Below are 72,089 nucleotides of genomic sequence, written 5' to 3'. Positions count from 1 at the left end.
TGGGATAAAAAAAAAAAAAAAAAAAAAAAAAAACTAGTGCTCACAAGGAAGTACAACAGATAGAAATGGTCTCATATATTAGTGGTTTACACCATGACAATAGGAAATAAGTCCAAATGGGGTTAACACATTGGTCTTCTTGCTTTCCTCCAAATATACGGTACCAATAACATGCAGATGATTCTCAGAACATGTTACTGAGTTAATAAGGGATAATTCATTACTTGGCCTCTGTTAATGTTAGTGGCCTGTATAACTTTGCATTTGTTAATGACTCATATTTAATATGGTACAGTAAGAACAAATAGTTAGGACTGTAGCCTATACCTAACAGAATAATACGGTGGCTCAGAGGTGCAACAGCCCAAAAAAATTATCCACTGTAAGAAAAAAAAAAAAAAGAGATTGTGATTTATTTAAAATGAAGTATCTGAAAAAATAAATGTACCCTTTAAATAAAAATACACTTGCATTAAAAAAAAAAAAAAAAAAGTTTTAATAAAAAATTAATCTGTACAAAAAATCAAACAAGCTTGTACAATTTTTTTTTCAATAAAATAATCTCCTCTAATAAAATAGACTTCTACAAAAAAAGTGTCTCAAAATAAAATTGAGCAACATCAAAAGTTAGACATTTATTTAAAAAAACATAGAGTGTTTGAAAATATAAAACTTTATACGCCTAAAAAAGAAAACCCCTTCACGTTTTAAATAAGCTTCATTTAAAAAAAAAACAAAACAAAACATCATCCACCTTTTCAATTAAGGGGGGTGCTGTTTACCTGAAAGGTCTCTTGCTTTTGGTGAATAATATATATATATATATATATTTTTTTTTGGGCTATTGCCACTCTTGGCCACCGTAGCATAACCATCCAACCTCCATGTCCCAGTTTCACTAGTGAATAATGGTCACTTTTGCAGAATGTGATGATATCAGGAAAATTAACCTTTAACGATTTGGATATAAAATGTTGTTGTCTCATCACATTTGTGTGAAAGGATGCCATGAGTTGCACATTAATTCCTGAGTGTCACTAAGAGAACTTAATGCAAATCCCTCATACTTTACAAATGTTTTTTCTTTATAGTATGATAGTAAATTATCCCCCTTGGAAACACTATTTAAAAAAAGGCTCACTCTATATTTCTTAAGTGTAATCGTAAAATGCTACATGCATCACAAGTTCTCCTTTATTAGTTGATTTAAGTAGTCTCCTGGTCTTTCCTATACCTCTCTCCTAAATGAATGGTGAGTTGATGGTGCCAGATACTAAAAGATGACACTATAAATCATGAATGGACTGACCTTAAATAGCTGTATTGTAGATCTTAACCCATAAAGACCCAGCACTACTTATGTGACAGTTCCCAAATTAATTTTTCTCAGTACTGAACCTTTCTTAAGTGATTTATCACATTTAGTCTATTATAACATTATCTGGATTTAACTGTTTTTTGTTTTTTTTTTCAGTGTAAATCAAGTATTTTCCTACATTTAATTTACTGATCATATCAATGTTCATTAAAGCTTAGAATAAAGTTGAGCGGTCATGGCTGTGTTCATCACTTCATTCTCTTTGCCTTATTCTCTTTACTTTACACAGATGCAGTCACTTTGTCATGGAAGATTAATGTGAATACCTGATGTGTAGATTTGTTGCCAGTGTTATTCATGCTTTTGTTGTTTATGATATTTTGTTCATGTTTTTTTTTAAATTAATTTAATTTTTCATTTAATATGTTTTATTTATTCTTTTTTTTTTGCTCAGTTTTACTCAGTTCTTGTTCTAGTTGTTATCATTACAATTGGTTGTTATTGTTAGTATTGTTGATATTTTCTTATGAGGGTCTTTGGTCTTTGCCACCAACACCCCCACACACACACTCTCTCCTTCTCTCTTCCCCTTTTCTTCTCCTCCCCCCTGTTCCTTCCTGTCAGGTCCAGCATCAAAATGTGGTTCAACAAAACCCAAAATAAAGACAATGGAATATGAAGGGGAGTGTCATATACTTTATGACGTTCCCCTTGGCAAAGCAAATTTGTTCAGCGCAACAAGGCAGTCAGACCACCATTCTGCTGTTATGATGTGGGACAAGACAAGTTAAAAAAAAAAAAAAAGAACTTAAACCCAGTGTCTACATCCACTGTCGTTGATCCAACTCCATGGGCTTTTCTGGTTAATCAATGTTGTAGAAGATGACAGTGTTTTCACGTTCACTACGGAGCCTCTGAACGTCCAAATGGATCATATGTGATGTTCATGAAAAGATGACAAACTGCATTTGACACCAATTATTTACATTTATTGATAGCAGAGGTGATTGCTTTGAGACGGCAAGGGAAGCTGAACTTCCCCTCACATTGCAGGGAATTAATGGGCAGAATTGCACTGTTGAATTTACAATAAAGATACATATTACATTTACATTAAAATTGTGCAAGCATGTGTTATTTTTTTAATAAAACATAAAAAATAGACGTGGGTTTCTCAGCTTTAGCCTTTTATTTTTTAACTAGGCTGCTGCATTGTTCATGTCTTAACATTAACAACCGGCTTCTGCTTCTGCTACATAGTAAGTAGATCTAGCTCAAGACAGCCCCCTTGTGGTGTGGCTGTATTAACACCAAATACTCTTAATCAGCACAGCATGCACTTAATTTTATGGCTATGTCGTTCTGGTCAGCTGGTTATCGTTTGCTTTCTGATGCAAATTCCCTGATGCTTTCTTGTATCAGTAGCCTACACTGTTGAATTCCCCACTGACGCTGAGCGTCAGCGAGTTGTCTACAGTGTTGTCTGCACACTACAGTAGTGAAACTACTTTTTCAGGTAAAAAGTAGCGTAATGTATTACTACTGAAAAGTTGGTAATGAAATGTAGTTTCTTTTTAAATCGGCACAACGTTATTTTTCTTAGGGACAGATTTGCTGTCATGTACAATTTTTAGCTCTGTAGTCATCAGGTAGTGAAACAGCTGTGACTGCGCCATAGTTGCGAGCTCTCATTCCACATGGTACGCCACAGAGGCTGGTGGTACCATGGTGACATTAGGGAGTGAGAAGCCTCCAACGGTAACTTTGGAGGGATGGAGGGATTCGTATTACTTTCAACTCGTCAAAACTACAGGGAGGAATGCGACTGTAAAGTGTACACGGTTTTCTAGCAAAAAACTTGTCCACTGCCGTGAACTCAACTGCTAACCTCGCCAAGCATTTGAAAGGAAAACATGCTAATGTGAAGCTTGTGGCCCAAGATCCCCAGGGAAATTATGTTATGTCAAATGATCCAAGTCCAAATAAGCAAATAAGCAGCTAAAACTTCAGTTTCACCAGGTAACTAAACAAGATTTGAACAAATTTGTCACTTCGTTCATTGTCGAAGAAATGTTGCCCATCAATACTGTCGAATCTCCCACTTTCAGAAAGATAATTAGCAAGATACCGTTAGCAGGAGACAATAAGCTTTTATGTATTTTGTGTTCACCTATATTCAGTATATTGTTTGATAGGGCTTGGTAGTCGTGTTGAAGCCTAAGCCTCCTGTTAAGTCCAATGTTTTCCTGTTAAGTGCCTGTCACATCAGCCTCCAGATGTTAGTCTGGTTTTATGAGTCTTTCTTGTCTGTCATTTCCTGTCTTATTTTGTTAAGTCCTCCTCATGTGTCATGTCTGGTGTCTTTGCTTCCTGTTCCCCATTACTCCCACCTGTGTGATTACCTTTCCCCGCCCTGATTTGCTACACCTGTGTCTCATTTTCTCCCCTCCCTCTTGTGTATTTAAGCCCTGTGTTTCCCCTTGTCCTGTGCCAGTTCATACTCTACCTCTGTGTGATACTTACCAGTGTTTTTGGATCCTGTCTGTCTGTTTGCCTGTTTTTGACCTGGATTGCCTTTTGACTCCTGCTTTTGCCCAACCCTTGTCTGTGCCTCTGCCTCCAACTGATTCCACGTGTGTTCGACCTTCTGCCTGATTTACTGGTACATGAGCCTGCCTGTTCCTAATGTCCTATTGCCCATCCATTTGCTTTCCCGTGTATGACCTGGTTTGGACTCTGACAATTCTCTGTTTTCCCCTAGTCAGGTTACCGGTGCATGTTACTGGTCTGGGCGGTGAAGCCCAATCTCCGTTCCTGTCTCTGGATCCTGTGAAGAGTCCGGGGCACATAGTCTTCAAGGATCTGCTTATTAATTCTGTGAGTGAATTGTCATTTATTATTGTGTTTAATAAGCACAGTAAACTTTTACGTCTGTCTCCGGGTCTTGCAATTGGTTTCAGTTTCAGTACTCAGATCATTACAGTGCCCTGTTTTCTGTCATTTTTATAATAAAGAGCACAAATGAAATACCTTTTATGTTCTCAATAGTAGAACTTTATGTAGGCTTACACTTTTAGGAACAGATACGTGGTTTTACCCAAAGTTGAGCAACATAAAGGTAACTAGTAATGTAAAAAGTTACTTTCAATATAGGGTAATTAAAATAATGGGTAACTTTTTAAAGGAGTAATGAGCAAAAGTTACTTTTTAAAAGTAAATTCCCCAACACTGGTTGTCTATGAGGCAGAACCAAGCAGTTTTTTTTTTTTTTTTCCACTGCAGGAAGGCATGGTGGTCATTGGCTACATGCATAAAATCATCCCACCCAAAACCCTCCCATGGACATTCAGTGTCTCTGGAGGTGAACGGGTCAGTGAATAGGTTAATAATAACATGCTGGTTTTCTTTGTCCTTTAACATGGCCTTTAATCTTCAGACTGTGTCATTTTGTCCTATTTTGCACAATGTTGTATGAATGTATTCTTGAAACATTTTGTTTGTAGGCATTTAACTGTTTTTTTGTGCAACAGTTCAGGTCAACTCTATTTAAATATTGTCGCTGTCGGGCAGAAACCTCTTGTGTCCAAAATGGTTATTTTTGAGGGAACTGAAAAAATGATGCATATTCTAAAAAAAATGAAGGTAAGAGATGTAGTCAAAAGCCATTTTCAACACTTTTCATTGGTTATATTTTTCTAAAACTGTTAGGCCAACTTGAAGACTGATGAATAGAATTGTTTTATGATGAAAAAAAGGAACAAAACTGGACTTAAGAGGTTTCTGCCCCACAGTGACAATATGTTTTATAAGTAAATTGGATTGGACCTTATGAAAAGAAAAAAAAATCTACTTAATCTCTACAGTACAGGTACTTGATCAATTTGAAGAGATGATATACATGCTTTTTGGGGGGAAGCATAAAAATGTTGATAGAAGGAAAGACAACATTCCAGCTGGTGCTTTAGAAGTTGAAATTTTAAATGGAATGGAAACTCGTCTTGTTTACACTGAATAAATTGTTAAACACAGTCACACACCTTGTCTTGTAATCTTCAGTGTCTTCTACAATCATTCACCTTTCCCAAACTTAAAGTGGGAGTCAAGAACCTTGTCTTCCAACATTAAGGTTCCATTTTTGACTTAATGACAAAGAGACAATATCCTAGAAGTGGGATACAATGAACAGACTGAAAGCCTGCTTGCTAAGATATTTACTTTCAAAGTGGGACAGCGTTAACTGCATGTCTGCGGCTCTTTGTGTACCTGTCTGTGGAAGTTCTCAACTTGTTTTGGAGTTGTGAATCAGACTGAAGTTCAATTACTTCCATTTGAAGCTCCTCGCTGACTGAGTGTACCTTTACAGAAAAGAGCTGAGAAAATAGCTCAAAGACTGTTGCATTGGCTCTAAAATCTTCAAAGCGCCTGTCAAACTCTAGCATAAGATTGCTGAGAATGTCCATGTACTTGGCTACATTCTTTTCCATCAAACCTGTCTCTTTAAAATTGAGGAAATGGGCCAATTTGGAGACAAGAAAAATGAGAACAGAGTTTGAATCTGGGCAACGAAAACCAAGACGGTTAAAAAGAGAAAGAGAATACTGTAGTTCTTTGTAGACAAGACATCCATTTAACAAGGAACTTAACGGCTGTGTATTAATAGTACGTCTTCTTGCGCTGCACAAAATGTACATTTTGTGGTGATTGCAGTAAAGATTTTACAGCATTTTCAAAACAAGAGAATAAGCATGTGAGGCTAATGGTGGGCAAAAATAAACTGCATAGCCCTGAACAGGACAGTAGTTGAGGTAGGAGTTGATAAAAAAAACTCGGTGTATGTGTCTGACTGTTTTGACTAATGAGGCCCCCACTGAGCAAGAATTAATATTGGAGGAGAACCTGGCAGTTCTTCTTCATCGTGGGAATATTTGCCCTACTCATAACACACAATTACAATCTTAAAAACACATATCAAACATGCCAAAGTGTCCATCAAACATAATTCCATTTTCATACTCATTAGAACCAAGATAACTCTTGCTTTCTAATAATGTGAGGTTTAGAGGATGCAGGTTTTTTCTCACATCATGTTTTATATGTTGAGATAAAGTTTCAACACAACATGAATTTCTATCACTGTAATGAAGTCTCACCAGTCTGAAATTAATCAGAGAACTATATAGTATTCCACCTCTAAGGTAGACCTGTGCTTTGTAGTCTGAAGATGTGATCGTTTCAGATTTCTCTTTGTGCCTTGTGGAGATAGAGGTATAGGGAAGGTAGCATTTTGGTGCTTTGTTTTTCTTTGTTTACTCAAACTCCTTGTGAACTCAGACGATGAAGTAAGTTTAGTCAGAACATCCATAAGAGAGAGTTACGCCTTCACTGCAAGAAATCAATTACTTATGCTGCAGGCAAATGTGTCACTGGGAGGTGTTGTAACTCCTTCGGTTTTAAACTTTGAGGTGATTAATTAGAGCAGTTCAGCAGCTGGAGGCTGATTGGTGAGGGCTTTAACTGTCAATAAACTTGCACATACACATGTATTTGTTCATGATTGTCTCTGTGAAATAGACAGAAAAAAAAATAGATTGTTTATTTTTTTATGTGAGAATCATAACAACAGAATATAAAGGAGATTGGGGATCTGCCATTCAAACAAGCACTAAAAACAGGAAGGAGATCAACAGCAGAAGACAGCTTCTTTCCTAGACCGGTGATTTTCCTAACCTGTATTGTTTGGTGAAAAACAACAGAAAATGACTCTCTCTATTGTGCTTGTGTTCCTGTTGAGGTTTTCCGTCACTCAAGCTGAAACGTGTAATATGGGAATTGAATTGTATGATCTGACCTAATTTAACTGAATTACAATTACATTTATATTTTTTTCAATTTATGATAAGGTAGCAGCATGTTTGCATTTGCACTGTGTCACACCAAACAACAGATCACATGCAGTTTGGTGTATTAGAAATTTAGGGACATCATTTTCAAAGAGTGCATCTTCTTCACTTGTTTGAAAAAATATGTGATTAGACTTTAAAATTGGTATATGAAAAAATATTTAAAACTGACATGTTACTGTGAAAGCACATGACCACTAGAGGGAGTAGTGAGTCAGTTTGGAAAACGAACCTGAGTTGCCGATGATGTTAACATGTTCTTTTGTCGGAGGCTCCAACAAAAAGTCTGGATTCTTTTAGGTCTCATTTTTATAAATTTAATTTGGCTTATCTGACCACAAACAAAGTCATATGACTTAGCGCCAAGGATCCACACCGAGCAGGAAATGGATCCTGACATTCCAAATGCACATCACTTCTATAATCATTGTAAACTGATCTTCAAACTATGGGCTGAACCCCTTGTGCTAGATGGGCTGGGTCACAGAAAATGGACTGGTGTCATCTGACTCTAAAGTCAGGCAGATGTGATACCTCTATGTAAAACCCCCTATTTACTGTTTACCTCTTAATCTCTAGTTGTTTACAATCATCTGTGGGCATGTGTATTTAAAAGTGTGCCTAAGGTAAAGTCCTGTGATCATTAATCTGTCAGTTTAGTATGTGACCAAGATGTGACCTATCCAAAGAACTTTAACACTAACCAGCGACACAAAAGACTCCTAACTAATACTGACTAATATGTGATTAAACTTAAGAATTCAACTATCTAAATTAAAATAATATTTCAATGAGAACTGATAAGAAACAACTTTTAGAGTATAGCCCGATGGGATGGGATTTTTGGGGCCGATGCCAATACCAATACTGGGGGTTAAAAAAAGCCGATATCCGATATTGGCTGATAACTGATATATTGGCCGATATATGAAATAAGAACACTGATCTACACAGGATATAATAATCTTATATTAGATAATTGTGGACAGGTGGATTAACAGTTGCATAAATCTTTGTTTATCTCACAAATATAATTTACACAATTTTCAAATGCAAACTATGCAATCACAAAAATAATTAGAGCAAAAAATATGACTGACCACACAATTATGTTTTCACTCACAAATTTTGATGTGTCTGCCTCACGGCACTACAACTTCTTATGTGGACTAAGTACTAAACTGAGCATGTGCAGAGTGAATTAGGTGAGTCCTAAGTTGTTCCTGATTGGAGCGCCTGACCCATGTTACAACTGTCCCCAGTCTCCCCTACAATATTAACACCCAGACCTGCTGGCAGAATGAAACTGTGAGGGAGACAAGAAGCACACGGACATGGGTGTGTGTGGGGGGGTGAATACTTTATAAGACAAGGGGGGGTTTAGCGGTCCATCCTCGTCAGAGTGTGCGGTAGCAGTCCGTGATTTTCGCCGGGGTGGGGGGTCAGCAGTCCATCCTTGTCAGAGTGCACGAGCGGGGTGGGGGTGTAGCTCCATGATTATGTGATTGTTTGTGTGTGGGGGGTGATAGCGTCATTGTCCGAGCAGGAGTGAAAGTGAAACTAACTCGCTTTAAAGTTCGTCTTATTCTCCGGGCAGCACACACACACACACACACAGGAGCAGCGAGCGACAGAATCTCCGTGCAGCAAAAAAAGTTAATATATCGGCCACATCGGCTACATATTGGCCGATGTTGATTAATTGGTGATACGCTATAATCGGCCCGATTAATCGGCCGGGCTCTATTTTAGAGTCACAGAAAGTGATAAAAGACAGAAACACTTGTGTTCCCCACTGGACACAGCTTTAAATGAAAAAAAAAACAAAACTGATTTTGTCGATGAAATTACAGCATGTCTTCTGCTTCTTCTGTGATCATGAATCTTACGACGGTATAGAATTATAATGTGACGTTTGTTTGACAGCTTAGCAAAGTAAATCTGTTTGGATGATTCCACACAGATCTTTAGCTTTCTTTCAGTTACTGACAACACAAACCGTGCAGAAACTGAGGTGATTTCTGTTTTTTCTGTGGCTGTTTTGTGCGTAAAAACAGAGCTATAATGTAAACTATTGGCTGATGCAGCAGGTGAAGATTACAAATGTTAGTTTGTCTGACTGAGGTTTTGTTTTGAGGAGAATGTTTGCTACATAATACAGATGTGTGTAACCTGTAGTTGCTTTTCCACAGACCCTCAAATTGCCCGAACATAACTTGTGCATAAAAATGTGCCTAATGGAAAATGACAATTTTGCCAAAACTCTTGTTTTTCGAATGAAAGTTTTTGTGCTGGTAAGAGGTGGTTTTTCAACTGTAGTGCAAATGGTATATCACACAAAACTGCAATGGAAAGACCTTTTTCCACAACTAGAGTCACATGAGTTAAAAAAACAGATGTTGACAGATGTTACAACAAGCGAAGAAGAAGAGTTTTAAAAGAAACAGGGCACGGTATGTGTGGACACAGCAGAAACCCAATCATTTTCTAATTTAGGACGAGATAGAGAGGTAATACATAATAATAATGAATATATCTGTAAATCAACATGATATTTAAGTTTGTCGCCATGTTTATGGAATGACTTCTCGTGTCATCTCGTGATAATTAATCGCATTTGTGATTTAATGGAAAAATGGTCATTACTCACTTCTGTTTTTTCAGCATTTAGTAAATATCGGTAAAGTTTTGCGCTTAAGTCCAGTGGAAAAGCGACTAGCGAGTTTCAGACTTCATTCAGTCAGTGATGCTGAATCCATTGTTTGTTGATATGATGTTCAAGTCACATCTGTGCAGCTACTGACAAGACAAACCATGAGGGAAAGCAGAGAATTTGTGTCTTTACAGTTGCTGTTTGTGTGGTAATATAGGGACTACACATTTTATTACCATACTATGATAATCTTTAGAAATAAATTTACACTATGACAAAATCAGGGTAATCTTTATTATAGCTTAAAGGATTATGCTGTAAATCCAGTGGGAAAAATGTTCAACATCACCATCAACACAACTTACACATCATGGAAATGGATACTCGGACTTAAAAGGCCAATAGCAGCTGTGAAAAATGGCTTTGAAATCTATTGGTCCTGCATCTTGAAAGATTTTATCAGCAACTAGATGAAAGCAACCTGAACCCAATGAATAAAGGCTGACCAGAGGTTTTTTGTTGCTCTGACTTCGTATTGTTTGGAAAGGAGATTAATGCCTGCAATTTGACCTCTCGAAATAACAATTCCCTCTAACCTGTTCTTGCTTTTCAAGGTAACTGACCCAAACCAACAAATAAAAGAGAAGGTTAAAACAAAATGAAACAAGAATAAAGTGTTCTCATAAAACTGTCAGCATTAGAACATCTGAGCTCCTGATGGAAGTATTATGTGCCCATGGGCTTTTTAACACACTTTGGTGTGTGGTCCAAAGGTCTAAAGGTTTCTTACTCAGTTATCTACAGATTCTTTCTGTTGAGCACATTCAACAGCATAAGTAACTATAAATAAATAAAAGTCAGTATAGTTCCTCTTGTTTTAGATCAGTGGTTCCCAACCTTTTTTGCCCCATGACCCCAGTTTAACATCACAAATTTCTGGTGACCACAGACATTCAAAACAGTGACTTTTTTCTGCTAAATTGAATTTGTTTGTGATCATGTAATAGTTTGCTATACTATGTTGCAAATAAACATTAATTTTAAATGACATTTAGTCTATATAGTGTATATGGACGGAGACAGAAAAGCCAGGTGTAGATTACTGCACAAAGTGAGAATTTTATTTTCCTTGGTCAGGATATGTACAGTCAGTCCAGCTTGGATTTACAAGGCTGACAATTAATACTGAACAAACAAGAATTCAAACTATGAATTATGAAAGAGCTGCAGCATCTGAAACTGACCACAATGAACATTTGAAAGATAAACAGTACCACAGTGCTTCAGTTTCAGCTTCACAGTTTGTCATGTCTGTTATGGATTGGGATTGTTGCTCTCAATTCACCAAATATTTTTTATTAGTACGTTTTATTTATGTATTTTTTTATATCAATTACTAGAAATTTAAGGCGACCCCATTTGAATTCCAGATGACCCCACCTGGGGTCCCAACCCCAAGATTGAAAAACACTGTGTTAGACACAATTATCTTTCAGAAGAACACAAAATTTGTTGAGTTAAACCAGTTTATGTAATACAGTCTACTTTCGTTAAACCGCCCACCGTTATACCGCCATTTTCGCTCACCGCCGACCAAAGCCATTGCACAAAAATCCCCAATGCATTATTCCATTAGCTACCGCCATTTCCGCCTATCGCCATCCGCCAGCCCAGTTCCATGCACAAACAACACTTATACCATTGATTTCCCGACCGTTATACCGCCAGCGTGATTGCCATCGAGTACACATAAATTTTAACAATGCACTGAAACAAACGCGCCAGACGCTGATCGCAACAAGCTACGAGTAGGTCTACGGAACGGCCACCATTCATTTATCGCAGAACACTCAGTAGGTCAGGATGTCGGGAAGAGGATGTGGGATTAAGCCAAAGCCTCAAGATGATGGGGTGTCATTTCCCGACACGGTATAATAATGCTTAAAATGTTTCCCCACTTTAAATGATCCCTTACAACATAACAGAATCAAGATTTATTTAGAAACGCAATTAGAACGGGTTAACGGAGGCAGCATAGACATCATATTGTAAAGACATGCACATTATGGACGCAACCCGTTGTAACGCCATTTTCGCTATACCGCCAATTTGGCCGTGAACGGAAGTTGGCGGTATAACGAGAGTAGACTGTATTTATAATCATAATATTAATTTATTATTCCTGAGGGGCAAGGTTACATGTCCAACTCAAGGAAAGAACATAAACAAGTAATCAGTGAATTGTTTGCAGAATATTCAGTGTATCGACTATTGAATATGGTGTTGTACAGTATGATGGCAGTAGGGATGAAGGATCTCGTGTATCGTTCAGTCCTGTATCGTAGTGAGGTAATTCATCTATTGCAACTCCTTCTCTGATTGGTTAGAATGTGGTGAAGAGGGTGATCTGGATTGTCCAAAGTGTCCTCCATCTTATTCAGTATGCATCTTTCCTCCAAAGTACCCAGTGAGTCCAGTTTTCCTCCAGTTGTTGAACTATCCTTTGCATCCTTTTGTTTGCTGCCCCCCCCAGCAGTCTGCACACAGAACAGCACATTTGACACCAATGACAACTGGTACAACACGCGCAGCGTCTTGGTTCAGACATCAAAGGAGCCTCCTTGGGAAAAATAGCTGGTTCTGTCCCTTTGATAGAGTGTGGACTAGCCTTTTTATCCGGATGCACAGCAAGAAATTGGTATGTAACACAGTGTATGATGTGTATGCAGTTTGGACAAAAACCATTAGAAACTTATGTATAAAAACCCATCATTACTAGTCACAAATTTGCCTCAAGTAGCTGTACAATCTGTACAACATATGAGAACTGCTTTCCTTTGACCCTTAGTTTGAGTACCTTTAATGAGAAAAATGTGGAAGACAACCTCAGGGACAGACAAAGAAGAGTAATCTCTCTTCCAGGACTGATAGAAAATACATGGGGATTTGAATACAAAAATTAGCATCAGTGAATATACGGGACATGATCACTCAGGACAGGACCACGGTTAGTTTAATCATAACTGAGCTGAGGCACACTGACAGAATTATCCCTAAACTCAATGATATGTCTGAGCCATAATGGCACAGTGTTCATTTGTACACAGTACAAATGAAAGTGGTGAGAGGACACACCCCTGGGGGAGATGGTGGGAGATAAAAAGACATTCAATAAAATGAGATTTTTAACCTTTGAAACTTGAACCAGCTGTAATCAGAGTCACTGTTGCGAATAGTGGCAATTTACCTGTTCAAATCAAGTAGAAGTAGATGCAACCAAAAGCTGAGGAGAAAACAATAAGGGCAACTCTCATCATTCTTTGTCACTTCTAGGTGATCAAAGAGAATATTCAGTACACCTGCTTCTTCAATATGCAAACCGGAGAGGACCCAATTTTGTCTGAATTACACTCACCATCTCTACTTTTATAATTTTCTCAATGGTTTTCAGAGATGTAAACACCACAGGCTTATAGTCATTGAGTGGTTTTGGTGATTTAATCATGAACACATGCAGTCTTTCCAGAAAAAAGAACCCTGTGGAGCTGAAGCAACTTAAGGAAGATGAAGGATATTATATCAGCCAACCTGCACAGATTTGAAGGTGCTGACTGCCAGGATTATCTGGTCTGGGACTGTTGGATCCTTTCCTCACCTCTTGAGTGTCACAAGAGTTTAACAACCTTCTCCTCATCCACATGTTATTCTGCTCTGAGCAGAATACATATATATACAGTCTCTTGCTAAAATCATAAATCACTAAGGAAATTGAGCGTTTTGTTTTGCATTACAGTTTTGATTTCTCATGGACTCAGTTGCAGTAGTCGGAAAGCAGGTAACAAGGGTTATGGTGGGGAAAGAAATCAGACACAGGACAAGAGGAGTATGGAAGCTCGACTAGCCGAGCAGTAGGTAGTCAATGAAGCATGGCAGATGAGCCAGGGATCAGGTAGGAGAAAATGTCTCCTTAGGCAAGAAAACAGGCAGACCAACCAGAAGAACAGCAGGTGGAGGACAGATTGGGTAGCAGAGGTTCTCCAGCTGGGCAGACGGCAGGTGAAAACCTGGCAACAGGCTTGGTAACAAATGCAGGTTATTCCAGCTGGAGAGCTTGAGATGTATCTTATACAATGTAATCAATCAGTCTAGAGGAAAAGTAATCACAACCTCAACACCACCTTATTGCTCAGTCTTGAATCTTAACAGCAACTGAACACTGCTGTAACAATAGCTTTAACAGTATTATACACAGCCCAGCCTGGATTTACTCAGCAGACAGGGAGAATCTTCCATTGGTGCAGTGATTAATTTTCAGATGCAACAAGTTATTGATAGATTTATTTACCTTTAAACCGGTAGGATACTAGAAAACCAATTCACATTTACAATGATGACCTGGCCCAGAGGTAGTAGTTTGATGCAAAACCATGTGAAAGACAACATGAAATACAGAACAGGTTTGTACAAAGTGAAGCAACGTCATACAAAGTGTAATGAAAAACATGAGTTTCATATGCAATATATACAATAGCACTGAATGCAGGTTGCATTTACAGACATGTGCAATGATCATGGACTGTTGACTGAGTTTTTGAAAAAGGAAAATAGGGTGGAAGATTCCAGCCACTGGAATCTGCAAAATGAAGGGAGAGATGGCCAGAGGAGGAGCAGGCTGAGATGACAAAATTGGGTTAACAAAATTGCAGATGAAGTAATTACCCATCATGCCTAGTGCCTACAATTACAAGCCTATGGGGGCAGTGTTATGATCTGGGGCTCCTTCAGTTTGTCAGGTTTAGGTTCAGCAATATTATGTGTTCATAAAATGAGGTTAGCTGATGGAGTATGACTTCAGTACATGAATATAGTGCATGACATAGTCTGAACATCAGTGTATTTTTTCTTCCCTGATGACACAGACATGTTCCAAGATGACCACACCAGGACTTGTCAGGCTCAAACTGTGAAAGAGTGGTTCAGGGAACATGAGACTACATTCCACACATGGATTGTCCACCATAGAGTCCAGACCTGAACCCCACTGAGAATCTTTAAGATGTACTGAAGATGACTTTAGGCAGTGGGCTGACTCCCTCATCTTCAATAGAAGAATAAGTGCAACTTTGGATGGAAGTAAATGAGACATTTATTGTGACATTGCATACATGATCAAAGCTGACTGTGGCCTTAAAAAGTACAGTGGAATGTTGCAGAACAAATTTAATTTGTGCCATGACTGCTTGTTTTGCAATTTATTTGTTTTACAAATTAATTTCCCCTATTGAAATGAACTGAAATAAAACAAATCTGTTCCAGACCCCCAAAACCACCCCAAAAATCCTTCTTTTTAAGGATTTTTAAAACAGAAAAAGTGCAGTTAGAGAGAAAAAGAAAACAAACAACACAAAAGAAACAGTTCTATTAACTTATTTTCCTTTAAAATGAGATGATCTTTGCACAGTGAAGACGATGGAGCTGGAAGGAGGATGAGGGTTATGAGGATGAGGGTTCTCCACCTATAAAACGTCAGGTAGAAGAATTCCTGACATTTTCTCTCTCTTCACTTAATTTTGGCTCTCTGGCCTCACTGTCATTGTCTGCACTTACAGGTCATTTCATTTGAAACCTATCCAGACAAATGTGCTTTGCTCTGCTTTTTGAAAAGCATTTTTGTTCCAAAAATGCGCTGAACCATTGTTATTAAATAAAGCAGCTGCATGACCTGAACTTAATTTGTCTAGATGATTTTTTTCAACAAAATCAGAACCCTCTTGCCACTTTGCCAACTTCTTTTACTAGACTAGGCCTCCTCTAAGTGAGCCTGTGGAGGCTGCACCTGTTGGGTGGAGCACTTGCTCATACTGAGGATTTCCACTAGAACCACGGCTTGGAAAGTGAATTCCTGGTACCACGGTGCACTGGTGGCGCAGCGTGCAATGACAGATGACATTTTTGTTTAGCGGAGGTGTCAAGTAACAAAGTGCAAATACTTCATTACCTTACTTAAGTAGAAATTTTGGTTATCTATACTTCACTGGAGTAATAATTTTTCAGCTGACTTTTTACTTCTACTCCTTACATTTTCATGCAATTCTCTGTACTTTCTACTCCTTACATTTTAAAAATAGCCTCCTATATAACTCCTATTTCATTTCGGCTTGTCATCGGTCAAATAAAATAAAATTATCCAGATAAATTGCACCATCCGGATAGAGTGAATTTCACTGTGGTTGGATGAGAGGTATAAACATATACCATTCCAACACCCTATTGGTTTGTATGTGATCCATCACACCTGCATATAACACAAATCACGTCACACTCCAGCAAGGACATGGCAGACATATGTAGCCTAGTACGAAGATGTCTGTGGCAGAGACTCTAGAGAACTTGAGCAAAATGTCCTAACCAAGCACCACCGAGGAGGTTGGTAGAAGCCAGGAGGACCATTTTCAATGGGCATATATGCAGCTGAAACAGGCAGACTAGTGCATCCCAAATGTTTCAACAGGAACATTTGAATATAACATTATAGTCATTAAGGCCTTTAGAAAAACATTTTTTGGGGAGGTGGGGAGGTGCACTATAGGCCCCTGTGGTGCTGCCCAAGCTTTTGTCCTAATGGAAGTTTTCCCCCTTACATTTCCTTTTATACTTTAAGTAGTTTTGAAACCAGTACTTTTACACTTTTACTTTAGTAAAATGCTTGAGTTGATACCTCAAGGTCCACAGTAGTCTGTTTAAGCCCTATACTGTACCCTATACCCTAACCCTCTATACTTCTACCTGAGGAATGAATGGGAATACTGTTCACACCTCTGTTGTTTACTACAAATACAGTAGCTCATGGGAACATAAAGTCCAGTGGTGGTTTAAGGTATGTATTGACTCCTGAAAGTTCTGGTTTTGATCTTCAGTAGAGAAGGATATCTTAACAGATAAGATGGTGTTTTAATTCATGGTCAGTGCACTGTATTTCTTCATAGCCACAGCAGAGCTTCCTCCTCTGTGTCTGGCATTTAAACAGTGTAAACAGGCCATGTTAACAGGTGCGTATGTGTGCATGTACATTTTTGTCCATCTGTCTTGTGTCTTAGGGACGGATGAATCATTGTTTATATCCCTGGACAGATGTAACCTCAGATGTAATATCTCACCTCCACTGCCAGAAACAAAATGTCTCAGACAAAGCTATTTAAAGTCTTTACACACCTGTTTCACCAGAGTAACATATTGCACAGAAAAAGGTAAACACACTGATACTTCATATAAAGTGAGTAAAACAAAACAGAAGTGGAATTACATTCTGTTATACCTTGACACATGCGTCTTTAACCGAGTGAAGTCTTTTTCTTTTTTCAGCAAAACAGATAAATTAGAACTGAGTTTTGTCCAAGACCTGTAGGTTCCAATTCATTTAAAACTTCAGACCAATTTGTACCTGTACATCCTTGTTTTGTTGTTTCTACAGTGTTTTAAATCTGCTGTTAAAGGTTTATTGCTTGTAATAGCTGTTGCTTCACTAACTGCTGTAAACTTGGAAGGCAAAAGTTGAGCACTAACCTACACTTTAATCTGCCATGATGTACAAGTGCAAGACTCATACCAAGTGGATATATTTCCTCTACATTTAGGCCTCTTGTCCTCATGTAAACAGTGTTTTATGTTGCACAAACTGATATTTCTAAAATGCTTTCCAAAGTGTAAATTATTAAAAGTTGTGTGTATCTGTGTGGAAGACTGGTCCGATGTAATGGACAAATCCACATAATGTAAAGAATGAACTTTGACAATGTGAACCACCACTTAACCCATAAACACCCAGTGCTACTTTAGTGGCAGTCCCCAAATTAATTTTTCTTCGTATTTAACCTTTTTTAAGTGACTTATCTCCTTTTATTGTAATATTATCTCCTTTATTTTGCACTTTTCCAGTGAAAATCAGGTATTTTCCTATATTTAATTCAGTCACCATGCAGATGTCCATAACAGGTCAGATTAAAGTAGAGGGTTATTATATCAAAACAGAGAAAAACTGAATAAAAGCAAAGATATCAATAGCTGAACATAAAAACAAGTGTCTCCATCCACTGTCATTGATCCAACTCCACGGGTTTTACTGGTGAATCACTGTTGTAGAAGATGAGGGTGTTTCCACGGTAACGATGGAGCCTCTGAACATCCAAATGGGTCATATCTGATGACCATGAAAAGATGACAAACTGCATTTTACACCAATTATTTACATGCATTGATAGGATTAGTGGATCAACAGGTATTAAACATTTTACATCAGTGGATGCTTTTGGTCAAGAGTGGATGTTTGGGACTTTATGGGTTAAGGTAACATAAGTGAGTTAGAAAATGACGTTATTGTGTCATTACTTCTCACCTTCATGACAAATAGAGCCTGTACTTCTGATACATTTAGTTTTATCCTCAGTTTTAAACCCACTAGAAACAGTTTGTCTAAGTATGTGTACTGGTTTATCGTCATTTTTGAGTTGTCATATGGACAGAGATATTTTGTAAAACAAAGGTTCTGTGGACAGAATTTTTTTTTTTTTTTTTTTTTTTTTAGATTTATCTTTTTTTATGTTAATAATTTCTGACAGTTATAAAAAATAATGCACACACATACAGAGACAAGGCTGGAATAGGGGTGGGGGGTTACAGAGCTTACATTTGTAAAGTTTGTTGGACAAAAAAGTACAGGACCATCAAATTAATATATTTTTTTTAATAAGATTTGACAGTGGCCCATGGCCCTGGTGTTTTAAATTCACTGGGAGAGTCCAAAATATGAGGCCTGTTCCATAGAAAGGAAGAAAGTCCCTGTACCAACTGTTTGTACTAAAACAGTTGTGTTTGCAGTCCTTCCAGTTTATCAGTATATTGCGCTTTGCTGATAGAAATCCCAGTGACGGTATTTTATCCATTATATTTGATTTTACATTTTGGCTTCTTATTCCCAGTAGGCATTCTATTGGGCATGCTGATATCTGCACATCACACAGCAAGGATTATTTTTCAACAACAATACTCCAAAATAACTTCACAGCTGGGCATTGCCACAGTATTAGTTTGCCTTTTGCCCCACTACCATGCCAGTACAAAGTGGATTTTTCCTTATTCATTACATTTTGTGGTACGATATAAGCTCTATGTAATAACTAAAGCAGTATAATTTTATACCTGACACATTTCAATACTTTGGTAAATTTTTGTAGTGCTGCATCCCATTGTGAGGCAGAAAGAGGAAGACCAATATCTTGAGCCCATTGTGTTTTAGTTGGGTAGTTAATGATAGCCTTAGTTTTACACAGCAAGTTGTACATACTTGAGATGGTGCTCCTCTGGGAGACTATACATTTTAGTTTGGCTTCAAGTTCCTTTTTGTCCCCACTGTTTGTACCCTGCTGCATTAACAAAGGTTTCAAAATAGATTTAACTAGAAGCACTCGGAGAGCACAGACCTCCGCCAAGGCTGATCAGTGCCCCCCCCCGTGGGCCCCCCCACCCCCGATCACCACCAAAATTTAATCATTTCTTCTTTATCCCATTTCCAACAAACTCTGAAAATTTCATCAAAATCTGTTCTTAACTTTTTGAGTTATGTTGCACACTAACGGACAGACAAACAACAGACAAACAAACAAACCCTGGCAAAAACATAACCTCCTTGGCGGAGGTAATTAGCAGGTAAGTTAGAAATTCAGAGTCTTTTGATCCATAGTGTTTTTTAACTCTTTGAATGACACAATTGTTTTTTTCTTTTGTAATTAATTGTGATGTACATTTAATATTTTTTTGTTGCCAAATATTATTTTGAAGTGTTCTTTTATCTGCAGTGAACAAGGGATTAGACCATAGGGACAAGAAGGTAACGATTCCCCATTAAATCAGAATGGGGAACTGTTTTTTTTTTTTTTTTTTTTTTGAAGTTAGTCTTTATTAGATGTTCTCTTTTTCAGTACAATACAATGTATACATTCAAAAACAGTTCAGTTAGTTTCTTTTTCCCCTACACAGATGCAATTGTATTCTCACAGACCTCCACAAGCAACACAGGATGAAAATTAGGGAAAACAATAACAATTATAGCAAACAAACAATGTTCACTTCCAAAAAAAAAAAGAAAAAAAAAAAGGCTGTAGATATAAATCTTCTTCAGAAGCAGAATGACAACACCTTGATAAACAACATGGAGTGTTTCATCACCAATAAATATTGTTGCAGCAGCAAAGGTAACATAGGTTCCCATCTTTTAGGAAATATGGTTTTCTGAAGCCTGAGCAGGTATGTGATCTGCTGCATCTGATAAATATCCCAAACTTTTTGAATCCATGTATTATATGAGGGAGGTTCTGGTTTCAGGGAACTGTTTTTTTTTTAACAATCTGATAAAGAAAATATCCGTTTAGAAATACATGCTATTAGACGTGAGATATGGGGAATCTGTGCTACATAAGACAGGTGTAAAATGTTTTAGCAGGCCAAGAATTACTGATGCATTGTGTTGACAGGCAGCATTTATGACTCAATTTAACCACTTTTACACACATTTAGATGTGAGACCTTAAAAGCTCTTCACACACATGGCATTTTGGGATGTATCTGGTATAATATTAGAGCGGACACAGTCTTAGTCATTCCTTAACTGAATATCTCAGTTATAAATAAATCTTTGAAACACTGACTGAATGACAGAGGTGTCTGAAGGACCACTTGTGATGAGGAACAAAAATGGTTTGTGTTTGGCAAGAAGACAATCAACAAAGCTACATTATTAAACAATATAAATCAAAATGTTACAGCCAATAAGCCTAGCTTCCAGCTTCACTGCTTTTGTTTTGAGACTCAGCAGATTTAAGTCGGCGAAGGAGGAAGAAATTTGAATCTATTTAGAAAAATGCATGAAAAACAAAGTTGCCCTCACTTGCCTTCAATCTCAGTATTTCTGTGTACATAATCAACTCAAGATAGTTGTCTTAACAGAGACAAACACAGCTATAACAGATTTCACAAGCAAAAACACATAAATTGGTGTCTGTCTCTTTGAATTGGAATCCACGACATGCAAAAAAAAAAAACAAACCTCCACAGGAAGATACACAGAATTTACTATTTGACAAATAAAAAGTAGAAAAAAATTAGAAACTGCAAGGAAGAGGTAATCTGAGGAGACAGACAAACACATGCGGTGAAGAAGGGAAAGACAGGCGTGTCAGATGAAATCGAACGCAAGTGTTTTTGTTTTGTTGATAGGAGTCTGTGTTTACTTCCATCTGGTCCCCAAGCGACCATAATCAAGTGATTAGACAACTGCTCAGCCTCTATTAGGAACTTAATGTGTTGACTGATCTCAGTGATGATATCATAGGTTCTGTTAAGGGCATTACAAAGACACATGCCATGCTGTTATGAATTTTAAAGACATCCCAATCGGTATATACTGCTTATAATATGTTGGAATTGTGGTTCTACTTAAAGCTATACCGTATGATGTGGCATTTTTACACTTTTCTTTTGTCATCTTAAAATGCTCCTAATAAGTGTGTGCCAAATTAAAATGTAAAAGAAATCCGCCAGGTATTGAAACTCAAAAATGTTTAATTCTCATATATTTCTGATAAAAGTCTGACCAATCATTTTAGTCAGTCCGAATAAAATAATTGGCCGAACCTGACTGAGCCTCCTGTCAATCATCCATTACGGCCGTCCAGCATTCGATCCATTATTGCCGTCTCACATCCGATATGTGTACCTCTGAATCTGACGCTTCACTGGCGCTGCTTCTCCTGTCACTGACCACAGTCTACTGTCTAGGATGTGTTTGGATAGAACTGACATGCACATGTGGAAGGGAAAAAACGGATTTATGAACAGAAACGACAACTGAGGGGCACAAACGGGAGTCTGATGAATGAAGGATGGAGATAAAAGTCCGGAAGTCAGCTGTACTGGACTGAACAGGTCTGCATAAAGCTCAGCTTTTATGACGGTGGGACTCATACAGGTACATGTACATGGTGTCACACAATGTAAGATGATGTAGGATGATAATTTTATGGACTATGAAACCTCAAATGCCCACGGAAAATTCGCGGAGGCCGCGCATTCACAGTGCGTGCGCCCATCCCCTGGGCACTGCAGTGAAGACACTGACCCAGTACTGCACAGACCAGGTCTACTGATGGAACAGGAGCCGCAGGTGGATGATGTATCTGATTACTGAGGGAGGGGTCCGCAGACACGCCAAAATGGACCAGACCTCCACCTCTGCTTCCTCCTCCGTTTCCATCGCGCATCAGATGAGAGGAGGAGAGAGGAGGAGGAGCCTCAGTGCTCAGGCAGAGGGAAGTGGGCGGGGCTTTGGACGGAGGCGGGTTGTTCATGTTCAAACTTTTACTAAGTGCTGTGAGAAATGCCACATCAGTAGGTATAGCTTTAAGTGATTAACACTGCATGGACTAGAGATGCTGAAATTACACATTTATAAAGTTCTTCTCTTCATATAAATGAAGTGTATTTAATTTGTCTCTTTAAAACAGATGCATGATAATAGATCTAACTTTCTTCATTTTAAACAAATAGTAATACTTTGTTGGTGTTTAAAGGTTCAGACACATGGTACTTCATAGAGTATAATAACTCCTGTCAAACATTGTTCGAGACAGTTTAGTTAGTTTAGTTTTATTTTGAGCACATAGAATCATCAGATAACAAGGAACCATACAACATGGTCAAACAAAATTTTTCGGAGTGGGAAGAAGTATAACTTATGAACTCCCACCCCCATTTTACAAACTAATAATTAAATCAATTCTGCTTCCTTTGCGAACACACTTTTTTTCTGTATATTTTTTACAATAACACAAAAACATCTATACAAACTATTCACATACACTTTTTAGTCACCTCACACACGATCAGATTTGCATAATCAATGCAATTGGTGTGTTTTCATGTACTTACTATATGTACAGTTTGAGTTTCTCATAAAAGTCTTGCACACTGTAAGGCTTGCAATAGTACTTGCCAAATATCTATTCTTCAATGAGGTCTTGCATTTGGAAAATATTTATGGGACGGACAAAATTTGCTAAAACTTCCACAGTTTCACAAAAAAAAAAAAAAAAGTTACTATAAAGTATATTTTTCCAGAACAGATTAACCCTGTCATGAATGAATTATGAGAACCTTAGTCAAGATTTTTTTTCCCTGATTGTTTTTATTCCTCTTTAGGCATGAAAAAACATGCGTTTGAAATTTTTTTGAAAGTTTTTTTTTTTTTTTTTTTTTTTTTTTTGAGTTATATAAAACATGTGTTTAATTTTTTTGAAGCAAAGAACCATGTATTTAAAACCCATTAGGGTCAAAACATGGTATTTGAAATCTCTCTGACGGGACACTTTAGAGACAATTTGACAAATTAATGTTGCTAAATGACCCACATTTTTATTTTTTTAATTCATTTTTGCTTTAGTCGGACCATAAGGGATTGTCCAAAAAAAAGGAGCTACTTTATATTGAAATACATGTTGGAATGGCAATCAATTAAAGTTCGCTCTCAGATGTGACATTACTGTGTTTTGACCCATTATCAGAACTGTGTGACAACTATAAAATAAAAACATTTTTAATGCAGCTAATCTGATATTTTCCTCATATTTTAACATACTTTAATACTAGTTGCAAAAAAAAAGAAAAAAAAAAAACAACAACACAAGTTTTGTTAAAGAAAACTGTTAATTACAATCCAATAACAATTAGCAATAGATTTACACTCATAGATGCTACTGCAGATCAGGTTTATCAAGAACAGCAAAGTTACAGTAATGGTATGAATGTCAGTGTATTATGGGATGATGCATGAGCGTCCACTGTGTTGGCTGATATGGAACTAAAACAATAAAACCCATGAATATATAAGAGAACAGCTGGAGAATAACTGTCCACTGTAGTGACCACTATGCATGAAAGGGTTAAAGACACATCATGGGAAATGGACTTTTTTTTTTCAAATAGCAACATGATATCACAAATTGCATACAGATAACACCACTTTTAATTGGGTGTTATCTGTACATATTATAAGCTTTCAATGTGTTACGCCATGTAAAATAACATGCCATTAGCACGATTAGCAGCTAACACTAGGGTTAGGTGTTATCGATTAGCGGCTAGCGCATTGACACGCCATCAAATGGTGTTAAATAACGCATGGCAGGATGAAAATGCATACGTGTGGCACACCAAATGCAATAAACTGGCATCATATACAACGAGATTTCATGAGATCAGTCTGCAAATAGATTCCTGAGTATTCTGATATTCTCATACAGCACTAAAACATGGTTAGAAGTGGTGAAAACACAACTAGTAGTGTAGACGGATAAGGAGACTGAACTGGGGTAAAAATGATGACATTATGTAGCCTTGTTTGTTTCCCTCAGGACCTATTTATGGAAGTAATATAATTTGAAAAATCACAAGAAATAAATGTAAATATTCACACTCATTTGCTTGATATTTTATGGAATCACACCTTGTTAGGGACCAAGCAGCAAGATGACCAAGAGACAGGACTAAAGTTTCACAAGTGGGTTTTTATTTACCCAAAGTTATTAAAAAAAAAAAAAAAGGATTACAAACGATAATTTTAACAAGTAAATATATAAAAGAGGTCAACATAACAACTGTGCTCAAAAATAATAGCAACTAAGGCTGAGAACACAAACTGAGGTATCAAACAAACTGACAAAAACTGACCTAACAAAATTAAACAACGGGGAATATATATAGTGGTTTGGCCAAATAATGAAACAAACAAGGGGAAAACTAAATGAACACTAACTATAACTAAATACAACTGAAACCCTGATGACACTAAATCCCCCCATGCCGACACAGCCCGTGGTTCTTCCTGATGAGGTGGCTGCAGTATATAGCTCTGCTTCACCCTTAGCCACGCCTTTTTCCCCACAGCAGGATGGTGCCAAGACACTCTACACTGTAACTCAAACACACACACACACAAAAAAAAACAAGGATTAATATAACAAAACAAATCATTTCATTGTCACCCTACACTGTCAATATATGTGCACCTATATCTACAGCGTAAGATTAAAAAATAAAGAAATACAAAATAAACTAAACTGTGTATGTTAAATGACTGACTGCAAATGAAAACCATGTGCTACTAACCAAACTTATAAAAAAATAATATGATATGAAACTAATAAGATGATGGTGTGTTTATGAAGATATTACCCTTGTGTGGCTGTGTCCATCACACACCTACTAATGCACCTTAATGCATGTTGATAACCTGCTATTAAAGAGAAATTAGAGGAGATGAAGAGGAGGTCTGTACTGAGCTACACAATGCAGGATATGGTAGAAAACACAACTGCCCTTTTAGTTTTACTGTATGTATATTATATCTCATTTCTAGTTAAGTCCTTCAACATCTTAAAACCTCTGGACATTTAATAACCAGAGCTTGTTAGTTTCAAAGGTAAATGACAGAATACTATAATAATCTTATGTTTTTATAATCTTTGGCTAGTATTCGTCTTCTGAAGCACAGGTTTGCTAATGTCCTGGCATAAACAATCCCATTTACCTTTACTAAACACAGATTATAAAGTTTAAATGCCTTTTGTGTAAATATTTTAACAACATAAAGTTTCTCCTGTCAACAGAAGTGGGGGCTGTGGTCCTGTTTGTTTTGTACCTTCTGTTTCAACCTTTCTCAAATTGCCTTAAGAGCCAGTTTGCACACTCTAGTTTACGATCAGAAACATATTGAAACCCAGGAGAGCCCAGTAGAAAAATCAAATCCCATCTTGCTCCAGTCTGTAGAAAATAAAGCTTTATTCTGAATTCTAACAACATGTGTTACAGAGAAGCACGTCTCTCAGGACAATCAGTCACTAAGAAATGCATTCACAAATGCATATGTGACATGTCTTATTTCCGTTTTCTTAGGGATTTTGATTTAATTGTCAATGAATAAGTAATCACCATATAGTGCATAATTAATAAGGTGCTCCTGTGTTCCTGCTTAGGGATTTACACTTTCACAACACAAGAACACTGCACAATAGTAGGTGTTATTTTAGTCCGTTTTGTATGGATTAATAATTGTTAACATTAAAGAAGAGATTACTGCCTTAGCAATAACTTTACGGTATGATCACTCAACAGGCTTAGGAGCATTTAGCAATGACACACTGACATGTGTTTCACTCATTTCTATAGAAATAGCAATTCTACTCTACTTTCAAAGGACTATAATTAAACCAGATAGCTTATGAATATTTCAGTGGTTAAAACCAGAATTTTGTAATTAAAGTTGTCATTTAAAAAAAAAAAAAAAAACAAACAAAAAAAAACTCACCTCTATACCAGAGGTACCAGAGGTATGTCATATCATTGGGGAAAATGGGGACACATGATAAGAAAGGGAAAGACATTTTAGAAAAATCTATATTTGTAAAGTTTTGCTCTATTTTGTTTAACATTGTATCTATGCCTAAATGTTTGTATTTCAATTAAGGAGGATATACAAGTATTTATCAGACTTAGTGGGTTGTTTGTACTATGTGTATTTCAGAAAGCTATATTCTATACTACTAGGTCTAATATTACTGTCCTTTTCAAAGGAAGGTTTTGTTGACCCCAGCAGCAGATCAAGGGTTTTACTCAAGTATTAATGCATGATAGATGGATGGATGGATGGATGGATGGATGGATGGATGGATGGATGGATGGATGGATGGATGGATGGATGGATGGATGGATGGATAGATAGATAGATAGATAGATAGATAGATAGATAGATAGATAGATAGATAGATAGATAGATAGATAGATAGATAGATAGATAGATAGATAGATAGATAGATAGATAGATAGATAGATAGATAGATAGATAGATAGATAGATAGATAGACAGACAGACAGACAGACAGACAGACAGACAGACAGACATTTTTTTATTTTCGGACTTATGGACAAGGAATCAAATATGGTAACTTCATTGACCTTGATTTTCTACATGACAATACAAAATTTTGAAAAAATGTACAAATAATACAAGTAATAAAGTCTTGTTATGTCCTCCAATAACACACTAAGGTTGAAATTTGGAACTTCTATGTATTTCTATGTGTGCCCTATAAAAGGTTAAGGCATTTTCTAATTCTAAAAATAAACCTTGATAGATAGATAGATAGATAGATAGATAGATAGATAGATAGATAGATAGATAGATAGATACTTAAATCAAGTTTGTTAGCTGGACTCCTACAATGGCTCAGACCTTATAATGTTGCTGAGACTGTTCTTGTCTTTCACAGACAGCTCATTAGAAAAGAAAAGAAAAAGTTAAAGACTTTCAATAAAAGAACGATAAAAACTGCTTAAAATAGAAAAACTAAAAGGGTCTCTGTGTGGAGTTTGCATGTTCTCCCTGTGTCTGTGTGGGTTCTCTCCAGGTACTCCAACTTCCTCCCACCATCCAAAGACATGCACTGATAGGTTAATAGGTTAATCTAAATTGCCCATAGGTGTGAATGTGAGAGTTATTGTTTGTCTCTGTATGTCAGCCCTGCGATGAACTGGCACCTCGTCCAGGGTGTACCCTGCCTTCACCCATAAGTAGCTGGGATAGGCTCTAGCGATCCCCGTGACCCTAGTGAGGATAAAGTGGGTTCAGAAAATGAATGAATGAACTAAAAGGGTTCAGCCTCCGCAGTAGGTGGGTTCTTTGTTGACCTCTTTTGACTCTGTGTTTTTGTTGAACCTGACCTGAGAATCAAACACAGTACCAAGATATTTGTACATGTGCACAATTTGGACTTCCTCACCATGAATAATGCTAGTTTCAGGGACTGGAATGACCACTGTTCAAACAAAGTAAACCTGTGCAGCTCTTACAAAGTATTAATAGAAAAAATAAAAAAATATAGATTACAAATAAAGGTTCTGATTTGTAGAAGATGTTGCTGAGTAGAAGAATAAAAACAATGTTTTAAGATAATTTTTTGTAAATTTCTTTTTTGTTTCAGTTCTTTGAGGGGCCTGTGTACATAGTGGCACTTTGTATTTACAAGTCCAGTTTTAGGGACACAGAAGTCGAGGGGCATCTGAGAGGGCAAGGCTTTACAGTGGAGGGGCAGCTGCCCTTTTGCCCCCCTGTAGATCCGTCCGGTGTTGACCTACCCAACACGAACTGTCTAATTAAGTATTTGAGTATTACTGTTCTTCTCTGTTAAAGCTGCGTGTGACTTTCGTTACCAGTTTTTCATCAGATCTGTAAAACACAAGTCATAGCCTAAGTATCACGAATCCATAAGTCTTTCTGTGATTACGCACCTGAATCTCTTCCCTCATGGTGAACAATTTCCAAGTGTACTCCACCATAAACACTTCACGCGTTTACAAACAGAGCCGGTAGGTAAGACTTCTGGATTCGTGATACCTAGGCTATTGGGTTTTACAGATTTGGTGAAAAATTGGTGACAAAAGTCATACAAAGCTTTAACTCCTGTTATAAAATGTCATATTTAACAAGTCCCAATATGCACATTTTTAGGATTTTCTTTTCACAGTTCAGCATAACACAAAAAAAAGCGGGGGGAGGGGTGGGGGTGGGGTTCAGAGGGTCAACATGTGTGGTTTTGAAAGTGGTGCAAATGCTGAATTATCAGTGTAAAACCAGTGATGGTACTGGTAGAGAATGCTGACTCCAGTTTGACTTCCACTAAACTTCTCTCAAGAAATACAGAGTCAACCTTTTTTTTTTTCTTTTTCCTGGAAGTCATTATGGTCTCATACACTTTATTTTGACTGTGTAATAAGTGCTCTGGTGGTTCTTTATTGCTCAGTTGAAACATTTTGAAGACTAATAGAAGATTGTCTGTAGTGCAGGGTTTGAGTGACAGTTGAGTTTGACAGCTTGCTCCCTGCTGGGTTGGACTTTTGGAGATTCTGTTCAAGGAATTAAACTTTTTTTTTCCCCAGACAGCTCTACTGTAGTTTGGTTAAGAAGTTCCACTAACAATACCATTAAAATAATGTTGTGGAATAGTTTCATGAAAGGGTTGTGCAGTGGTGCAGTGGTTAGCACTGTTGCCTTACAGCAAGAAGGCGGAGGGAGGGGTGGAGTTTGCATGTTCTCCCCATGTGTATTGTTGCTGGGTACGATTGCCTCTTCCAGTCGCCCAAAGACATGCACCTTAGTAGGTGAACTGTTCTAAATTGCACAATGGTGTGAATGTGAGAGTGATTGGTGGTTCATCTGTATGGTATCGGTCCTGCGATGAAGAGGCAACATGTCCAGTGTGTAACTGGGGTGGACACCAGCACCCCCATACCTATATCATCTTCCACCTCCATCAAGAAATTCACATTAAATCAGACACTCTGAATAAACTTAGATATTCTCAAGGTCAATGTCAAGGTCAAACTTATTTGTATAGCACATTTACAACAACCAACGATGCCCAAAGTACTTTAAAACTATACTAAAAAAGCCAATGCAGAAGTGAAGAACACCACTAAAACAGTAAAAGCAAATACAACAGGCAAATTAAAACAAAAACAGATAAAATGTCCTGCTCAACTTCATATTCTGGTGTAAAATATAGTTACCTCTGGCTCAAAAAAGCCAAGATGGTAATGGCCACAGTGCAAACTTAAGGCTTCAGAATGGTACTCCTAAACCCAGCGGGTGTTGTCTCAGTGCCTATGTTCACTTCGTTTGCTTAGTCTCTGAGATTAAATGTAATTTCAAGATCTACTTTGACCTTTTACAACTTCTCCTTATGGATCACATTAGACATCTCTTCATGCAGACGTGTGGAGGAAGTGATGTCATATCTATTAAATTCAGTCTTATCACTAATATTAATCTTTCAGTGCTATTAGACGGGCCTATGTATTATAGATGTGTCCTGACTCAGGAGCTGCACAGAATTTAAATCTCTGTGCTTGCCAAAATGGAAACTGCTTAGAGTGTGTTTTACCTGCAGATCCCACATACTCAGGTCAAATTTAATCTCCCTTTTCATTTTCAGCTCAAATCAGGTCGTCCCAGCTCAGGTCCCAACTGGAGAGCATTTAATTACTCTCAATTACTGTGTACTCAGGCGTGTAAGAATATCCCTTTGCCTACCTATTATTAACCTTGACTTACCCACTGTCCCACTGCTGACCTGATCTGTCTGTCTCTATTCAAAAACACGGCCAACTCATTTTTACCTCAGATTGACACAATTAACTCTTTGTTATGTATCTCTGATGCAATGATTGCTCAAAAAACTGCACTAAACCAACACTGTCTCCATGTTCACATTTATATTCGGTATTTATAGTTCAGAAGTAAGGTGTTAAGTATCTGGATGTAGAAGTCATAATGATAAAAAAAAAAGTTAGTATGGAATTCTGGACCTTTCTCACGTAGCAGAAAAAGAAAAACCATGAAATTTGTAAGAAAATCTATAGTTAGCTTAGCTGCTTACTTTTACCTGACTAGTATTCTAGAGGCAACAACCCTAAGCAGATAACAGTGTAATCCTCTACTTGGATGGAAAGTCATTTTTGGTAGGAGCCCATTTCTGAGAAAAAGTTCACACAGTGTACCGTCTGGAAGGGTATCAGTGGTAATGTTCCTGTTCAGACAAATCTTAAAGAGTTCAACTTTATAAAAGGTTATACATGCTGCATTTTGCATGCATTTTTTCCCCAGATATTTTAGGAAACACAAAAAACTTTACCAGAAATTGAGTCTTTGACGATTTAGGCAAAAAAAAAAAAGAAGAAGAAGAAGAAGAAGAATTTTTATCAAAAAAATACTTAGGCAACTATTTTGGGAAGGTGACAATATATGGCAATGGCTACTGCCACAGTACTGTGGCACAAAATATGGGTTTGTCTATTGCCACAGACCAATCAAATGTTAGCATTTGTACTAGAGCCAATCATGGATACTGTTACATGAACTCATTATCCTCTTGTTGCCATAGTACTGTGGTGATATAAGGCATATACATCAGTGCATTCTTTTGTGCATTTTGCTACCACAGTACTGTGGCAATTGATGGAAGAAACAACAAATTAGTGATAGTACATAGTATAGAATAGGAATTATTGTTCTAAATACTCTATTTTATGGTGTTCTTTGCTCTGTGCAGTGAGTGAAATTGGGGCCGGAGAAGGTGGGCGTTGTCAGTTCAGCGTCAGTTGTGTGTTGAGTGCTGTGGTCTGAATTCTGCACTCTGAACATTACCAACTGAGCTAATCTCTGCTGTCTTTAAGTCCAACCTATTTGCTATCTGATTGCCTGGGTACTTTTGATCTACCAGTCTAGACATGATATAACAAGGGCGCTGATTGACTCTGTGGTAATAAACAAACCGATATTTCGTGCCACAGTACTGTTTCAGTAGCCACTTCGATATGATATTCATAGTTATGTTTTCATTAGTGGACAATCCTTGTGTCTTTGCTACTTCAGAAAGTGCCGTTTACATTTACAGAAGGAATAGGGTTGTCTCTAGAGTCAGGACAGAAATTCAGATTGGACTTCTTCTTCTTCCCTTCCTTCCCCATTGTATCTAGGGTGGTATCCAGCCCCAGATGCATTACTGTTCCACTATGTTTCAGTCACATTTTACCCCCAACAGTAAGGGAAGGAGAAATGAAGGCTATAGACTTTGTTGTGATCTATATCTTATGCACTAAGGACCACATTTACCAACACAGTGCTGGAGCCAACCTGCATTTGGCACCCAAAAAACAAATGTTGACTTTTGCAACTGGCCTGCTTGCATATACATTTATAATAAATTCCCATTATTGAGTGCAAAATTTATGGAGGAAAGTTTGTTAATAACTTGTGCAAAGTAATTTCTATTGATTTACAAGGTTTGTCACTCTGAATTTACTGCTAATTGCACCAGTATATGATACAGAAAAAAAACTGTCTAAAACCATTTTGCACTTGATATGGTGCATGGTGGAAGAGAAAAAAATCTTCTATACACATTATTTTATCTGGAATCGCAGATGATATATGAACATATAGAGCGACGGGACATGTTATAATTAATTTGCTGGATTAGGTCAAAGATGACGTAGAGCCTCAAACTGGAAGGAGTCATACAGCACCTGCTGCAACAGGTCTCTGAGATGCCACCTACTGAAACAACGGTATTTTCAAGAGATGTAGTCTCAAGAAGGCAAGCACAGGTCTGAGGCATTACTGGGTGTCCCAAATGTTCCAGGAGTGATTTAGGGGACCCATGATGAAGTCATCCTCCAGATAACACAAAAAACCTACTCCAGAACAGAAACCACATGCACACTGTCAATATTCAAGTCAACTTCATCACCCACTTGAGCAGCATCAAATTCCCAGGATGTGTTCACAATGCATTTGTTTTCAGAAACAGCAGCCTGTAAGTGAGAGGGAGGTGCTGGTTATTACTTTTGAAGAATTAATATTTCAGGTTTTAATAAACTGTTACTCTCTAGGATTGAAGTAGTAGTCAGGAGTAGAGAAACAGTATAAAGAGACCCATACCAGTACACTGAATACCATTCAGTGGACTTTCAGTGTGCTCAAAAGCCAAATCCAAATACTGGAACAAACCAGGGGAACACTTCTTTACAGCCCAGAAAAGTCCTGCCAAATAGTTGTGGCATGCTGCATGGTGCACAATATTGCAATGCACTATGGGATGCTGGCTAATGAAATGGAAGAGTTGAGAAACAGAGATAAAGATGCTGGGCTGAAACTTCAAATAGAGTTCAGAAGTATATTTCAAGGAGACCAGCAGTGTTGGATGTGAAAGTCAGAACTTTGAGTATATTTATTACTTATAATTTGGGTAATAGAATGAATGTACGCTCCCCAAAGGCTGCTGAAATGATCAGAACACTTCTGATGTCATTCAGGGTGTTTAACACTTGGATCGATTAGAGCAGTTGTTCCAAAACCAGTCTTTGGCTTGGTTCGATTGGGCATCTGTGAAAACAGTAATCGCACTCCATCTCGGAACACAGCAACCGAGCTGAGACTGTTTGGAAGAGGTTGTCTCAGCTCGATTGCAATTGCTCTGCAGAGCAGTTCATTTACAGTATGAATATGACCACAGTGATAGAAATAGACAACTACAGTTTTCTCTACCACTCTGGGTATAATACTTTGCAATGTCGCAAACATTACCATAAAGCAGAGCGTCTCTATCGAAAAAGTGCTGCTGCCAGATGTAAGCTGACAGTAGGCTAATGAGCTTATTGAGCTTCATACCTTTCGTAAGCTGCCGGATAAGCAAATGGAGAAAATGAGTCGAGGAGCAATTTGGACGGAGGAAGAGATAGAATGCCTCATTGGCATTTGGGAAGATGAACATATATTGGAAATGCTCAATAACACGCACAAAAACTCTGAAGTATTCAAGATTTTCAGCGAACGCATGAAGGAATGTGGCTTTCACTGTTCCACTGACCAATGTCATGCCAAAGTAAAAAAAAAAACTAAAGCAATGCTACACAAAAGTACGGGACAGCCTAGGCAGGAGTGGAAGTTCACGGGAGGAGAAAGACAAGTTTTTTTGGTTTGACAAAATTAACAAAATCCTTGGAACTAAACCTGTTGTTACTCCTGTAGATATAGTGGAGTCCTTCAGTGATGACAGCTTTGCCTCTGTGTCCACTTCCACCACGACTGAAGTAGAATCAGATGTTAATAAGTATCGTATTACAGTTAGCTATAAGTAACCATCGAATGAACCATTGAAGTAATCATTCAGTGGTGTTGGGGGCATGGAGCAGTGTGAACATGAACTGAAACAAGGTGATGCGCAACACTGTAACACACTGGAATACATTACTCCCTGAATCAAAATGAAATTCAGGTATGAAAACACCCTCAGAATCATGATGACTTTGGATTGTCAGAGGTGTTTGAATTACTCATATTACTGTAATAACTTAAATCAGGGGTGTCAAACTCCTTTGCTTTCAGGGGCCACATTCAGCCCTATTTGATCTCAAGTGGGCCAGACCAGTAAAATAATAACAGTGAAAAAAGTAAAATAATATTATCAGGCTTACATCTACAAAGCTTCCATAAAAATCCGAATAACATGAACAATTTGAATAATCTTAAGAAAAACGAGTGCAATTTTAATAATATTATGCCTCAGTTTATTAGTTTATCATTTACACATGTGCATTATAGTTGCACAAAACATTTAGTAACAGGCAGAATATTGGTAAAATTGCCTTTACTTTTCTTAATGCATTTCTGTTTGTTCATATTTGTTCAGGTTTTTCACATTTTTTGTAAAAGTATAGTTTGGTCATGTAAACATTATCATGTAATTTTACTTTTTTACACCAAAAAAACAAAGAGAAAATTTGGGGTTGTCATTATTTATAGGTTATTATGATAATATTTCACTGGTTCTGACCCACTTGAAATCTAATTGGACTGTATGTGTCTGTATGTGGAACCTGAATTAAAATGATTTTGACACCATTGATAGTTAATATCTTCAGTGTAATTTTTGCATTTCACAGATTCATCCCACGGGCCGGATTGGACCCTTTGGAGGGCCAGATTTGGCCCCCGGGCCGCATGTTTGACACCTGTGGCTTAAATGAATAGTTTGTCTTAAATACAGTGGAAGCAACACAAAAAATGAAAAGTTGAAATATGGTGAGAAACCAAAAACTATTTATTGCATTTCTTGCTGCTTTCACCTTCTGTGCCCCCTCTTCTATGCTGCACTCCCAGCCATAACTGCTCTCTGGAGCTGGTGGTGGGGGGGTCATCCTGGGTCATGTGCTGCAGGATGTGCACCAGGGAGTCGTTGGTTCTCCACTGAGCCTGGAAAAGAGCCCCAGTTGACAAAGAGAGTCTTGTCACTACTCTGACCAGCTGGCAACTGTGTGCAACTAGTGCATGTGTGTCCCCTTATGTCCAGTAATGTCACAGAGACGACCCAAATCTTGCCTATCAATTTTGAAAACTCCTCTGTAATGACCATTGCCTGTTCTTCCAGTAGTTTTAAGTCAATGTCTGCCAGGGCTTCTTGATCAAGGTCAGTGGCAGCTGAATGCAGTGGCTGGATGACTGCAGAAAATGATGTTTCCCATGTCCAAATTATTAAGTTACATTAGTTTAGTAAATGCATAATGTCTGTGCCTGACCTTTTAGAGGTAGCAAGCATTTCAGTTTGAGCATGGAACAGTCATTTACCTGTAACACTCTGCTGGCTCACCTCCAGTGAGTCAACACCATCCAGCCCTATAATTTGTTTTATGGGGAATGCTTAATGGAGTCAGATAGTGGTCAGGGGGAGGAAATGCTTCTGTCTCCTTCACCAATGCTTTACTGAAGACCACTTTTTCTTTTGTAAAGATCATGCCATCTTTTTCTGATTTCCTCGACAGAATTGCTTATACTTCCTACTGCATTCACCTTATCAAGAATACTATACCAAATTCCCTTTTTTTTCTGTAAGTGGGTTGAAAATTTGGATTTTTACTTGTGGTGTGATTGCACCCTCCTCCACTAATACCTCCAATTCTTCTGATGAAAACTTTTCCTTCCTTTGTCTCCTCTTATTTTCCAGTATGCTGCTATCAAAATGAAAAGTGCACAAACCCACTTACTGCCTCATCCAGACTTGTGCAGATATTTTGCAAGACAGATATGTGTCTCTACAATCTAAAATTTGTGTATATGTGTGGACAAGAAAAACAGAGATTAGAAAATGATGGCATCACTTCCCATTTGTTGTTATTGTATGTTTGTTACTGCTTTGTGCAATGAACCTTCACCAGAAATAGTCTTGATACACTAATTCTTTAGTGTTTCTTACAATGATGTACACATTCTTGAGTGTTTTTGATATTATATTTTGTCTTTTTAATTGTATCTAGTTGACAACCACCTCTAATCTTGAATCTTGAAACATCAAATCCAGGTATATAAATCAGTGTAAAACCTGCAGTAGATTGAGGTCAATGTGTATACCTTGGGGAGACCAGACCACACTGGTGTTATTTCCAAATCCACATCATATAAGGAATAAATTTCAACAACCCGAACTCAAACTCCACTTAAGTTTAATATGACTTGTTGCTGCTCATTTTCATGACAGATTAAAGTGTCTGCATCTACCATGCATATATTATACTTCTCTGATTTCAGGCCACTTCCTGCACCTGTGCATCTGTGGTGTCAGTCAATTACCTCTTCCCTGATTCCATGTACCTGCACATTCTGTGTGTGTGGTCGTTACTTTGCATTTTGTTGGTAGATCACCTACGAAAACTGGCCACTCCCTTCAACACTTCCTCTGAATTTAGGCCTTACAAATTTACACTGCCTTAATGAATCAGACAATATATATTTTACTGACATTATACATTTTGTTTGCTTCATAACTGCAGGACTGACAGCAAAGTAATATATAATGAATGCAATAAACACAGCATTTCACTGTTTTTGTTATTGACATTTGTTGCTATTCAGTATATAAGTATAGTATAGTATAGTATAGTATAGTATAGTATAGTATAGTAATAGTATAGCATAGTGTAGTATAGTACAATACAGTATAGTATAGTAATAGTATAGCATAGCATAGTATAATATAGTATAGTATAGTAATAGTATAATGATAGTATAGCATAGTGTGGGGGCAACTTTTCCTTGAAGTTGCTGAAGGTTCGGTGGAGATTTGACTCACGGTTCACAAAAGCACTTACAGAGATCGATCAAATTCCTTTCTTGATGGTAAATTTATTTAAAAAAGGCAACAAAAATCTCTCTGTGGTTTACTCAGACACAAAAGCTTCCCCCCGCTGTCCTCTCTCTCCTGATTATAATGGGAGGAGAAGGAGGAGGGAGGAGACACCCAGCGCTAACTATTTCAAATATTAACAATCAAATATAGAAATTATAAAGAATTATCACACAAAACTGGTCAAAATATAAATTAATTAATTTCCTGAATTATGCAATATGTCTCCAACACATAGTATAGTATAGTATAGTATAGTATAGTATAGTATAGTACAGTATAGTGGGGGCAGCTGTGACCTAGATGGCTTGAGAGTTGGCTGGTGAGTCAGCTTGTGACTGAAGGGTTGCCAGTTCAATTCCCTGGACTGGTAGAGAGTTGTTGGCTGATGTGCCTTTGAGCATTTGCTCCCCAGGGGCCTGACATGGTGAGCCCACTGCTCCTAGCATGCAGTGTGTGTGATGCATGATCTAGTGATGGGTTAAAGACACACTGTAAAAAATAACCTGTAAAAAACGGAACTAGTCCGGCAGCAGGGGTGCCGAAAAAATACTTTTAAATAACGGAAAATAACCATCTCATAAAAATACAGTAATTTTCCATAATTATTTTTTTTTTTTTGCCCTAACTTTACATGAGATTTAGCTTTTTTTTTTTTTTTTTTTTTTTTTTTTTTAACTTTTTAATGTTTAATAAAGTTTACATCCAACTGACTCTGTAAAGCCCTTTGAGATAACCTTGTTGTGATATTTGGCTATACAAATAAAATTGAATTGAATTGAATAAAGAATATTTACATGTATTAAAACAATCAAATTACATATATATATATACATATATATATATATATATATATATATATATATATATATATATATATATATATATATATATATACACACACACACACACACACACAGGGTGGGGAAGCAAAATTTACAATGAACATTTAGTTGTTTTTTCTCAGCAGGCACTACGTCAATTGTTTTGAAACCAAACATATATTGATGTCATAATCATACCTAACACTATTATCCATACCTTTTCAGAAACTTTTGCCCATATGAGTAATCAGGAAAGCAAACGTCAAAGAGTGTGTGATTTGCTGAATGCACTCGTCACACCAAAGGAGATTTCAAAAATAGTTGGAGTGTCCATAAAGACTGTTTATAATGTAAAGAGGAGAATGACTATGAGCAAAACTATTACGAGAAAGTCTGGAAGATACTATTAAAGAAGAATGGGAGAAGTTGTCACCCGAATATTTGAGGAACACTTGCGCAAGTTTCAGGAAGCACGTGAAGGCAGTTATTGAGAAAGAAGGAGGACACATAGAATAAAAACATTTTCTATTATGTCAGTTTTCTTGTGGCAAATAAATTCTCATGACTTTCAATAAACTAATTGGTCAAACACTGTCTTTCAATCCCTGCATCAATTTGTTTTAAATTTTAAATTAACAGTTTAATCTAATGAAGAGAAAAGAAATATTTCTGAAATTATGATACATTTGGAAATGTATTTTAACTGTATTTTTTGTGAAAAACAAAATCTTTTTAAAAAATGGAAATTTTATGGTTATTCACAGTTACAGTTTTTTCATGTTATTTTACATTTGACATGTAAAATCACAGTCTATTTTTGTACTTTCATTGATATTTTCCTGTATCTTAAAAATACAGGAAAAATCTGTAAAATAAACAGTAAAAATTCTGTTAAATTACAGATTTTTTTTACAGTGCAGAAGATGAATTTCGGTATGTGGTGCATGTTTATGTGTGTGATAAACTACTACAAACAAAATAAAGTTTCTGTTCTATTGAATAGTATAGCATAGTGTAGCATAGTATAGTATAGTATAGTATAGTATAGTATAGTATTGTACTACTACTGTTGTTGTTATCTGTGTTGTATAACGTTACTGTCTTTTTCTTGTTACCTCCGCCATGGAGGTTATGTTTTTGCCAGGGTTTGTTTGTCTGTCTGTTTGTTTGTCTGTCCGTTAGTGTGCAACATAACTCAAAAAGTTATGGACAGATTTTGATGAAATTTTCAGGGTTTGTTGGAAATGGGATAAGGAAGAAATGATTAACTTTTGGGGGTGATCGGGGGTGGGGGGGCCCACGGGGAGGCCCACTGATCAGCTTTGGCGGAGGTCTGCGCTCTCCGAGTGCTTCTAGTAATGTTATGTTATCTTTTTCTTGTATGTTATGTAATGTCTTTTTCTTGTGATGTTTCATTCAGTGAAGACGAATTTCCCCACGGGGACCAATAAATTAAATCTAATCTAATCTAGTATAGTAATAGTATAGTCATCCCTGTACAGCATATTTTCTTCCTGCTCCCTTGCCCATGTTACTCTTAAGTTTAACATGCCATTCTCCCAAATGTCCCACAAACTGAATTATTCAGTGTATAGCTGCATAGCTTGTCTGCTCAGCTTTTATTGTTTCCAAGGACAGGAAAAAAAAAAAAAAAACACATCCAACTGTGACTAAAGTTCATCTACCCTACACCAGAGCTAACCTGCTCTGAAATCAGGCAAGTGTTCCTCTGGCTCCAGTTCTAATCTGATCCCCTCTGTACCATGAATATCTACGCACTGATGTTCAGGTTTACACCATAAATGAGGCTTCATTTTTACATTTTGAACTCAGAATGATTGCTCCTGTCTGGTCCCAAGTGCATGACGAGTTTTCACAAAGCCACGTTTGCATAAGTGCACCAGTATGAACCCGAAAGTAATTTTCTTTTCATTTTTGTTCTCTTTACCTGCAAAAAATAACTCAAATTTACTGGATTGTGGAATTTACCAAGTTGAGAGGCTATTATGACAAATGGTGGTCAGAGAATAACCCCCCGGGATGCATGAAGAGAAAAAGAAATAAAGACACTGAAGCTGGAATAGACAAGGGAAGAGTATGAAAGAAGGAGAGTTGGAAAAAGAGGGTTGGGGTGGGGGAGTCCAGAGAGAATGGGAGATAGTTTGAAGAGGCAAATACCCACAGTTGGTAGCAGGAGGTGGGAGGATAAACAACAAAGAGAATCTTTCCCTGGCAGCAATGAGAGTGAGCAAAAGTAAAAAATACAGAGAAATAGAGGCAAGGATCCAGCTGAGTGTTTAAGCAAGGGAGGGAGGAAGCAGAGTGAGAATAAATATGCTATTCCCCTTGTCGCTTTGTCTTCTCTCTGTTGTGTGGGAGTGATGGAGGCAGGGAGAGAGACAGAGGTTGTCTATGTTGTGCAGCTGGGGGGCGGTCAGAGGAAATTTGTGTTACTGTTTGAGCCGCCCATATGTCTTCTGACATGTAACAGCATCACTGTCACTGATAATCCTTAGTGAGATTTGGATATTTGGATGTACGTACTGTAGATTTGCATGGGCATGTGCAAGCAAAACAAGACATTTTTCTTGTTATTTGTTTGTTCATGCTTGTGTAGATTACCAACAGCCACATCATTAGGCTCCTAATGAGGAACACTATTTCATACACTTTTCTAATCGCACTGGGTTGACAATCCACAAAACTAACTAAAGGTTGCCCGCTGCTTTTAGTCATGAAGTTGCCACTAATTTAAATATAGTTTTTAAATTGCAAAAGGACAGAGAACTGCATAGTTTGTAATAAAGAAGAAGCATGACCAAGTTTTCCCTTAGACTGCATGCTAATGTAATACCATATGACTGCAATATGGTGTGGGTAAATTATGTAAAACAGTCATCTGTACTTATTGCCCTCTAAGTATGACAGGATAATATAACTTAAGATCAGTGATTTTCAATTTCTTCTGTCAAATGTAGATTTTAAAAATTGAACAGTAGAACATGAAATTAAACTTTAATCAACACAAAATTAGCTTCAACTCTCTGTACAATTTACATTTTATCTTATGTGCATGTTCCCTTTTTTGAGAACACAATTAACTTAAGAGCGTAATGTTCAGTTCCTCTTGTGTAAATGAATAAACCCATATGCAATGATATAAACCATCGGCCTGGTAATTAACTTTTGTAATATGAAAAATATATCTAATTACTCCCTAATAAATTCACATTGTGGTTATTGCCAGAAGGGTCCTAACACTAAAACATGACAAACACTATCTGTGATGCACCCATAAAAAGTCTATTCTTTTCTGTCTAAAGAACTTCTTACAATACAACGCCGGTTAATGAAATATTTTGTAGTCATTACTCAATAAATCTGAGGGGGAAAAATGGTAAAACTGCATTGAAAAATGCTCTATTTCTCTAAGCCGCCTTAGCAGTATTTTTAATAACTAAAAGTTCAATATGGTGGGCAGTCAGTGCCTATCATCACTGAGCAAACAGTGGTGAAAACTGCAGTGCAAAACCTGCATGAACACACAGTCTAAGAAAAAGAAAGAGAATCATTGCTACAAGGATGGTGAGCATACTAAAAAAGGGAAAACAAACAAAGTATAAAGAAAATGGAAGCAGGCTTTCCAAATATTAGAAGCACAGGGGGAAACTGAGGAATGCATGCAAATGTGGTTCTTCTTTTTCTTTTTTGAGCTGGTGGCTCTCATTACCACTTATTAGCCCCAGTCTACATTAAAACAGCTCCCTCATTATTTTTGGGCCACTGCATTAATTGGGCTGTAGCTTGTGCAATGTCTCACTAAACTTTACTGTAAACAGTTAGAGTTTGAAGATGTATCATTATTACAGAGGATTATTTTGGCTGCTCTTCCATTCATAACACTTGCGTGCATAAATAGATGTGTCATTGAATCTGCAATGGTTTCCTATCTTAGAAATATGGAAACGTCATTGAAAATGCAGGAACTTGTGTTAGAAAAAGACAGGTCAAGTTTTAAGTGGCTGTTACCAGTCATTTCTAGGGGTGGGTGGGAGTGGGGGGTTCACATTCATTACCTGTAATACAAATGACAGTGCACTGCATTAGTGGTAGAGTTTAATAGGTGATCTGACTCTCCTTGCCGTTGAGGTTATTTATAAACATGTTTGCATGTAAAAATTGATTTCATACCTGTAGGAAAGCGCACCACATGTTTTTAATAATGCATATGTGTAGGCATTCTCACCATCAGCCAATTTGTGTTTTGGGAATAATGAGGAATATGTGTGTGTTGCATACTGCATACTACAGCATCATGTTTCCCTAATCAGGGAGAAGGTGTGTAGTAGGCGGTCCAAATGGCCACTGAGGCCACAGTGTGTCTATGATGCATACTTCTGAGCACTGATGTTTTGAACACTGAACTGTAGCTGCCTTCAGGGGAGGTTTCTCTGGATTTCATTGACAGGTGCAGTTGGTTGTTGTCACAGCCGCAGATGCAGTCTTATCTGAACCAGCCTGGGACTAAAATAATGACCTGCATAGTACGCATGTATCTGCTTCACATAGTAAGACAGTAATATTAAATGTTTTGTTCCTCATGGGGTCATGCCTTCATGCAAATCAAATCACATGTAATTAAATATACAAATGCTTTGAGGAAACACCAAAGACCACAGTAGACATCTGCATCTTATTCAACTGTCTAAAAGATGGTAGGAATATTGACCCAGTCTGCCATTTCCCTCTACATCTACAAATTCATGCATGCATTTCCTGTTTAACTGCAATCCCAAGCGAACTGCATAATACACAGTTAATGTGTGCACAGCTGGCCAATAACTAAACTGACACACTATGTTTTGCAATGAACTGATTATACTATCTGAGTTTATGGCTATATAACATGCACAGCTAGTTCCCAAACCTGAACGTCTTCTGTGCATTCATTCTCATGTGACCTATATCATCGACCGACGGATTTGTGCCCCCATGAGCTGCAAGAGAAATTCATCCAAATATCAAAGTCAAAAAAGTCAAAGTCAGTTTTATTGTCAGTTTTTGCCATATGTGCATCGCATACAGGAAACTGAAATTACAAGACTCTAAGCCCCATGGTGCAAAGTGAACAAAGTAGAAAAACAAAAGCAAAAAGTATCAAAAAATAGAATATAACTATAACCTATGAACACTAAGCAATGTAACTATAGACATAAAATTTAACAGTGAACAGCAAGGGGTTGAGGAGACAATAAAAAGACAATAAAGATGCAAATAGTGAAGTTAAACAGATTAGGTATGGTTAATAGAGGTTATTGATTTACAGTGACTTATCCAATATGTGCAATATGCAATAAAGTGGCAAGTGGCAGGACCAGTCCCTGAGATCAGTGTGTGTGTGGGTGGGGGTGGGGGGTGGGGGGGCAGTTTAGTTTGGATGTCCTGATGACAAGGGGCTGGGGGGTCAGAGTCCAGGGTTTGAGTGTGTGAGGGTTAGAAGGGGGGACAGACCAGGCTTCCTGACAGCCTGGTGGATGAAACTGTCCTTCAGTCTGCTGGTCCTGGCTCAGAGACTCCACAGTCTCCTCCCAGATGGCAGCAGACTGAAGAAGCTGTGACACGGGTGGGTGGGGTCAAAATATAGCAGATAAAGTTAAAATGCACAAATTGTATTTCTCTTTTTAACTGCTTCTTGGTTAGTGTTAGGAATAGGGATGAATATCATTACATACTGCTTATAGACACAGTATTTTAATGGTATTCTTATCAGATTTTTGTTAGGTTAGGGTTACATTTCAAATGACAGAATAATTTAACTTGCTGCTAGCGTATATTTAGTCTGTTAAATGTATGCTGGTAGCCTTTTATACACAACAATCACAGGCCAGATCAACCAGCGGTATATTTTTAACCCTGTAAAGCCTGAACCATTGACTCATTGACAGAAAAATTCCAGTTCTTTGAACCTGGAGCCTTTATTGGTCTTTCTGAACAACCAAAAAAAAAAAATGTTCAAATATCAATTTCCATGTAGGAGTTTCAATTTTGTATCATATTTGATACATCAGGTCTCAATACTCAAATATTATTATTTCTGAACAAACAAAAACACAAAATAACACAAACATGTCTAACAAGTTGGTAATTCCTTTTCAAAAGTTCTGCCTCCTTCCTCATTATTTAATCTCGTAGTGTCACTGGAAAGGCCTCTGGTGAATGAATTCCTCCCCCCTGGTGGATTATCCATGTATTGCATGTATCTAATTGTATACACCAGGTTTAAAAAAAAAAAAAAAATCCCATTGCTCATGTAGAGGGCTTCAAAAGTCATATCAATGGCCAAAAAATAAAACCTCCTATCTGCAAATTTTTACATTTTGAGTTTTCACATTAAATGGTGAGAACAAGGATGACTCCACATTTTCAGTCTATCTGCAAGATAATCCCACCCTTTCTTATGACACTGAGGTCCTCTGACAACAACAAGAAAGATCATACTATAATAAAACTAAACCATCAATCAATCAATCAATCAAATTTTATTTATATAGCACCAAATCATAACAAAAGTTATCTCATGACACTTTACATATAGAGTTGGCCAAAACCAGACTCTAAGCCAATTTACAGAAACCCAACAGAATCCTCCAGGATCCACGTTTTTTTTGTGTGTGTTTGTTTCCTGAAAAAAGTGATTTTTTTCAGATAGGTTTTTGTATTTGCCATCGATATATCAAATATGATACATTTGGCGTTATAGGGTTAACAGTCAAAGTCTGCATTTCTCGTCTGCAGTACTCGACAGGTTTTTGGTATTGCTCATTTTTCCACCTGTTAGAGAAATATAATATTAGACTATTCTCTGGAAATACCAGGTGTCCAGAGCACGAGTCATGGATGGGTTGTGATGACATATCCTATGAGAAAGCACCCAGGATATGTCTACCATTTCTTCTCTATCTACATGTTTTCTGTCTCGTGGTGCCGGTTTGGGACCAGAGCAGCCTGTTGTCCTGGGGAGATCGGTCCATAGTGTAGGTGGGAGAAGAGTACAAACGCGGTCACTGAACCCATGCATCACTGTGTTTTGGATACCGAGGCCAATGGTGAACTGGGTCAACGTCATTATGTTTGGACACTTGGACCAATGATTGTAATATCCATATTCTTTCACAAGAATTTAGACTTCCTGGTGTTAGTCAGTCAACTGCTGCACCCTGTTGTATGTACTTGACTCCTTGCCGCGAGCAAAGTCTTCTGATTCCAGAATCCAGTGTCTTGATTCTTACATGGTATCTCAGAATTTTTCTATCACCACCCATATATGTAAATTTGTTGACTTGTTACCCCATATCCACTAGTGAAGAGTCCACTTTCCTGCATAGTTCTCAGTGAACACTGGTTGCTATCTCTCAGATGTCTGAGTTTAAGCTGCAGTAACACAGAGTTGCCCTCTGCAACCAGAGTCCAGGTCTACCATCTGGACTGAAAACTGTAAAAATGCATCACACTTAAGCATATTATGGAGAAACAGAGTTAGTGAGAAAAGTTTGCAAGAAAACAGTTATGCTGCTGCAACACATAGAATATCTTTGTTCTATTTTTCTATGAAAACTAATGTTGGAAATTATCGATGCTCCTATCTTTATTATTAGGCCCGTTATGTACTGCATTTCAGTACCCATTCCTAGTTAGACAAAGACCATAGTTAAGGATACAGTTAGCATGTTATAACGGCTGTGGTTAACAGTAGCAATTACATGGTTATGATTAGATTAAGGTGCAAAAACAAGTTGATTAGAGGAAGGGAAAGATTGTGGCATCAGTTAAAATAAGAGTTACATGACATTTCATCTAAACACACAAGTAAGAGTTAAAGGTGATAACCTTTACTTGTGTTTGAAACAGGAGAAAAACATTGAACTCCGGTGTCTAAATCAGTACATTTTCTTTATTCTACTCTCCCTGATCGCCTCTAAGTACGGAGAGACTGCCCTTGCTTTATCTAGTTGCTTAAATGTCACAATAACATATTTTGGAGTCGACTAGATGATGATGCTAAATAACCAGATGTTACTATGGCTCCTAAAAGATGGGTTTCTCAAATGGCTTATTAAACAGAATTCAACAAAGGAACAAGCCCAAAGTATATAATTTCTCTACTAGTTAAAACAGTCGATGCAGGCCTTGTAAACTCTTTTGCAATCCCTTTTGTGATCGTTCTGTTTATTTCCAACATTCTTTTTCTTTGATCCATGTAGGACAATTACTGCAGAATGGGACCTTTCCTTAACCCATGCTGGCGAGCCTGTGCAAGATATAAAACACATAAATGAATGGAGCAAATAATTACACCTGCACTTCACATACATCAACTGCCTGCTGTGAAAAAAGGCAGTTGTTTATTGTGAAATTGAACAGTATAGTAGGAGATCCTTTTATCACTGCTTATTGCATTTGGTATGATCTATAGTGTCGTCTTGAATGATTATTTCATTGTTCCTGTTTACCAGGACCCACTTATCAGCTACTGTTTATATATATTTATTTAGTCTCATACACATATACTTTACATTAGTGTGAATTTACTAGACTAAATGCCAGGGCCATGAATGTGTGCAAAAAAGATGATGTTTTATAAATAAACATTCTTAACACAATAATTTAAGATTAAAGATTAAAAAAAAAAAAAAAACTGTCACTCTCCTCATTCATTCATTCATTCATTCATTTATTCAATTAATTCCTTTATTTATTTTAATCAAGACATTAAGGGAAATTCTGACTTTCAAAGGTGGTAAGTTACATAAAATAAAGTAGAATGGAAAGTAAAATGAAGAGAAGCAGCAATAATAACTGCAAATATTACCATAGTTGTACAGTGATAAAATAAGTTTGAAAAAAAAGAGTTATACTAAAAATTAAAAGTAAAGTTTAAACCAAGAGCAAATAAAATTAAAGCCGCAAGCGGCATCTAAAGGCCCTCACCACGGGCACATCCAGTAGAAGTATGTCCATCGTTCAGCAGGTGGCGCTCTAGCACCAAATTTCAATGTCTTCTGATGAATGGGTGTAGGCCTGGGAGATTGACAACTGATTCAAATTTGAGGCAGATCTTTGGTTTTATGTCCAAACTAAAGAAATTTTAGTATAAGTAAATCTGTAGGGGGCGCTATGCAGCTAAAATTGAATTTCTTCCTTTGAATGGGTGTAGACCTGCGAGATTTACCACTGAGTCAAATTTGAGCCAAATCGGTGTTCGTATGTTTGAATTAATGCAATTTTCGTGAAGGTAAATTTGTAGGGGGCGCTACTTAGCGAAATGTCATTTTCTTTTGATAAATGGGTGTAGGCCTGGGAGATTGACAACTGATTCAAATTTGAGCCAAATTGGTATTTGTATGTCTAATGTGAAGTAATTTTCGTAAAGGTAACATTGTAGGGGGCACTATGGCACCAAATTTCAAATTTTTCTGATAAATGGGGGTAGGCCTGAGAGATAGACATCTGAGTCAAATTTGAGCCAAATCGATGTTCATATGTCTGAACTGAAGCAATTTTAATGAAAAAAATATTAATAAAAATTTTTGTAGGGGGCGCTGTAGTGCAAAATTTCAGTTTCTTTTGACAAATAGGTGTAGGCCACGGAGACAGATGTCTGAGTCAAATTTAAGCCAAATCGGTGTTCGTACATCCGAACTGATGTCATTTTTGTAAATGTACATTTGTAGGGGGCACTATAGTGCGAAATTTAAATTTCTTTCAATAAATGGGTGTAGGCCTGGGAGATAGATGTCTGAGTCAAATTTCAGCCAAATCGGTGTTTGTATGTCTGAGCTGAAGCAATTTTTGTGATGGCAAATTTTCGAAAAAACTTCGCAAATTTTGTAACCTCGGCGCACAAAAACAGTGACACAGATTCAAAAAATTTGGATAACTTATAATGTCCCACTTCTCTAGATACTGTACACCAATTTTGAGCTCATTCGGCCAAACGGCTTAGCAGGAGATAGTTAAAATACAACATCAGCGAAAACGCTGACTCAGCATTTTGGAAATTTCAATCCAATATGGCCGACTAAGGGTTGGTTTAGGGGCGTGGCCATAATAATATTTTTTGTTTGTCTCCTCATGATGAATCTGTGTACCGATTTTTGTGGCTCTACGACAAACTTTATGTTGGACGAGCTCCCATTGGCGCAATGCATTTCCACTTTTCAAGGGGGCGCTGCCGCAACATTTCTTTACCGACCTCTACAAAACCTATATGTAAATTCAATTTCTCGCACTTCTGAATTTTAGGCAAAATTTGGTGAGTTTTCGTAAATGTTCAGAGGGTCAAAATTGAGCTCAAAGAGCAGGAGAAAAAATAAGAATCTGAGCACAAGAACAATATAGCCGTTTCTATGGCAACCACATACTTGGCCTTATTTGAAAGCTCTCGAGCTCCCCCACATGTCTGTCTCAGTGCCGTGAATGTGAATATGTGTGAGAGTGGCGACAGTGGCGAAAGGCGACCGCGTCACTGGCGATTTTGTCCCCATGCGCCCACTGCAGACTCAATAGGCCCTGCGCTGGCTTTACTCGGCTCGGGTCTAATTAAAGCTGCAAGTAGCATTGGGCGGGACCTCACACTGTGCATTCCGCCACCCATGATCGTCAACACCTCAGCTCCACTCACTCCTCTCTGTACCGACACCAGCCCCCACCCTTTCACGTCCGATCTCCTTTCATCCCTACAGAACACCAGCGGCCCTCTGCTGAAACCACCATCGCCTTTAAAAGAGGCTTTTATTTTGAAAAACCCTATTGTGTGTGCATGTGTCTGTCTGTGAGAAAGAATCATTTTTTAAATGAGTAAAACTGTGCAAACAGTCAAGTGTGTGGTCATAAAAATGAAAAGAAGATATTTAATACTCATTATTTATTATTTTTAATAAGGCTTTTACTTTGAAAAAAATGCACCATGTGTACTCTTTCCTCTGTGAGCAAATTGTCACATTTCCATAATGCAATGCAGCAAAGCTCTATTTAAAAATGTCAAGGAAAAAAAGGCAACCTCATCTGGGCACTGATCCTCTGTGTGACAGACCTATTCACTAACCACTATACTCCCCACCACTAAGACTTTTATCAAATGTTTTTTAATGTTAAAATCGAAAGTAAAAGTACTGTTCAAACAAACTGTGATTATTCCATAACCGTAGGTCCTATCTCAAAAATTATTTTGCTTGTGTCTTCTGCAGACTCTAGTGAAAGTACTGATGTATAACGTGTGAAAAAACTCCAAAATGAAAAAGCAGTAATCGGAAGATGGAGTCACTTTGAAAGGCTATTTGCCAACTTCCTGTTGGAGTGAACTCATGGGTGTCAGTGTATGATTTGTCGGGCTCGATGAGACCAACGTTTTGATGTTTGTTTCATGTTCCTACAACATTCCTATTGGCCACTATGGGCATTTTTGTGGGTTTATGCGTACATAGGTGGCTCTATAGAGCCCATATTGGCACCTAAGGGGTTAACTTTGATATTGTATGAAAGTGTTCACCAGCCTTGACATGTCTGCCAAATTTGGTGAGTTTTGGAGCATACTGAGGGGGTCAAATTGCAGTTTAAAGTCAAAAAACGATAAAAATAAACAAATTGCAATTAATCCATAACGGTACATTGTATCTTGAAAATTTTTGCACATAAGACTTGTGGTGAGTCTTGTGAACGTATGGATATATAACATGTGGGAAAAAAGTCAGAAGTGTAAAAGGGGTTCCAGACTTCGCAAATTTTCAGGCTTATTAAAAAAAAAAAAAAAAAAATAAGATAGTTATGACAAAGTTATATTCAACTTTTTTTGTAAAGGGTTTACTTTATTGTTTGGTGCTATTTAGAAGCTGATACAACAAATTATTTTAAAGGAGATGTTTTTAGAAATTTTACTTTGAAAGGCAAATTGCGAACTTCCTTTTGGAGTTGGGTCATGGGTATGAGTGTATCATTTGTAGTGCATCATGAAACAAAAATTTTTGCATTGGTTCCATGTCTCTCCAACATTGCTATTGGGCACTAGGGCCGTTACCGTTTTTTTTAAATAGGTGGCGCTGGAGAGCACAGTTTGGCACCTATGGGGTTAATTTTTACATTTTATCAAATTTTTTGCCAGGCTTAATATGTGTGCAAAATTTAATGAGTTTTTGAGCATGTTTAGGGGGTCAAAATCCAGTTGAAATTGGTGTCTGAATAATAATGATATAAAAACGAATGAAATACAATAGGGCCTTGCCTTCAAGGCCAGGGCTCTCACGGCTCGGTCCCTAATAAGTACAATTATAATAAACTTAATCAGTGAGGCTAGCATAAAGGATTGCTGAAGCAGATTATGAGTATGTGTTGCACAGTAAATAAAAGCAGGCCTTCCAAACTCATTATGTATCTTTGTCTCTTGTAAAGTGAACCGGACTGTGTTTATGGTGATGCTACCGATATCCCAGGAGAGTAGGTCTGATACGTAGGGGGGGAGGCTTAAGTAAAATTCCCATATAAATAAATAAAAACAAATGTTGATCCCTTGTTGTTGCAAGGGCAGGTAATCACCAACCTTTATGGTCTCTCTCTCACCTCCATGGACCCCCTGAACAGGTAAGGCGTGGATGAACAAAACACCAAGGGCATAAATACACAACCAAACAATCAATGATGTAATTTGCTCTCTGCTGACATACAGTAATTGTATGGCCACTAACTCGCTCTCTCTGAAGAGCTGGCCTCAAGACATAAGACTAAACCACAAACAAACCCCCCATTTATAACTCATAACCTTTGAAACTGAATGAAATGATAAATAATGAAAACCTAGACTGTAACGCTGGTGAACAGGGCATAGTGGAAAAGGTGACGGCACCTCTTTCATAGCCAGTTATTAACATTGGTTAGTCTTGCATCATTTTTTAGTGCTGTGCTAGCAGAGGAGAAATGTATGACTCAATCCACTATCATTCTGGGATAAGGGGAATAAAAAGTCTCTGGCTTGTTTGTATTTTTTTTTTTTTTTTTTTTTTATGCCAGTCAACGTCTTTGGAGGTGCTAATCCCAGGGTGCAGTGACAGTGACTTTGCAAAACTGTGAGGTAACTTATTTTGGTGAAACATTTGCATGTGGAGAAGGGAGCCTTGTCATTGATGGATAAATCCCTACAAAACAAAAAGACAAAACACAAAGAATCAAGCCGACCTGTCTTATTGTATGATCTATATCAAGACTTGCCATTTTCAGTGTGTAGTTGTGAGCTCAAAGGTTATGATTTCATAGAGCAAGAGGGAGTCTGCAGACAGTTACATGCAGATAATGGAACAGAGGAGAATGCTGAGTGTCAGTCAGCCAACAGAAAGCTACTTCTTTAGAGAGAAGCCATTGGTCACATCAGCAGTGCAGGTGGCATATGTCAATTTTATGTGTGTAAATAAATAAAACTTTATTATATAGCACACACGATTACAAAGTGCTGTACATAAATAAAAGAAAAAATAAAACAATAGAATGAAAATGAGGATGATTTACCACATATAAGAACAAAATACAGAAGTACACACACCCTCACATATACACTCAGAAATATACACACAACATTATGTTGGACTATAAGTGTATAATCAGTATATATATATATATATATTTTTTTTTTTTACTAATTTAAGTGAAACTATTGATGCTGCATTTAATATGATTTAATACTTGAATATAATCATTAAAAACCTAAGAAACTAAAACATGAGGGAAAGAAGTATAGTTTCAATAGGATACAAACCACAGTTAAATGTGGGCTTATCAGTTTGATGGCTTGGCATCTGAACAAAACAATCACTGTCATTGTAATTACAACAGGAGGTGTGGGAGTATTGAACACGTCCACATTTTGTCGAGTAATTTATTTCCAATGAGCCTATTCAAGTGAAATTTTCATCAGACTTTGGTATTAACTCAAAATATCCACACAAACAAGTGGTGCTAGGCACGTCAACCCCCGCCCCTCGAAAGAATTATAGCTTATTTTGGCATCGATCCAGCTGATGTCATCATGCATATGTATGTGCTGATGTCAGCATATCAGTTACCTCTATACATGTGCCAAGTCTGAAGTAAATTCAAACAAAATAGATGTTTTTATAGACATTTGAATTACTTTTCCCAAAATGTAATCACATCTATTCTGGGTCACTGGCAATCTGCTAACTCAATTTAGTATGATATGTTTTTCTACTAGAGTGTTAACAAACAAAGAAACAAAAACAAAAAACAAAACAACAAACAAACCAAAAACAATACCCTTTGCCCCCCCGCCTTTGGATGTGGTGTAAAAATCCTTATGTAAATAGTTTTGTGCAAGAAAGTGGAATGAAACATGATGAAGTATTGAACACACTAAGAAAAAGCAGTGCAACACAGCAAAGAAAGGCAAGGAACCAGATGAAAACCATAACTAATTAGGAGGTAACTGTTCTAATTAAAGTTGGGTTAAAGTATATTTATGGACTATAAAAGGTTTTGTTTTTACCAAGGTGCCACACAAGAAACATCTAATGATGGGGAAAAAGCAAAAAGCTTTCTCAAGACCTTGGAGGCAGCAGGTACAACTGTGACAGAAAGGACAGCAGGCAATGCACTGCACCAACATGGCCTCTGAGCATGATCGGTCCACCAGACTCCACTACCGTAAATAAGACACACTGAAGCTCATTTACAGTTTGCCAAACACCATTTGGACAAACTAGTGAACTACTATGAGCAGGTGCTCTGGTCAGATGAGACCAAAACTGAACTTTTTGGCTGTGACGCAACACACCATGTTTGGAGGAGAACCTGCACTGACACTGCACATCAGCCCAGTAACACTATACCAACAGTGAAGTTTGGAGGTGGAAGTATCATGGTATGGGGCTGTTTCTCCTTTTGTGGTACTAGCAGACTTCATATTATTGAAGGAACAATGAATGGTGCCATGTACAGAGAGATTCTTAAGATGAACCTGCTGCCATCCACCAGGAGGTTGAGAACGACACATGGGAGGATCTTCCGGCAGGATAACAATCCAAAACATACAGCAAAGGAAACTCACAATTGGTTTCAGAGAAAGAAAATCAAATTATTGGACTGGCTTAGTCAATCACCTGACTTAAACCCAAATGAACAGATGAAAGTCCAGATTCACAAGAGGGACCCTCTCAAACTTCAAGATTTAAAGACCATTTGTGTAGAGGAATGGCCCAAAGTCACACCTAAATACTCTGAGCGATTAGTTACCGTATTTTCCAGACTACAGAGTGCACCTGAATATAAGCCGCACCTGAATATAAGACGCACCCACCAAATTTTAAAACAAAAAAATATTTGTACATATGTAGGCCGCACGTGACTATAAGCCACAGGTGTCCACGTTGTAACATGAGATATTTACACAGAAAGATGGTAAACAGAAAGACTATTTAAATATTTATTTCCATACCTTAACTGCTTTTTTCCAGACAATGCTTGTAACACGGCAGTAAAACAGCAGGAACATGGCTGGTTAAAAAACCCAGAAAAGTCATTGATCTCTATCTTCATCTTCCTTCAGCTCATTGAAACCACTGCAGTCATCTTCTTCAGTGTTGGAACTGAACAGGCTCAGAAAGGCTCCGTCACACTCCTTCTACGTCTCTCTTCCGTTGTTGCTCTCAATGGCACTTCCGTGCAGCAGCTCTGTTTCCTTCTTAGACACATCGATTGCTTTTAACTTAAAAGCTGCATCATGTGCATTTCTTCGTGTGTTTTCCATGATGAGGGTTTGTGCATGACACGCAAAATGATTGTTAAAAGTTAAGTTTAATACATCTCCTCTTCACATCACCTCTTCCACCTCTGTCTCGCTTTTGCGCTTCATGCTAGAGCGCCCCCTGGAGGCCGTTAGCCTGTAAAAATCTATACTTGAGCTGCATCGTTGTATAAGCCACAGGGTTCAAAGAGTGAGAAAAAAAGTAGCAGCTTGTAGTCCGGAAAATACAGTACTTCATATAGAAAGTACCTTGAAGCTGTCATTCCAAACAAAGGCTTCTCCACTAAGTATTGAATTAATTTCAGTTAGTGTGTTCAATACTTTTTTCCTGTTTCATTCCACTTTATTGCATATAACTTTATTTAGATATGGATTTTAATATTTAGATTTTTTGTGTGGATTTTTTTAGTTAATGCCAAAGTCTGGTAAAAAATTTCAGTTGAATAGGCTCATTGGAAATACATTTACTGGACAAAATGTTGATGTGTTCAGTACCCCCCCCCCCCCCCCCCATTGTATATCAAGATAAAATGCAGAATCACATGTAATTCAACATTCAGTATGTTGAATTAATACATCCATGGCTGGAAATCAAAAGCAGTGTCAAAGGTCACATGACAGGGGTGCGTTGCATTGGGTAAGGGTATGTAGTGAGTGATCGCTGAGTGACTAGACTGATCCCAAAGGCAAAAACTGAATGTCTATTTATCATTGTTTCTTCAGTGGGTTTTTTTCTGTCCACATTGCAACACAACCTCAGAGTTTCTGAACCATAACAGGGTCAACAGTGTTTTCAAAAGTCTTTGTCTGTTTCAAGAGGTCAAAATGCTGGAGCATTGTGAGCACTCTGTGAACTTAGAGTAAAAGCTATACATTTTAAAGCAAAACTGGATTACTGTCTCTACATGCTTTTAATAATTCAGAGCTTTAGAGGTTTTTCATTCATGTCTGCTCAGAAATCACTATCAGAAATTTTTTAGAACAGGGCTAAATTCGATGGATGTTTTAGCTTAGATGTAAAGGCCGAAGTGCCCGATTGGGCTGTTTAACTGATGAAAATGTGTAACCTGTGGCGAATTAGCTTGTGCTTAATTCACATATATCACTGTGAGTCAATTGTGTCAGTCCCCTGACTTTGCTGAACTTTCTCCTAAAGTTTACAACAGTTAGTACTGTATTACAGCGGAGTGGACTTTTAGCTGTGATGAGAGAAATTAGAGTTGAAATATGTTTGTAGTGTTCGTTTCTTTTGCTGCGATAAAAAGACATAAGATTATGTGTAAAAGACATGTAAAAATGTTTTGCTAGGTACAAGCCCTGCAATGAATTGGTGAAAGGTCAAGGGTGTAACCCTACCTTCACCCATAGGTAGCCAGGATGGGTTCTGGCACCCCAGTGATCTTCACGAAGAATATGTGGTTCAGAAAATGGATGGATGGATGGATGGATGGATGGGTGGGTGGGTGGATGGACGGACGGATGGACAGACAAACAGGTGCATGGATGGATGGATGGATGGACGGACAGACAGACGGACAAACAGGTGCATGGATGGATGGATGGATGGATGGATAATTTTATCGCTGCTGTAATTAGACCTCACCTTTTGTAACACCTCAAACTGTTGATTGTTTCACAGAAGAATCATTTAGTAAATATTAATTTTTAACAGATTGCATCTTAATTTGTCTGCAGAATGTTATGAAACCATTTTCATGATATAGTTGTTTATTCAGTGAACTGAGCCACTTCTCCCATAGGACTCCATTCAAACAGATCAGCCTCTGGTCTCCCTTCGAAGACCCTAAGGCCATTGCAGTTGTGGTGTCAGTGCACTGTGACAAAAGACAAAAACAGTCCAGCAGCTGAGAGTCAGTAGTAGTGTCAGGCAGAGGCTGGAACAATCCCTAGTATTTTACACACATATTTGGAGTATCACACAGAAGCCAGTGCAAGATGGTGCAGTTTGTAGTATTATGTTTTTTACTGGTAGAGTTGAAATATGGTGGGTTTTGAGCCTGGTGCAGAAGCTTTCAGGAAGTAACATGTATTGACATCCTATGCAACATGTCCAGCAAGATACATCCTGTTGCTTATTTACCCAGAAATCTATGTTCAAGGTTCAAGGTTACTTTATTTGTACCCATGGGTAGACTGGTTTTGCAGATGAGGTGATTGCTTTTGGCATTACAGCAAGACATACATACATTGAACCTGTCAGGCAGGTACTTGATCGAGCTTCCAGACAGGACAAGAAGACAGGACAAAAAGTGCTCAGTGTTCCACCATTCAACAGTATAGCAGCATGGATAAGTAAAAGAATAAAATAATAAATAAGATCAAATAAATAAAAACAAGATGCAATAAAACACAATAAAAACCCAGAAAAGATAAAAACAGTTGGATAAACACCAGGATAAGAACATAAAATTTAAAAATGTGAAAATCTGAAGTCACAATAATAATAAATAGAGCAAAGAAATAGAATAAATAACTGAAATAAGTTAATAAAGTGCAATCTCACTATTTCTTATTGAGCTTATTGAAATATACTGAATATTAGTAAAGATTTTAATGCATGTATTATGTGTACATAGTAAGAGATTACAGATAGACTGCATTTCTTGTTTTCTAATAAAACCAGTGAATTTTTTTTTTTTTTTTCAAAAACAGCATCATGAGTAACTAGAGAAAATGGGGAATCCAGTTCAGTTTTATTTATATAGAGCAAATCATTATACATAATTAGCTCAAGGCAGTTCACAAATTGAGACCAAGACCTTAAAATACTTTTCAGAGAAAAAATTCAACAAAACCTCAGAGAGCAAGCCGTTGGCAACAGCAGGAAGGGGAAAAAAAGCTTCTGACAGAACCGGGCTCCACGTAGGCGGCCATCTGCCTCGACCAGTTGGGGTGAGTGGAGAGGAGGGAGAGAAAAGAAAAAGGATAAAGACAGAGCAACGAACAACACAGACTCTATACAACACAGTCAAACAGTGAGCAGGTTGGAGGCTAGGAACCGCACATCAGGAGTTGTACAGGTTTAGAACCAGAGATACCTGAAGAAAGGATCAGGGAAAGAGAGGACAGAGAGGAAAAAGGAGTTAAAAATGCACTTTAAGTAAAGGTTAACTGATCATTTTGCAGTTATTTTTGTGAATTTTATCTAATTGAGTCCTTTTATTTTAATGTTTACAGTGTTGTATTGAGTCCTTTTCTACCTTAGGCTTCTGTAATTTCCAACCAACCTCATAGTAATGCTATGCTTTGCTGGTGGACACATATATAAAAGGAAGATATAGAAGAAAAGTGATGTGGGAATTTTTGTGAACTTTTCCAACATGAGGAAATACACTATGTTAAATGACAGTCCAGTGTCGTTATGATTTATGCCATAATTATACCTTCTATACTAGTGTCCTGACCACAAACGTTACCGATACAGCGCATGTAAAGCCTAGTTCAAGGTTACCTGAACCGACCTTTAACAAAAAAGTTTTAAGTCTAGCCTTAAAAGTTCTTCCTAGCAAACAGGAAGCTGGTTCCACAGACGAGGAGCTTGATAAGTGTAATCTTTCCCTCCCAGTCCGGGACGCAGACTGATTTTTTATCCCTGTGCCTCTAATAAACAACTGATAAAAATCTAAATTTATGCAATCTAGATTCTATCTAGGCTCCATCCATACTAATGGATTTTCATTTTAAGATGCTTTAATGAAAACAACCTCCGTCCACACAATCATTTTAGCAAAAAAATAATCTCCAAATTTTCCAAAAGGCCATGACCAGAAAGTTGATAACATAGCTGAATGTGGGAATTGCTGTAATCTGGAATACAATCATAAAAAGCAGAATTTACAGTCCCTAGAAAAGGTTTTCACCCCGTTGGATGTTTCTCCTCCTCTATATTTCACTGGTTGTGAGATTACTAGTGTCTGGACTGTTAAATTAGCTCACTTTCAATGGGGCAAATATTTATGCAAGGTTTCAACAGATTCTCCACAGCAGGGGGAAGTCATGTATCAGAACACACTTAACATCTCCAAAACCACCAACAAATCTATGCTATGTACTAGTGTTGTAGTACTCGAGTTCAGTCTCAGACTCAAGATGGGTGTCGAGACCATTTTCTGCTTTCTCAGTCTCATCTGGGACTTGACCCTTCAAGGACTCAGTCTTGACTCAGTCTCGGACCACAGTGAGAGGAGAAGGATTCGAAATTTCAGAGCGAGTCCTCAAAACCAACAGATTTCCATTCCATTTCAGCCGTTGGTGTAGTCCAGGGTATACCTACTTATAGAGGGAATGCACATACGTCACTTCCCCCCTGGGCCACGCCCCTCTAAGTCAGACTGAGTGGCAAAAACAAACTGGCTCAACATGGCGGAGCATAGCAGTAACTACAGTGAGACCGGGAACAATGTGGAATCTAACATGAAATTAAAGACAATTGGACTGGACATGGATCCATACAAGCTACCAAACAACAAGTGGTCTTCGAACATTGAAATGTGGCCGGAAATCACATACCCTGACATTTATATGAACCTGATTTCAATGCCGGGAAAATCCACAATGCAAAGGCTGAAAGCATACAAAAGCCAAAGAGCTGTTGACATCCTCATCATCGTTAATTAGAGGATTACAGCTGGTGAGTGCTTTCAATTCAACATACTATTGTTTTGGAGGTTTTATGTCAGTGCAGATGTATTTTCTTGGTGGTGATTTCCAAGGTAAAGGCCCAGCAGTAGTGCTCACAGTTCACTACTGATTTACTGGAGTTGAACCCTTAGTATTGACCCAAGTGAGTGGATGATCTACTGGTACTGTGGAGATTTAACTAGAGTTTACATCAAATACTTGATACAACACTGCTACAACAACTTTGTGCAAGAGTACCCCCTTATTTGGAAAACTAGGTTAGCCTCAGTTTAAGCTAGTTTACAAATCATGTAGAGCACAAGGTTCAGAATCACACAACTGAAGACAAAAACGTTTCAGTTATCAAATATAGAACTAAATGACAGATGCTAACATTAAGAGCTTTACTAAGGAGTAACGTTAGCCAAAACAATATGTAATTTAAGGTATGATTTTACGCAAGAACACAGCATAAATTAACGTTACCTGACACAAAATGGTAACCACAAATCCAGGTTTCGTTGCCTGGATTCCAGTTATTTCTACAAATCGCAGCGATCCATCTGCTTCTTCTGTCTTTGGCTTTAGGTCGCCGCTAAAACGATAGCTCCGAGTGCTTTTTAAACCTATTTGTGCAATCAATGACACAACAGCTCTTCCCCATTTTTTAGACTGTTCTAAAGTTTTCTCAGTATTCAGGCGAAAGCCACTACTCATCTCCCTCTTTCTGCCACTTCAGTGGATGTAACCGCGGTGACTTCCGCTAGCGGTGATGTCACGTGCATACCCTCTATTTTGCAGTTAGCATTGTGTATACCCACTTCTAATTCCCCCTGATGCACACCATTCAGTGAGTGTTCATATCCAGACTGACGTAGAGGAGCGGTCTGACGGGGCTGAATCCTCTCCTCTCCGCTTGCCAGATCCTGCCGTCCCACTACAGGCTGAGCTAAACTTGGCACTGAGTTAACTTTACTTCAGAGCCATGCCGTGCTGACCATGACCGTGTGTGTGTGTGTGTGTGTGTGTGCCAGGTGATGATGTGAGCCGTGTGTCAAGGGACGATTTCAGTCTCCAGATGATGTCTACGCATGCGCGACTCACATCGTCCGGCGACTCAAATCATCCCTTGACACTGACCACCTCTGGAACCCGATCGGACGCCTCAGGTGCCAGTGCCACCCCAGTTGATTGACAGGTCACAGCACATCTTGTTGAAAGATTATTGCAATTATTGTAAATGCGAACAAGAAAGGCAGAATAAATATCTTTCTACTTGATCATGATTAACATCAACAGTCGACCTACTTCCAAATTTAATCCTAGAAAGTCTACAAGGACCTGGTTGCAGATCCATAGTGCTGCCTCTTCTGTGTGTTCTAGACAGTGCAGTGTGAAACCGCCTGCAGAAAGCAAATCTGTCTGGAACAAACGTATGAACAAAGGTTAGAAGCCCAGTACTCGGTTCAGAGAGTATATCACTGTTGATGTGCTGTAAATGCTTATATTTTTGTTCATTGTAAACTAAATATTGTTGATTTGTAACATACTGTTTTGTTGAATGATTTAAATGAACATGTTCAAAACGAAGCATTCATTCAGAAAATGATATTCAATATTTGTAGTAATATTAATATATATATATAATGAAGACTGCTCCTATAAACAATTCCCAGTCTACCTTAGTCTGTATGCCTAACTGTTGATTATTAACTGGGGTGATATTAAACCATGGTTACGAAAATTTCAGGGTTTGTTGGAAATGGGATAAGGAAGAAATGATTAAATTTTGATGGTGATAGGGGGTGGGGGGGCCCACGGGGGGGCCCATTTCCAACAAACCCTGAAAATTTCATCAAAATCTGTCCATAACTTTTTGAGTTATGTTGCACACTAACGGACAGACAAACAGACAGACAAACAAACAAACCCTGGCAAAAACATAACCTCCTTTGCGTGGGGGGGCCCACAGGGGGGGGCACTGATCAGCCTTGGTGGAGGTCTGCGCTCTCTGAGTGCTTTTCTAGTTAATTTATATCTTCATAAGCCTCATAATGAAACTCCCCCATGTAGAAGTGTCAGTATCAAACTCCATTCTCTGTCACTTTCTTTGACTCTAAAAGTTGTTTCTTAGTGGTTCTCATCATATCTTGTCACTTTCTGATGCTCTGGTCAAAAATCCTGTGGTGTTAGTTTTCCTCATCATGGGACACCGGCAGAGTGACTCACTACTCCCTCTAGTAGTCACATCAGTTAATATTTAATTAGCTCCACAGTCAAATACATTGCCACTCTTTTCATAACTTCACCTCTCTTTATTCTGAACATTGTAATGATATGTTTAGATCTTTAAAAACATATTTTAAAGTAGAAATACATCAACTAACACCTTTCTGGTACATTTTTGTACCACATACATTGACCAGGATTCCATTTTTGAAAGTAATAAAACGAGAAACCATCCAGGGGAGCAATTTTTTTTTTTTTTGGACACTATAACACTATGACTGCACAGTGGCTTTTTGTAAAGCCAACACTGATTTAACAGAGTTTGTCTTGTGAAAAGCATGCAAAGAAATTAGTGAAAATATTATTGTAACTTATAAGTTTCAATGAGGCAGCAAATACATGACCTTACATCATTCAGGGTTTATGCGGGTCATTAAAAAGCATTAAAAGTCATTAAATAGATTTTTTCAAAATTAAGGCCTTAAATGGCATTAAAAAGAATTACATTTGATGTCCAGAGGTATTAAAAAATTAAATACAGTTGATGGAAAAAGTACTGTTATTTATCATTTATTTTAATTATATGAACATTTATTTTCTTTTGATCGGAAGTATAGTGTGATGATTCACAGGCAGAACCACAAAGCCGATACATGAAGTCATTACTTGGATACTTGGAATGCAGTGTGCTGTGAGCGTGCTCAAGCCATAGTGAAAGAGCAGAGGGACTATTAGCAAATATCGGAAAAATGGGAAAAGGCAAGTGTCAGCGGAAGTGTTTGGAGGAGGAACTATTCAGAACCTGGTTAAAGCCTGTCCACGGTAAACAGTCATAAAGCTATGTATAAAACTGTATCTGCAGTTGGACGTGGGCGTTAAATTTGTTTAAAGTGACATTCAAAATAGCATTAAAAAGCATTAAATTAGATTTGCTGATACCTGCAGAAACCCTGTCATTGTTTCCAGCAGTTTTTGTTTCATGAATATTACAACACAATCCTGGACTTTCCAAACTAAACAGGATCAGAGGCTAAAAACTAAAGTAAACTGTTTGGAAGCAAAAACACCTGAGGAGTGTAGAAGCTTGGTGTAAATGTAGCAAGAGAAAAAACTATCCAATAAATAAATGGATGTACTTCTCCTGTTTTGTGTCTTTCCAGCAGTGAAAATGAATTAGTCATAACTGTCTTCAGTCTAAAAATTACAACCGTGCACAGAGAAACACTGCTTTACATAGGAGTTTAATTAAACTTGTTATTAATTATGTACCCTGTAGAGTGGAGTCACACTAGACAAAATTACCACATGTACCTCAAGTGCTATCTCTTAATTTTAATAGACTTAGTGGAAACTATATCATTGGCCTAAAATACAAGCCAGTCAGCATTCCTCATTAGGGATCTTAATACTGCAGCTAAATGTGTGGTGTTCGCTTGTAGTCTGTGCATGCAGGTTTAAATATTCACAGATGGATTTTAATCATAAAAATACATGATGTGCCTGATTGGAAAAGATGAAAAAAAAAAAAAAAAAAATCTAAAATTACATCCGATGATGCAGATACAATTTAAATGTCTTTTAACATGTGTCTTCTAATTATGCACATTTTTTCCTGCTTGGATAGAAATACATGGAGCTTAGATTCAACTACCAAGTGATGCCCCACTGTTGTTAATTACCAAGAACGAAATAGTGTAAATGAAAAAAACATGAGGTTCACAGGCTTACTGGAGGGTAAAATGGGTGAGAAGAGTTGCTAAATTAGCAATCTCGCAGGAACATACTGTAATGTGGAGGTTCGAATAATAAATGAAATTCAGTCATATATAGATAAATATGTAAATATGTGTAGTTACTTTAATAGTATTCAAACATTTACTTTAATCTTTGATCTGATTTCATCATCTTTTACTGTGAAATTCCTCTCTTGTTGCTACAGTGAATACATACCTGACTATTTGTGGAATATGATTATATTGTAGTTGTCTTATGTGGTTTGTAAGTACAGTAGAGTCTACACTGAACTGTATTAGTGGTGGATCGAACATCATTATATGAGTAATAATGAGTATATTGCAAATTAAAGAATGTATTTCAATGTATCATCCATTTTTCCTTCATGCTCTGATAGAAAGGCTAGAAATACATGGTCTTTTGCTCTGATTATTTTCTCCAGTGGTCACCCGACCAATTAAAGTATTTTTGAATTAACAATTAATGTAAAACTAGCATAATATTGGTTTTTGTGTCAGAATTAAACTTTACTGCACCTTCAGGGTGTGGGTAACACAGGGATTCTTCCAGCTCTACCTTGATCATAAAACCATTATTCTGAAAGTTCTAATCTACCCCTGGGAAACATGTTTTAGACAATTATATATAACTGGGACCAAATCTAGTACACAAAGGAACAATGCATTAACAATACTGTATGTAGTTCAAATAACCTAGTAATTCCACAGGCAATGATCAGCCTCACATAATTATATGTTCAACAAGAGCCGATACATGCATTCAGGTCTCAGTTTCGTAGTAGGAAACATGGTGAAAAATAGTAATATGCTGGTGAGGAAGAACAGCAGTCCAACTGGCTAAAGAACCCAAGAAGAAAGCCCAAATAAAAATGACTAAAATCATTGTGTGAACTCAAAATAGAGGACAGGGATAAGCACAGGGGGATATTAATGGTACCCAAGAGAAACAATCCGTGTTCAGCCATGTTCACTACACAGAAAAATCTAATGGTAACACTGCTTTTTATCTTTATTGATTTATCTTGTCTCTTGGTCAGTTTTAACTCTCTCTTTTTTTATTAATGTGTTGTAATATATTGTTTTTTTTAGGGTGCCTATTGTCATCAGGCCAGGGACTACAGCAGGATTCTAGCCATGTTGGCTAAAGCTGCCCCTTTTTACTGTTATTGATACAGTTATTTAATTGGGATTGTCCACGATACAATAAACTAATTAACTAAACTAAACAAACCACAATGCCAAAATACCCCAGGCCTACTATGCCGCATGCAAATTGGTTCATTGTTATAATATGAAAACTAAACAAGAATTAAAAGCACTAAAAATGATTAAATATGCCAACTAAAAAGCAGTAAATACTCGCCAAAATTTAAAATCCAATACAGTTGCCACTAGGGATGGGAATCGACAAACCAGTTCTTTTTGAGAACCAGATCCCAGTAGCTCAAATCCTTGGAATCATTTGTGTGCCTACTTAACGATTCTGCTTATCAGTTCTGACTTCATTGCCCATGCATGATGACGTCACGCATACGCTGCATTATTTTGGTCAGAACGTAGCCAACATGGCGTTGGGGCAGAAACGGTCTAAAAAGACGACACCAGGTCCACTTGTAACACTGGCAAAGCTTCCATTTCTTCAAAAGGGTGGAATCCCTCCAATATGCTCAAACATTTGTCCACAGCATGTGATTCATTTACAGGAATGTCACGCATTTGATACTCCACTTCACGACGCTTGTGAATTTAGCAGCAGAGTGAACACTAGGCCCAGTTCCGGTTCCGGTGCGGGCAACCAACATCGTACCCAAATATGAGTTTCTGAAGGTAGGGGAAAGGAAATGAGGTGCACAACAACGGAACACGAGCCGAGCCGAGTCGATCTGGTTTGACGTAGTGGAAATGCGGCAACAGAGGAATTAGTAAAGCGTTTTTAGTTTCACCCCCCCCGCCCCCCCCCCCGAACTGGGCCCAGTGTCATCTGTTATTATTATTTGTACATACTGTATATGAAATATAAAAGACGGTTAATGCAAACACTCGTTTGTACTCTTTTATTCCCTCACCCAATGAGAATCAATAAGGAATCGATAAGGAATCAGATCGATAAGCAAAATCAATAATGGAATCAGAATCGTTAAATTCTTAATGATTCCCATCCCTAGTTGCCACTAAAACAAAAGCCTAGCTGTCCAGTGGAGGCTCCGGTTACAAGGTGAGCGTGTTTGGTCCATCAAGTACAGCGAGATGTACCATGACCAGCAGAAAAACAGCAGTCAACAAGCAGCTGTCTATAAGAACAACCTTCAGAAAAGGAGCTGTACTGCACAAGAACCAGGCGGTCAAAGCAAAGCAGTATACGACACTTATATAAAATAAAGATAGGTTAAGATTTAACCCCTAAAGACCCAAACATCCATCAGCAAACAAAACCATCCACTGATATACGAGGGCCGTTCAATAAGTTCATGGCCTCACCCAGAACAGAACAACACAGACTGATAATTTATATTTTATTTTTCAACATAATCTCCATTTACAGCAATGCACTTGGTCCATCGATGTTCAAGCATCACTATCCCATCACGAAAGAATGTAACATCCTGTATTATAACAACCAGTATTTCTGGGTGAGGCCATGAACTTATTGAACAGCCCTCGTAAACTGTTTAATACCTTTTGATCCACTAATCCTATCAATACATGTAAATAATTGTTGTAAGATGCAATTTGTCATCTTTTCATGGTCATCAGATATGACCCATTTGGACATTCAGAGGCTCCGTAGTGAACATGAAAACACCGTTACCTTCTACAACATTGAGTCGCCAGTAAAACCCATGGAGTTGGACAGTGGATGGAGATGCCTGTTTTTATGTTCAGTTAATGATAGGTTTGCTGAAAAAGTAACTTATTCTTCAGTTTTCTCTGTTTAGATATGACAACCTTTAAATTTGCTCTGAGTTTTCATGAACATCTAAATTAAATATAAGAAATTAAATATATGGGTCTTTTCCGTTATGTTTATATCAGTAGTGTTTAGTCACAATCAAGTGGAAACATACAGTTTGTTAAAGCTATAATCCAGCTGCTTCTTATGATTTCAACAAAATTAGGATCAGAGGAAAACAAGTGTATTATTCAGTTGTGTTTTTTCTATTTCTTTTTTCTTATTTATTTATCTCTTTATTTTTTAACATATATTTATTTGAATTTTGAACGTTAGAATCACAGTACATAGATACAAATAGAACATAGACATAAAATATGAACTGTAGTAATCCCAGTCCCAACCCCCCAGCCCTGCATCTCATTTATCAAGGTTCACAGGGGAGAAAGTAAATACATATATAGGCCTAAATAAAAATGAAGAACATAAATATCAAAAATCATATTTTATTTATATAGTGCAAAATCATAACAAAACTTACCTCATGACACCTTACATATAGAGCCGGTAGAAACCAGACTCTTAAGCCAAATATAAATCAAATATACACAAAGTTACAAAACTAAATCCATAGTGCAGTACATTAAAATATATCCAGACAGCAGATTGACACTACTCAAGGGATTGTAGAACCAGTGTAGAGCATTTCTCTTATTTATCATCTTGGATCAATTTATATTCATCTTGTGATGCCCATAGTGGGGCCTACTCCCCAGTTTGAGCCCCACTGGCCTAAAGATAATCCCAGCAATAAATGGAGTAGGAGAAAAGAGTGGATGCACCCTAGGAGTATGGTTTAAAGCGAGTGTTCTATCTACCACTGTGTTTATATAAGTGAGAACAAAGGCTCAACGGAGCACAAATATTATGAGTTCCAGGAGGAAATGAGAAGTGGTGATATGGAATGAAAGCGTTCATCGAGGCAAAAATTAAACGTGGTAATATACAGCACAGCTCTGTTTCACCATAATGAAGTATGCATGTCTTTTTAAAAAATACATAGATTAATAAATTGGAAAAAATCATGACGTGAGCACAAGTATAAATAATTTATGGGAAAAACCACATTGCATGAATAATAAGTCCTTTTCTTTTTTGTCATTAGAAAAAAAGGTTGTGGTTAGAAATATGAAACCTCATGAAATAGGACAGATAAATCTATTATAAAATGACATATTCATCAAAGTAGTTCCCCTGTGTAATTTCTTAGCTGTGATGTATGCCCTCAAATAATCCACCAGGATTTAATCATTTGAATATCTAGTCACGTTCAGCCTCAGTTAATCCCAAACATATAATTTTGAGGTAGTTTAAGGCCATTCCAGTGGCGATTGCACAATTAAGAGGAAGTTCACTTTAAAACAAATCTTTTCAACATCATCCTGACGCTGCAAAAATGGTGCATTGTTAAAAATATTCAAATCATTTTCCCTGAGGCAAACAGCACAAAAAAAAAACTGTTTAGGTTGGAGACTGGGATAAGATCATTCCTGAACTTGCAGCACTAAGCTCTGAGCCGACTACCCATTCCTTGGAGAGGCATGCAAAAAGGGAGGCTTGTTTTGCTGTCCCACATCAACTGGCCTACTTGATGGAGAACAAAAGACAAAAAAGAGAAGTAAGAGAGGGGATGAACATCACATCAGGATTTAAGCTGAATAGATTGAGAACCGTGCTGCTTACTCCCAAGGAATCTTCTCCCTGTCTTGTCTGGTGTCATGTTGAACTCAGGTCCATTTATTTTACCATGTGCCAAACATTTTATATAAGACCCAAGCTATGTCAATATGTACCCAAACTGCTGTTCTTAAGGTAAAAACTTAAATTCTTACCCGATGAGGAAGACAAATGTGTAGTGTGTGCTAATGTTTCCATAGCCAACAGCCATGAATTAATCATTACTGCAGCTGAACGTCACCTACATCCTCAGATGTTCATAGGGTTTACTCTGCTTCTCACTGGTTAAATCTGGGTTTTGTCTTGTTCTGGGCCTTTTTTTCCAATGCACATACTCGTGTTTTTGTGCTCAAAACCTATTCAGAGCAGAATATGAAAAAATAAAACCCAATTAGAGACTGACAGAGCCAGAATAAGGGCTGGTTTTGAAGAGAAGTAAAAATAAAATGTAATCCACTGGCAATAAATCATGAAAGTGTGTTGTCGGTGACTGTGCGAGAAGGTCTGAGGTAGAGATGTAAAGAGCCAGAGAAAAGGAATCAGAGTCTTTGTTTTCTCACACCTTCAGACTGTGACGCTGCATGAAGCACATACACACCTCAACTGTGGAGTTCAATCTGAATGAAAACGATCCATTGAGCGGCCCGAAAAATAAACTAAACACCTATATGATGTAATTCAGCGCAATAACCTGCAATAAATGCTTAATTACTAGTTTTGTTCAAGCCCCTGCTTTGACGCAATGGAGTGGTTTCAACATTTTCAAGCTATACTTTGTAGCACTGATGTAATTCACTCATTACACGTCAATAGAAACAGGTTTGTAGTTGTGTCCAAGCGGCTGAGATTGTCTGTAGGAAGGAGAAGCAATGTTTGCCATGCTTCAACCCCTTAATGCTGTCTATTCAACTGTAAAATCAACCTCAAAATAATGTGGAGTGCAAGGTCTCTGTAAACCAGCATGAACTCAATGTACCAACGATCATTCACGACATGAGTGGTGAGTTAGAACAGTTTCCAGGAAATATGTAATTAAATCAAAACATCCAGCTCATGCATATTAAGGGTGTAAGAAAATATTGGTTTTGCAATATATTTTATTATTTATATTTTATTTCACAATACTGTATCGATATTAAAAAGTACTGTATCGATATTTTTAGGTATTTATTCAAATGCAGATTGGTGGAGGTTCTTTTTAGTTTTTTTCTTTTTTGTTTATATTTTCTTTGTTATTATTCAACACTCTCTCATTAAATAATGTTAGTTCCTTTGTTGGGATTGAACAAAAATAATGTTATGATGTTAGTTCTGAACTAATAGAATATGAACATTTGAACAGGATCTTAAACTGTAATGTCTGTAAAACATAATTTAAGTTTTAACACAGGGAAATTTTGTGATATAACATTAGATCCTGTTGTGATCAAATAAAGATGTGTTTAGTATTTGTGCAGATTTCTGGTGTAATTCCATTCTTCCAGGAAAGAATCTTTTAAAAACAAAACAAAACCATTAAAAAAACTGCCTTTTTAACAGTATCATGATATATTGTGATATATCGTATAGTGATCAAAGTATTGTGATTTGTATCGTATTGCCAGATTCTTGCCAATACACAGCCCTAATACATATATGCAGGGTGCGATTTACTAACTAATGCTGGCGTGAAATGAAGATGAAACTTTACAAACTTTCAACGTCCAAATCCCGGGTTCTGTTCCTCTATTATACAGCGGATCTTACACGAAATTTTCACAACTTCTAACTTGTATCCACTGGACACACAAATGCTCGCCCCCTGTATGGTGCCCCAGTGCGTGGGGATGTTCGCGAATTCTGAGACTGCCAACAGTTCAGTTCAAGTGAACGTTAATGCCAGTGATGTAGGATATAGGAAGAAAACTGTCACAACCTGCCTGTTATTTCCATTGGTTGGTTGTCCCCCCCCCCCCTGAATATACAGGGTGGGGAAGCAAAATTTACAATGAACATTTAGTTGTTTTTTCTCAGTAGGCACTACGTCAATTGTTTTGAAACCAAACATATATTGATGTCATAATCATACCTAACACTATTATCCATACCTTTTCAGAAACGTTTGCCCATATGAGTAATCAGGAAAGCAAATGTCAAAGAGTGTGTGATTTGCTGAATGCACTCGTCACACCAAAGGAGATTTCAAAAATAGTTGGAGTGTCCATAAAGACTGTTTATAATGTAAAGAAGAGAATGACTATGAGCAAAACTATTACGAGAAAGTCTGGAAGATACTATTAAAGAAGAATGGGAGAAGTTGTCACCCGAATATTTGAGGAACACTTGCGCAAGTTTCAGGAAGTGTGTGAAGGCAGTTATTGAGAAAGAAGGAGGACACATAGAATAAAACATTTTCTATTATGTAAATTTTCTTGTGGCAAATAAATTCTCATGACTTTCAATAAACTAATTGGTCATACACTGTCTTTCAATCCCTGCCTCAAAATATTGTAAATTTTGCTTCCCCACCCTGTATGTGCTCTGCCTTGATTCTGACCGTATATAAACACCACATTAAAAACTGTGAAAATAAATGAAATTGTAAACAGAAAATAAAATGACTATATTAGTTTTCATATTTTGTTTAAAAAGTTGCTTTAAGCTATACATTGATGTAGCATGATCCAGTGACTGGTAAGAGCAGTGTTTAGAGAATAGGAAAAGTCTACCAGGAATTTGGTCATTTAAATTTACAATAGTAATGCCATTATAATAATAGTACACTTTTGCCCTTTTAATTGGAATCATTTGAGCGGAGTCTGCCTGCAGGAGCTCCACTGTGGAGCTCCTCCCCCTGCAACCTCTGCTGTCAGGCCCAGAAGCTCAGGAAACACATGTAGAAAATACTAAATAAAATCCCAGAAATACATATAAAACTGACAAAAAAGAACCTCCGCTGTGGAGTCCCTCCGCTGTCAGGCCCAGAAGTTCAGGAAACACGGAAAACACAAAATAAAATCCCGGAAACACTTGTAAAACCTACAAAATAAAATCCCCATACTTTTGCTGCAACCAATTTTGTCGTTAACTTTTATTTATTTAATTATAAAACAACTCATTATTCCCTTGGCTAAAGCACTATATTTCTATACTCTGTCTACCTGGTGATGTAGGTGTCGATTAAGAAATCTTACTAAACCGATCTTATTTGCACACGCTAGTGCTTACACATGTTTTCATTCAAATTTTCCTTTTAAATAATTCTACATTTTACTGCAATCAGCTTTTTAATGAAAGTACTGACCACTACGACCGTTTAATAAAAGATGACGTATACTTGTACAGTAAACTAGAGGATCGTATAATCTTTTATCATTTTGTTTTCAGACACATTCCTCTTTTTATTCCTACTTATACACATCAGTAATCACCTTTGACCAGATGCAATGATTATATACAGCCCCAGTTACACATTATCAAGAATAAATCAGTGTCGTTATCATTTATTGAGAAGAGAAAATATTTTATTCCAACCTTATGAGCAGCAATGTTTTAATGATGATTTTGTTAAATGAAAGGAAGCTGAGGTGCTGAATCTTTTTCCAAATTAAAAATTGATCATGTCAGTCGATAAAGTCAAGCAGCATGTGTATGATTTTATTTAAATTTTCAGTGCAAGAGTTTTTTTCATTTGAGAAAATAAAACATTTCTAAACATCAAACCAAACACAGCCATTTTAATTCAAACCATGCAATAATAAAGAATAATAGGAATAGTCAGATTGTGTGAACATATGGTGGTCCTTGTTAAAGAGCATAATTGCACATCTGTGTGTGCAGGATAAATGTTGGGACCTTCTGCTCTACTCTTCACTTTGTCTTTGTGAGTTTTATTTAGGGAGGCTGCTGAAAGCCAATTATCCACTCAGTGGTGCAGACAATATATTGGACTATGTCCTAGAAGTGGTAGAAGCACGAAACCAGGAACCTTGTGGTCTTACATCTGCTTCCCTTTGATGGATGGTAAAACAGCAATATCTGATGTCCATGCCCACTCCAACTTTGTTAAAGGACCATTTTGCACAGGGGTAAAATGTCCAAGTTAAAAGGTCCTTGAGTTGTCACATGCAGAACAGACTTTGTTTGGCTTTTGTATTTAAACAGATGGTCCCGCCTCATTTAAAGTCTCTGCAAATGATGGGCTCCACAGGAATCCAAATGGCCTTTTTGGGACTCAACTCCAGATTTTTTTTCAGTCTTCTTTTTGCGTTGTCAGCTCTAAACTGTTGGCAGCATGGTTTCTGTAGTCCTCCACTCTCTTGTGGACAGTTTATTGTTGGAGACCAACCATGGTTCTATCCCGTGGTGGGAAGTTTGACAGCCATGTGACAGTAGGTGCAGTCATTGGCACCCAGAGTGGAGAAGAAAAAGAACATACAAGTGGTCAGCCGCGGCGAAGTCTGGAACCAAGAAAAGGGTTATATTTGACTTAACATCAGCGGCACCACCCACAGACCCCCACAGACTCCATACGATGGAGAGTTTCTGGTGTCTGCTGAGCCAGAGACATGCCTGACAAAAATAAACGGCAGTACACAGGACTGACGAACACATTTTAAGCCAGTAGAATCTGGCCATTTACAGCACTGTGGGTTATCCATTTCTTTCTTTGTCCTGTGGAGGGACATAAAGAGAACTTTCAGACTGCAAGTGCTCAAGTGGCCAAAAGGATAATGTGTGTTTGTACTGAGCTGAGCACAGCAGGCAAGAGTGTAAGAACGGAGGTCAGAGAACTACTACCAAGAATTTGCTACACTAAAACAGGAATATTTGCTTAAACTAATGTTAAGTTGATTTATGTGGATCCCTATCAGGTGATGAACAAGAGCCTTGATTGATAAATACATTGTCTGGGAGAAGCGCAAGATTTACAGACAGATAAAAGAACCAATGTTCTACACGAGTGCATATGTTTAGTCCATTAATAGAACAACATTTTACCATTGAACATTTGTACAATGATTTCAATGTTGAAGTTTCTAAATTAAAAATATCTTTCAAACCAGTATTTGTTGACATATTAAATCACTCAAAGACATTCAGGTATTTTGAGGGAATATAGGAATGCTTTACCTTCATGTGAGATATTTTTATGGATAGGTTCATGCGATGATAGCCTTTATCATAAACAAGGACTGTTAACAGGTGCTCTATTCATACAGAAGGTTTATGTGCAGAATTAATGTCAAAATACAAAAATCTATTTATTATTTGTGTGTTTTTGCCAAGTGTTATGCAAAATTACAGGATGCAAATTTTTGCATTTGTTTTCCTGTGCCAATCTTAAAATTTCTGGTCTTTTTTAAAATGGAAAACAGAGTTCCCTGCAGCACATGTAAGAGTATTGAGACATGACAAGCAGCCAAGATGCTCCAAATACAAGCCTGCTCTGTGGTGTGGCAGCCTGTGAAATGACACCGTGACACAAGCATCGCCAGTGTAAAACTGATGATAAATTAATGCCA

The 72,089-nt window shown here is 37.5% G+C and overlaps 1 long non-coding RNA gene across 1 annotated transcript; it reads left to right on the top strand.

The window, feature by feature from the left end:
- Positions 1-22,848: 22,848 nt before the first annotated feature.
- On the top strand, positions 22,849-42,707 carry LOC115429773 (uncharacterized). Its single transcript, XR_003936834.1, has 3 exons — positions 22,849-22,859; positions 35,611-35,614; positions 42,569-42,707. It is a non-coding gene; the product is annotated as an uncharacterized LOC115429773 (long non-coding RNA).
- Positions 42,708-72,089: the final 29,382 nt, after the last annotated feature.

This window comes from Sphaeramia orbicularis, chromosome 12, assembly GCF_902148855.1.
Source record: "Sphaeramia orbicularis chromosome 12, fSphaOr1.1, whole genome shotgun sequence".
In the NCBI taxonomy this organism is placed as follows: Eukaryota; Metazoa; Chordata; class Actinopteri; order Kurtiformes; family Apogonidae; genus Sphaeramia; species Sphaeramia orbicularis.
Note: the sequence above shows the minus strand (reverse complement) of the source record. Positions and strands in the feature narration are given on the sequence as shown.